This window comes from Ranitomeya variabilis, chromosome 2 (assembly GCF_051348905.1).
Source record: "Ranitomeya variabilis isolate aRanVar5 chromosome 2, aRanVar5.hap1, whole genome shotgun sequence".
Lineage (NCBI taxonomy): Eukaryota > Metazoa > Chordata > Amphibia > Anura > Dendrobatidae > Ranitomeya > Ranitomeya variabilis.
This window is the reverse complement of record NC_135233.1, coordinates 1,028,621,144-1,028,693,232: the sequence shown is the minus strand read 5'-3', so window position 1 is coordinate 1,028,693,232 and position 72,089 is coordinate 1,028,621,144. Positions and strand designations below refer to the sequence as shown.

The window sequence follows — 72,089 nt, the reverse complement described above, 5'->3', positions numbered from 1 at the left end:
ATGTTTTCATGAATATATGAGCCCATGGATCCATTGTATGTCCGTTTTGCAAGGCGGCGAGAAAATCTAGCTGTACGGATGCCATTACATACGGAGGTTTACATGCGCAAAATATGCTGCCACACCCTGCTTACGTATGACATATGGATCACTATTTTGGGAACATTTCTGCGTATTACGCATGTAAAATACTTACCGTATTTCCCTACGCTGAGTGTGACGCCGGCCTAATACTCCTGTTAGCCGCTGACTGCTCGCACTGTTATTAGTAGCAGCTGGTGTAGACTGATGGGAGCAGTAGTCCTATCAGCTGCCGCCTGCTCATGCTGTTATCATTTGAATATAACTCTCAACATTCTACCCTGCTAGTGCTGATCACCGGCAGAGCAGGGGAGAATGATGAGAGCGGTCTTCAGCACCCGATGCTGGGAAGCAGTGATAACTGTACCACTGCTTCCCAGGCGCCGATACGTGTGGTACATGAGCTGTACAAGGTTGCCACATGTATGCCACAAGTATTACACACATGGACATTGATATCACCGGTACTGTTTTTTTCCGGTACTGGAAATATCAGGATGTGTAAAATCGGCCTTAACCTCTTTCTGACCTCGGACGGGATAGTGTTGTGAATTCTGCTCTTGGGCTCCCTCCGGTGGTTATAAGTGGTAGCGCTGCCGTCTTCAATCACAGCATTTTATCAGGTGGGTCCACTTAATGCATTCCACTGGGCTATTTAGTTTTGTTTGACCCTTTAGTCAGTGCCAGTTGTCCATTGTTCTTGGAGGATTCACATCTCTGCCTGGTCTCTCCTGCTTTGCAGTTCATTTCTACAAAGATAAGTTCTGGCTTTGTTTTTGCAGTCCACATGCTGTGGGCCTTATAGTTCAGTGCATTTCTATGTTTTGTCTTGTCCAGCTTGGTCTTTATAAGGACTTGCTCATCCAAGCTGGTATCTCTGGAGATGCAGATATACCCTCTATATCTTTAGTTAGATGTGGATATTTTGTATTTTCTGTGGTGGATATTTTCTAGTGTTTTAATACTAACCGCATAGTACTCTGTCCTATCTTTTCTATCTAGCTAGAATGGCCTCCTTTGCTAAATCCTGATTTCAGTCTGTGTATGTTAATTCCCTCTCCTCTCACCGTCAATATTTGTGGGGGGCTGTCTATCCTTTGGGGATTTTCTCTGAGGCAAGATAGTTTTTCTGTTTCTTTCTCTAGGGGTATTCAGTCCTCCGGCTGTGACGAGGTGTCCAGGGAGTGTCAGGAACATCCCACGGCTACTTCTAGTTGCGGTGTTAAGTTCAGGGTCCGCGGTCAGTACAGGTACCACCTTCTCCAGAGTATGTCTCATGCTGCTCCTAGGCCACCAGATCATAACAGTACAACTGGCCCACAATGAGTTAATTGCTTCTCAAAAGAAGGGAAAGAAAGTGCTGAGCCTTTTTTTTCTGTAGTCTGTTGTGTTTTTTTTCCCTCTTTACCTCTGGGGGTGGCTCAGGAGTTTGGCGCTGGCATGGATGTTCAGGGATTGGCTTATCGTGTGGATCAGCTTGCTGCTAGAGTACAGGGTATTTCCGATTATATCGTTCAGACTCCGGTTTTAGAGCCTCGAATTCCAACTCCTGATTTGTTTTTTGGGGACAGATCCAAATTTTTGAGCTTTAAAAATAACTGTAAACTGTTTTTTGCTCTGAAACCACGCTCCTCTGGTGATCCCATACAGCAGGTTAAAATTGTCATTTCTCTGCTGCGCGGTGATCCTCAGGATTGGGCATTTTCCCTGGAATTTGGGAATCCGGCTTTGCTTAATGTAGACACCTTTTTTCAGGCGCTGGGGTTATTGTATGATGAACCCAATTCAGTGGATCATGCTGAAAAGACCTTGTTGGCCCTGTGTCAGGGTCAAGAAGCGGCAGAATCTTATTGCCAGAAATTTAGAAAATGGTCTGTGCTGACTAAATGGAATGAGGATGCCTTGGCGGCAATTTTCAGAAAGGGTCTTTCTGAGTCCGTTAAAGATGTTATGGTGGGGTTCCCCACGCCTGCTGGTCTGAGTGATTCTATGTCTCTGGCCATTCAGATTGATCGGCGCTTGTGCGAGCGCAGTGTTGTGCACACTATGGCATTATCCTCCGAGCGGAGTACTGAGCCTATGCAGTGTGATAGGATTTTGTCTAGAGCTGAACGACAAGGATTCAGACGTCAGAATAGGTTGTGTTTTTACTGCGGCGATTCTGCTCATGTTATTTCTGATTGCCCTAAGCGTACAAAGAGAATCGCTAGTTCCGTTACCATCAGTACTGTACAACCTAAATTTCTGTTATCTGTGACCCTGATCTGCTCATTATCGTCATTTTCTGTTATGGCATTTGTGGATTCAGGCGCCGCTTTGAACTTAATGGACTTAGAATTTGCCAAACGTTGTGGTTTCCCCTTGCAGCCTTTGCAGAACCCTATTCCTTTGAGGGGTATTGATGCTACACCGTTGGCTAAAAATAAACCTCAGTTTTGGACACAGCTGACCATGTGCATGGCGCCAGCCCATCATGAAGATTGTCGCTTTCTGGTGTTGCAGAATTTGCATGATGCTATTGTGCTGGGTTTCCCATGGTTACAGGTACATAATCCAGTGTTAGATTGGAACTCTTTGTCTGTGACTAGTTGGGGTTGTCAGGGGGTTCATGGTGACGATCCTTTGATGTCAATTTCCTCTTCCCCTTCTTCTGAAATTCCTGAGTTTTTGTCAGATTTCCAGGATGTATTTGATGAACCCAAATCCAGTTCCCTTCCACCGCATAGGGACTGTGATTGTGCTATTGACTTGGTTCCAGGCTGTAAGTTCCCTAAAGGCCGAGTTTTCAACCTGTCTGTGCCAGAACATGCCGCCATGCGGAGTTATGTTAAAGAGTCTTTGGAGAAGGGGCATATACGGCCATCTTCTTCACCTTTGGGAGCAGGTTTTTTTTTTGTTGCCAAGAAGAAAGGCTCCTTGAGACCCTGTATTGATTATCGCCTCTTGAATAAGATCACATTCAAATTCCAATACCCTTTGCCTTTGCTTTCTGATTTGTTTGCTAGGATTAAGGGGGCTAGTTGGTTTACTAAGATTGACCTTCGAGGGACATATAATCTTCGATGAAGATGGAAGAAGGAGCGCACTCACAGGAGGTCCGATGCAGGTAACTTTTATTGTAACATGTAATACATCTTCACGGCCGGGGGTGCTGGGAAGGGAGTGTGGCTGTGCAGGACAACAGCTGTTTCGCGCTTGGCTGGCGCTTCAACAGGTCCGTGAGAGTGTCTGCAGGAACGCTGAGTGAAATAGGGTCAGGTGTGGCGAGGGCCCGTCCCTCCCGCCCACCTCCCCCCCGTGCGATTCCGCCTCCACCTCACCATGTGACAAGATAAAACATACTTTAAAAACAATACACTAGATTTTACAATAAATGTCAAAACGAAAGGAAACATAGCGCACTATTTTGATGTAGAAAACAATCCTCTGAACGAGACAAAACTTTTTCTATTCTAATGCAGAGCTCCACACTGACGATAATGAAATATAGGCTAATATGGGACTCATAACTAATTATTGAAGTGGGCAAAAGGAACAGCTATAAAAACTACAAAAAGATGGACATGTCCACCCTATCATTAAAACCTAAAGGGCCCATCGCCTGTGACTGTATAATCCATCTAGCTTCTTTCTGTAGAAGCATATTATGTAGATCGCCCCCTCTTTTAGGTAGAGTAACTTTATCAATACCTGCAAACGTTAGGATATTAGGATCTCCACCATGTCTATCCCGAACGTGTTCAATTAGGCGGGGTACACCTTTGCCAGTTGAAATGGTATTACAATGTTCGCGGAAACGCATATATAGGCACCTGATTGTCTTGCCAATGTAAAAGCGTCCGCACGGACAATACATTACATAAACGACGTATTTGGTTTTGCATGTTATGAAAGAATTAACTGTATGTTTAATCGGTCCGATATTAAAGTGCCGTCCTGTTAGATGATTTTTGCAATATGCGCAATGGCCGCAACGAAAGTTCCCTTTCGGTGCGCCAGATTTCAGCCAATTATTGCACTCGCCCGGTAAACGGTTACGCACTAAAATGTCCCTCAAATTTGTGCTACGTTTGTTTGATATCAAGGGACCCCTTTTCACAGTATCGACAAGGTCTCTATCTTTTTCGAGGATATGCCAATTCTTGCGTATAGCGCTACGTATAAAACCATCAATTGGGCTAAATTGAAAACTGAAATTAAAACGTTTACCTGCAGACGTGCGCCTATTACTGTTTATATTGTTACTAACGGATTTTTCTCTTGCTTCACGTAACAGTTTAGCAGGATACCCTCTATCCTCTAGCCTGTGTATTAATTCATTAGACTGTATCGTAGCCCCTTCTTGTGTGCTATTAGTTCTATTTACACGTAGAAGTTGGCTATATGGGAGGGATCGTTTGACATGTGGAGGATGATAACTGTTATAATGAAGTAGAGAATTGGTTGCTACTGATTTCCTATACAATGTGGTACTTAGAGTGCCACCTGATGCCTCAACGGTAACATCCAGAAAATTGAGACTGAAGCCACCAAATTCAGAAGTGAAGGACATATTCATTTGGTTGTCATTCAAATAGGAGACAAAAGAGGTGAATGTCTGTTCGGGGCCGTCCCACACAAAAATCATGTCATCGACATATCTTCTGTAATATTTTATATGTTTGAAGTACACATTCTGTGCTGCATAGATGTACTTTTCCTCGAAGAGGCTTAAAAACAAGTTAGCAAAGGTGCATGCTGCCGGAGTCCCCATTGCAGTCCCGGTAACCTGCTTATACCACACATCTCGAAAGGTAAACGCATTGTGCGTCAAAATAAATTGCAGGCCCCCGCACACAAAATCAATAAATGTCTGAGACCGATCAGTGGACTCCAAAATAACTCTAATCGAGTCCACACCCAACTTTTGGGGGATCTTGGTGTATAAATTAGATACGTCTACTGACGCTAAAGCAAACCCTGTTTGCCATTGAAATTGTTTGATGGATTTTAAAAAAGCATTGGTATCTTTAAGATACGATGGGACACTGATCAATATGGGCCGAAGTAACCAGTCGATATATTTTGACAGGGGTTCCGTTAAAGATCCCACCCCGGAAACTATGGGACGTCCGGGTGGGTTGGTCTCAGACTTGTGGATTTTGGGGACGTAATACCAATGGGGCTTGATGGGGAACTCCGGCAGCAGCTTCTCAGCTTTGTTTTGTGTGATAATGCCTACTTCTACAGAATTTTTCAAAAAAGTTTGTAGTGACCCTTTAAATTTTTGTGTGGGATCTTGTGGTAATCTGATGTATGTGCTCTCATCAGCTAATTGCCTATAGGCCTCCTTTAGATATAAATTATTAGGGATCAGCACGATTTTTCCTCCCTTATCTGCTTGTCTTATAACTGTATCGGACCACTTCGAAATTTCTCTTAATGCCTTACGTTCCGTATTGGACAAATTGGAGGGTGCATTTGCATATAGCAACGCCTCAACATCTTTTGTGACCAATGTTTCGAAGAGGTCGATCACATTCCCTGGAGAAACAGGTGGCATGTATCTAGATGGAACCCCCCCTACAAAGGGTGCTGTAGGCAAAATAGGAATGTCTGTGGTAGTGACAGAATCATCCGTCAAACTCAGCAATAGTGCCCCATCATTCCTAAAGTCTGCTAAAGATTGTAAACCCATTCCGGCCAGAAAACCTGATGGGCCAATCGTAACTGGTTTCTCGCCCTCCTTTAGGCTTGTTGTAGACTCAGTCTTATTAGAAGGAAGAAAAGCCTTATGCAGATGCATTTTACGGGTAGCCTTGAATAAATCAATTTTAAAATCAGTCAAATTAAATTCTTCTGGAACGCAATATGACAATCCTTTACTCAATAAAGACAAATGGTCAGACCGTAAGACATGCTCAGTTAAATTTAATACGCGTTGTTCATTGACTAACGCTGGCGTCTCCCCCTCCATGACACTTTCTTTCTCTTGCGGCGCAGATCGTAGTTTCCTCCTCCTTCTTCCTCCTCGTCTTGTCCTCCTCCTAAAGGGGAACCTGATCGAATGTTGTCTTTTTCCATAGGAAAGTCATTTTCTGAATTTATGGATGCCGCTGCGCTTTCGCTGAGACTAGAGTCGGATTCGGTGGTGTAATAGTCCCTTTTGGGAAACTGTCTACGTTTTCTGTTCCTGTTTTTATTACCAGACCGAGTCTACAACAAGCCTAAAGGAGGGCGAGAAACCAGTTACGATTGGCCCATCAGGTTTCCTGGCCGGAATGGGTTTACAATCTTTAGCAGACTTTAGGAATGATGGGGCACTATTGCTGAGTTTGACGGATGAGTCTGTCACTACCACAGACATTCCTATTTTGCCTACAGCACCCTTTGTAGGGGGGGTTCCATCTAGATACATGCCACCTGTTTCTCCAGGGAATGTGATCGACCTCTTCGAAACATTGGTCACAAAAGATGTTGAGGCGTTGCTATATGCAAATGCACCCTCCAATTTGTCCAATACGGAACGTAAGGCATTAAGAGAAATTTCGAAGTGGTCCGATACAGTTATAAGACAAGCAGATAAGGGAGGAAAAATCGTGCTGATCCCTAATAATTTATATCTAAAGGAGGCCTATAGGCAATTAGCTGATGAGAGCACATACATCAGATTACCACAAGATCCCACACAAAAATTTAAAGGGTCACTACAAACTTTTTTGAAAAATTCTGTAGAAGTAGGCATTATCACACAAAACAAAGCTGAGAAGCTGCTGCCGGAGTTCCCCATCAAGCCCCATTGGTATTACGTCCCCAAAATCCACAAGTCTGAGACCAACCCACCCGGACGTCCCATAGTTTCCGGGGTGGGATCTTTAACAGAACCCCTGTCAAAATATATCGACTGGTTACTTCGGCCCATATTGATCAGTGTCCCATCGTATCTTAAAGATACCGATGCTTTTTTAAAATCCATCAAACAATTTCAATGGCAAACAGGGTTTGCTTTAGCGTCAGTAGACGTATCTAATTTATACACCAAGATCCCCCAAAAGTTGGGTGTGGACTCGATTAGAGTTATTTTGGAGTCCACTGATCGGTCTCAGACATTTATTGATTTTGTGTGCGGGGGCCTGCAATTTATTTTGACGCACAATGCGTTTACCTTTCGAGATGTGTGGTATAAGCAGGTTACCGGGACTGCAATGGGGACTCCGGCAGCATGCACCTTCGCTAACTTGTTTTTAAGCCTCTTCGAGGAAAAGTACATCTATGCAGCACAGAATGTGTACTTCAAACATATAAAATATTACAGAAGATATGTCGATGACATGATTTTTGTGTGGGACGGCCCAGAACAGACATTCACCTCTTTTGTCTCCTATTTGAATGACAACCAAATGAATATGTCCTTCACTTCTGAATTTGGTGGCTTCAGTCTCAATTTTCTGGATGTTACCGTTGAGGCATCAGGTGGCACTCTAAGTACCACATTGTATAGGAAATCAGTAGCAACCAATTCTCTACTTCATTATAACAGTTATCATCCTCCACATGTCAAACGATCCCTCCCATATAGCCAACTTCTACGTGTAAATAGAACTAATAGCACACAAGAAGGGGCTACGATACAGTCTAATGAATTAATACACAGGCTAGAGGATAGAGGGTATCCTGCTAAACTGTTACGTGAAGCAAGAGAAAAATCCGTTAGTAACAATATAAACAGTAATAGGCGCACGTCTGCAGGTAAACGTTTTAATTTCAGTTTTCAATTTAGCCCAATTGATGGTTTTATACGTAGCGCTATACGCAAGAATTGGCATATCCTCGAAAAAGATAGAGACCTTGTCGATATTGTGAAAAGGGGTCCCTTGATATCAAACAAACGTAGCACAAATTTGAGGGACATTTTAGTGCGTAACCGTTTACCGGGCGAGTGCAATAATTGGCTGAAATCTGGCGCACCGAAAGGGAACTTTCGTTGCGGCCATTGCGCATATTGCAAAAATCATCTAACAGGACGGCACTTTAATATCGGACCGATTAAACATACAGTTAATTCTTTCATAACATGCAAAACCAAATACGTCGTTTATGTAATGTATTGTCCGTGCGGACGCTTTTACATTGGCAAGACAATTAGGTGCCTATATATGCGTTTCCGCGAACATTGTAATACCATTTCAACTGGCAAAGGTGTACCCCGCCTAATTGAACACGTTCGGGATAGACATGGTGGAGATCCTAATATCCTAACGCTTGCAGGTATTGATAAAGTTACTCTACCTAAAAGAGGGGGCGATCTACATAATATGCTTCTACAGAAAGAAGCTAGATGGATTATACAGTCACAGGCGATGGGCCCTTTAGGTTTTAATGATAGGGTGGACATGTCCATCTTTTTGTAGTTTTTATAGCTGTTCCTTTTGCCCACTTCAATAATTAGTTATGAGTCCCATATTAGCCTATATTTCATTATCGTCAGTGTGGAGCTCTGCATTAGAATAGAAAAAGTTTTGTCTCGTTCAGAGGATTGTTTTCTACATCAAAATAGTGCGCTATGTTTCCTTTCGTTTTGACATTTATTGTAAAATCTAGTGTATTGTTTTTAAAGTATGTTTTATCTTGTCACATGGTGAGGTGGAGGCGGAATCGCACGGGGGGGGAGGTGGGCGGGAGGGACGGGCCCTCGCCACACCTGACCCTATTTCACTCAGCGTTCCTGCAGACACTCTCACGGACCTGTTGAAGCGCCAGCCAAGCGCGAAACAGCTGTTGTCCTGCACAGCCACACTCCCTTCCCAGCACCCCCGGCCGTGAAGATGTATTACATGTTACAATAAAAGTTACCTGCATCGGACCTCCTGTGAGTGCGCTCCTTCTTCCATCTTCATCGATACTCATCACTGGATTTCTTCTGTGGAGCTCGGCACCCAGGACATATAATCTTGTTCGTATTAAGCAGGGTGACGAATGGAAAACTGCGTTTAATACGCCCAAAGGCCATTTTGAATACCTTGTGATGCCATTCGGGCTCTCTAATGTTCCATCTGTGTTTCAGTCCTTCGTACATGATATCTTTCGGAGTTATCTTGATAAATTCATGATTGTATATTTGGATGATATTTTGATTTTTTCCGATGATTGGGAGTCTCATGTGAAACAGGTCAGGATGGTATTTCAGATCCTTCGTGATAATGCTTTATTTGTGAAGGGGTCTAAGTGCCTCTTTGGAGTGCAGAAGGTTTCTTTTTTGGGCTTCATTTTTTCTCCATCATCTATAGAAATGGATCCAGTTAAGGTTCAGGCCATTCATGATTGGATTCAGCCCACATCCGTGAAGAGCCTTCAGAAATTTTTGGGCTTTGCTAATTTTTATCGCCGTTTCATTGCCAACTTCTCCAGTGTGGTTAAACCCCTGACCGATTTGACGAAGAAAGGCGCTGATGTGACGAATTGGTCCTCTGCGGTGGTTTCTGCCTTTCAGGAGCTTAAACACCGATTTACTTCTGCCCCTGTGTTACGTCAGCCGGATGTTACTCTTCCTTTTCAGGTTGAGGTTGACGCTTCTGAGATTGGGGCAGGGGCCGTTTTGTCTCAGAGGAATTCTGATGGTTCCTTGATGAAACCGTGTGCCTTCTTTTCTCGAAAGTATGAAGTGGGCATTTGAGGAGTGGCGACATTGGCTTGAGGGGGCCAAGCAGCGTATTGTGGTCTTGACCGATCATAAGAATCTGATTTACCTCGAATCTGCCAAGCGGCTGAATCCTAGACAGGCTCGATGGTCCCTGTTTTTCTCCCGTTTTGATTTTGTGGTCTCGTATCTTCCGGGTTCTAAGAATGTTAAGGCGGATGCCCTCTCTAGGAGCTTTTTGCCTGATTCTCCTGCGGTCCTTGAGCCGGTCGGTATTCTGAAGGAAGGGGTGATTCTTTCTGCCATCTCCCCTGGTTTACGATGGGTTCTTCAGGAATTTCAGGCTGACAAACTGGACCGCTGTCCTGTGGGGAAACTGTTTGTTCCTGATAGATGGACTAGTAAAGTGATTTCTGAGGTTCATTGTTCTGTGTTGGCTGGCCATCCTGGGATTTTTGGTACCAGAGAATTGGTTGATACATCCTTTTGGTGGCCTTCTTTGTCACGGGATGTGCGTTCTTTTGTGCAGTCTTGTGGGACTTGTGCGCGGGCTAAGCCTTGCTGTTCCCGCGCTGGTGGGTTGCTTTTGCCTTTGCCGGTCCCTGAGAGGCCGTGGACGCATATTTCTATGGATTTTATTTCAGATCTTCCAGTTTCCCAGAGGATGTCGGTTATCTGGGTGGTTTGTGACCGGTTTTGACCGGTTTTCTAAGATGGTTCATTTGGTACCTTTGCCTAAATTGCCTTCCTCTTCTGATTTGGTTCCGTTGTTTTTTTCAGCATGTGGTTCGTTTGCATGGTATTCCGGAGAATATTGTGTCCGACAGAGGTTCCCAATTTGTCTCTAGGTTTTGGCGAGCCTTTTGTGCTAGGCTGGGCATTGATTTGTCTTTTTTTTCCGCATTTCATCCTCAGACAAATGGCCAAACCGAGCGAACTAATCAGACTTTGGAAACTTATTTGAGATGCTTTGTGTCTGCTGATCAGGATGATTGGGTGGCTTTCTTGCCATTGGCCGAGTTTGCCCTTAATAATCGGGCTAGTTCTGCTACCTTGGTTTCGCCCTTCTTTTGCAATTCTGGTTTTTATCCTCGTTTTTCTTCAGGGCAGGTTGAGCCTTCTGATTGTCCTGGGGTGGATTCTGTGGTTGTCAGGTTGCAGCAAATTTGGGCTCATGTGGTGGACAACTTGGTGTTGTCTCAGGAGGAGGCTCAGCGTTTTGCTAACCGTCGTCGGTGTGTTGGTTCCCGGCTTCGGGTTGGGGATTTGGTCTGGTTGTCTTCCCGTCATGTTCCTATGAACGTTTCTTCCCCTAAGTTCAAGCCTCGGTTTATTGGCCCTTATAGGATTTCTGAGATTATTAATCCTGTGTCTTTTCGTTTGGCCCTTCCAGACTTTTTTTCCATTCATAATGTTTTTCATAGATCTTTGTTGCGGAAATATGTGGTGCCCGTTGTCCCCTCTGTTGATCCTCCTGCCCCGGTGTTGATTGATGGGGAGTTGGAGTATGTGTTTGACAAGATTTTGGATTCTCGTTTTTCGAGGCGGAGGCTTCAGTATCTTGTCAAATGGAAGGGTTATGGCCAGGAGGATAATTCTTGGGTTGTTGCCTCCGATGTTCATGCTGACGATTTGGTTCGTGCCTTTCATTTGGCTCGTCCTGATCGGCCTGGGGGCTCTGGTGAGGGTTCGGTGACCCCTCCTCAAGGGGGGGGGTACTGTTGTGAATTCTGCTCTTGGGCTCCCTCCGGTGGTTATAAGTGGTAGCGCTGCTGTCTTCAATCACAGCATTTTATCAGGTGGGTCAACTTAATGCATTCCACTGGGCTATTTAGTTTTGTTTGACCATTTAGTCAGTGCCAGTTGTCCATTGTTCTTGGAGGATTCACATCTCTGCCTGGTCTCAACTGCTTTGCAGTTCATTTCTACAAAGATAAGTTCTGGCTTTGTTTTTGCAGTCCACATGCTGTGGGCCTTATAGTTCAGTGCATTTCTATGTTTTGTCTTGTCCAGCTTGGTCTGTATAAGGACTTGCTCATCCAAGCTGGTATCTCTGGAGATGCAGATATACCCTCTATATCTTTACTTAGATGTGGAGATTTTGTATTTTCTGTGGTGGATATTTTCTAGTGTTTTAATACTGACCGCATAGTACTCTGTCCTATCTTTTCTATCTAGCTAGAATGGCCTCCTTTGCTAAATCCTGATTTCAGTCTGTGTATGTTAATTCCCTCTCCTCTCACCGTCAATATTTGTGGGGGGCTGTCTATCCTTTGGGGATTTTCTCTGAGGCAAGATAGTTTTTCTGTTTCTTTCTCTAGGGGTATTTAGTCCTCCGGCTGTGACGAGGTGTCTAGGGAGTGTCAGGAACATCCCACGGCTACTTCTAGTTGCGGTGTTAAGTTCAGGGTCCGCGGTCAGTACAGGTACCACCTTCTCCAGAGTACGTCTCATGCTGCTCCTAGGCCACCAGATCATAACAGGATAGTATATCCGAGGTCAGATACCGCGCTTTGATGCAGGGCTCCGGCGGTGAGCCCGCATCAAAGCCGGGATATGTCAGCTGTTTTGAACAGCTGACATGTGCCCGCAATAGCGGCGGGTGAAATCGCGATTCACCTGCCGCTATTAACTAGTTAAATGCCGCTGTCAAACGCTGACAGCGGCACTTAACCGGCGCTTCCGGCCGGAAATGATCGCATCGCCGACCCCCGTCACATGATCGGGGGTCAGTGATGCGTCAGAATAGTAACCATAGAGGTCCTTGAGACCTGCATTTCTGCTGCATAGCAGCAATCTGATGATCGCTGCTATGTAGCAGAGCCGATCGTGTTGTGCCAGCTTCCAGCCTCCTATGGAGGCTATTGAAGCATGGGTGGCAAAAGTAAAAAAAAAAATGTGAAAAAATTAAAAAATATATAAAAGTTTAAATCACCCTCCTTTTGCCCCATTCAAAATAAATCAATAAAAAATAAAATCAAACCTACACATATTTGGTATCGCCGCGTTCAGGATCGCCCGATCTATCAAAAAAAAAAGCATTAACCTGATTGCTAAACAGCGTAGCGTGAAAAAAATTTGAAACGCCAGAATTACGTTTTTTTGGTCCCCGCGACATTGCATTAAAATGCAATAACGGGCGATCAAAAGAACGTATCTGCACCAAAATGGTATCATTAAAAACGCCAGCTCGGCACACAAAAATAAGCCCTCACCCGACCCCAGATCACGAAAAATGAAGACGCTATGGGTATCGGAAAATGGCGCATTTTTTTTTTTTGTTTAGCAAAGTTTGGAATTTTTTTTCACCACTTAGATAAAAAATAACCTAGTCATGTTAGGTGTCTATGAACTCGTAATGACCTGGAAAATCATAATAGCAGGTCAGTTTTAGCATTTAGTGAACCTAGCAAAAAAGCCAAATAAAAAACAAATGTGGGATTGCACTTTTTTTGCAATTTCACCGCACTTGGAATTTTTTTCCCGTTTTCTAGTACACGACATGCTAAAGCCAATGATGTCGTTCAAAAGTACATCTCGTCCCGCCAAAAATAAGCCCTCACATGGCCATATTGATGGAAAAGTAAAAAAGTTATGGCTCGAAGGGGGAAGGAGGGGAGCGAAAAACGAACACGGAAAAACGGAAAATCCCAAGGTCATGAAGGGGTTAAATGGTACATCCCGGGACTTTGCGAAAAACAAAACATGTGCCCAAGCACTAACAGGCAGGTAGTTGCTATCTCCCTGCTTGTTGTGCCTGTGCCATTTATCACAGGCACAAAGCGCTTCTGCTGGGGATTCAGCTGCGTCTGCAGACGTTATGTAGACAGAGCAGCGTTTTCTTTTCCACTCTGCTCTGTCGATTGGGCAGGACTTCCGTCATTTTGATTGACAGTTGGCTCCCCCAGTTAGGCAGCGTAAATCCAGCTGTCAATCAGAATGAAGCCGAAGTCCTGCACCATCAACAGAGCGGAGTGGAAAAGAAAACGACGCTCTGTCGACGTAACATCAGCAGAGGCAGCTGAATCCCCAGCAGGAGCGGTCTGTGACGGTGATGAATGGCGCTGGGCACAACAGGCAGGGAGGTAGCAACTACCTTCTCTACCTATTAGCGCTTAGGCACATTTTTTGTTTTTCACTAAATCCTGGATATTCCCTTTAAAAAACAATGTTGGAATTATGTAAAGTTAATTTCGCATTTTCATATGGTCAAATGATTGGCGTCATTCCTGTAAAAAAGAAAACCCTGTATATAAAAAAAAAAAGAAGCCTCATACGGGTTGATTGGATGGAATAAAATAAATTATGGCCCTTGCATGAAAGGGAGTAAAACAAAAATTCTAAAGCGCCAAGAAAAGTCTGCAGTCACTTTGTGTGTAAACAGAGCCTGAGCAGCGGTGATTGTGCAACGCGTACACTGTCACGAGTCTCCTGTATTCCCAGTATGAGGGCTGAGCGCCATTCGTACTCTTGTGTCCACTGTCCTGACTAGATTCTGTCCCTTCTCTCAATGCTCTTCTTGTTCTCCTCAGAAAACCCCTTTAAAGGGAACCTGTCACCCCGTTTTTTGAAGATGAGCTAAAAATAGCGTTAAATAGGGGCAGAGCTGGGCGTTACATTAGTGTCTTTTGTGTGCCTTTATTACCCACCTATGCTGCCGAAATACCTTTATAAAGTCGCCGTTTTGGGCTGTCACTCACGCTGGTCTGGTCCTATGGGCGTAGTGACAGCGCTGTTTCTCCCCCAGATCAGGCTCATCATTACGTTGGTGGCGTAGTGGTGTGCGCATGTCCAACAGAGAATATCCACTGCCCAGGTGATGAAAAAGAGTGCGCTCTGCGCTATTCAGCCGTTTACCGGTGGGCACGGCCATCTTTCTGTGGCCGCGCGTGCGCAGATGGAGCGCTCCTTCTGCCTGGGGCTTCAGGAAAATGGCCGCGGGATGCCGCGCGTGCGCAGATGGAGATCGCGGCGGCCATTTTCCTGAAGCCCCGGGCAGCAGAGCGCTCCATCTGCGCACGCGTGGCCATAGAAAGATGGCAGCGCCCACCGGTAAACGGCTGAATAGCGCAGAGCGCGCTCTTTTTCATCACCTGGGCAGTGGATATTCTCTGTTGGACATGCGCACACCACTACGCCACCAACGGAATGATGAGCCTGATCTGGGGGAGAAACAGCGCTGTCACTACGCCCATAGGACCAGACCAGCGTGAGTGACAGCCCAAAACGGCGACTTTACAAAGGTATTTCGGCAGCATAGGTAGGTTATAAAGGCACACAAAAGACACTAATGTAACGCCCAGCTCTGCCCCTATTTAACGCTATTTTTAGCTCATCTTCAAAAAAATGGGGTGACAGGTTCCCTTTAACAAGAAGCCATTTGCAATGTCTTGTGTTTTTTTTAACAGGCACTTAGCAATTTATCCACTAAAGAATCTGAGAACAGCACTTTAATGGATGAATATATTTATCAGTGAATCAGGAGTTGTTTTTGGAGCTGAGCCCATTTCCCTGCCTGTCTCCCAATACTTTTTTGGCATAGTGGTTTAGGAAGCCATTATACTTATTGGAGATGACAGGAGACTCCCCCTCACACGTGTCAGATACAGTGTCCGCCCCCCTATAATAAAGCCTAGAGCTGTGTGAGGGGTCATCATCATTTCATCACAACCCCGGCCACTCAGCACCGAGGAATACAGGATTAAACTTTCTTCTCACAGCTCATCGCCATGTCTGGAAGACGTCAGCAAGGAGCCTACAGGAACTGGTGAGGAGCCGGGGACATGACTGTTAGCTGGGTACACTACCGCGGGGGTGCAGAGACTTTACTGTAGTTCTGCCCGCTCAGTAGCTGTGGGTGGATTAGGTTTTATTGTGGCAGAAGGTGAGAACTGCGCGGTATGAGTCTGTCATGTCGGTAATTATAACTGCGCAGTATGAGTCTGTCATGTCGGTAATTATAACTGCGCAGTTTCGCTGTAGTCGTCGGCTACATAAACTACTGCGGGCAATTTCGGCGGGAAATCACAAGACTCCGCCCACGAAGAGTACATGGCGGGAAAAGAGGGCCCAAAATGGCGGGAGGAGCGGGAACAAAATGGCGGCACTGCACCTCATATTTATTTTTACATAAAGACGTGAGCAGGAAATCGGACATGTGGCTTTCTTTATTGCACTAGGGATACATATTATGAGGTGGAAATTAATGTGCCGCCATCTTGACACATGATGCATGCTTAGCTTAGTACTGGCCGCAGAATTATAGAACAGTAACTGTAAAAACACTACATAGAGATGTGCATAATATTGTTTAGCCCATTTCATGCTGTTATTTGTAATATAAGGAGTTATTAGATTAATTTACTCCCCCCGTTCCTTATCTGCCTCCTCCTTGTCTGACAAGGTGCAGAGGTCACTGCGAGGCTGGAAATTGTACAGAGCCCTATAGGTCACTCACCTGACAGGATTTGTCATTAGTGTGTCATATGTGACCCGTCTCCAAACCTGGTGATTATAAAAGGGAACCTGTGAGGTCCCTCATGGCCTCCAGCCCAGCAGCATTTAGCCATGTGTGATTACACTCCCTCACTAACCAGCCCTGTATAACATGATTCAGATAAATAATAATAATCTCTTATATAGCGCCAATATATTCCACAGCGCTTTACAGTTTTTGCACATTATCATAGCAGCCCCCGATGGCACTCACAATCTAACTTCTGCTTTCCCTATGCTAATGAGGACTTTGACTAGTTGATGGGGAGTTATTAACATAATTAGCAGGAGCAACGTAATAGCCACCTGATGCAAATCTGCGCACAAGCGTCGCTCATTCCGGCAGCGTCACTGCGCCACTGTAGCGTGGCGTAAGCGTCTATTCTTCAGATACGCACTGTGCATGACCAGAAGTTCAGAAGATGGCTTCCGGTCATGCGCATCGTCTTGGAAGCGTACACCTGGCTAAAGAGGTGTAGTGACGCTGCCGGAATGAGCGGCGCTTGTACGCAGATTTGCAGGAGTTGGTGATGGCGCCGACTCGTACAAATTATGTTATTACACCCACAGGATCGTGATAACACGGAAATGGGACTGACTAGTCTGGGATAACTAACGTCCCATCAACTACTCAAAAGTTCTCATTAGCATAGGGAATGCGGAGGTTATTAATGCCTTTTTAAAACATTTATTTACCTGAATTATTTATACAGGGCTGGTTAGGGAGGGAGTGTAATCACACATGGCTGAATGCTGAAGTATTGGAGGACACGGTGTACCTGACATGCTCCGTTTATTTTTTTTTTTGTAGTGATGAGTGCAAGTGCTCATTACTCGAGTTTGCCGGGGGTATGTACCGAGTATCGTGGGTTTCAGAGTGACATATTTGAGTCTCCGCGGCTGTGAGGCCAGTCTCACACGGCCAGATAATTCCGGTACCGGAGAAAACGGTACCGGAGTTATCTGTCCGTGTGGCTCACGTGGCACATCAGTGTGGCACACGTGCGGCAGCCGTGTGCTGCCTGAGGACCACATGGACGTTACAGTAAGCGCTGTCCCCAGCGTGTGGTGCTGAAGGCGGCATTCATCTCTTGTCCCCTGCAGCGCTCGCAGGAGAGAAGAGATGAAAAAATCTATTTTTCTTTTTTTTTTTTTTTGTTAAAAATAAAGTTTGGGGTCACCTCCCGCGTCCCACCCCCCGCGCACCCGCCCGCTTGCAGAGAAATACCCAGCTCCCGCGATGCCTCCTCTCAGCGCCGGCTTCAACACCACATGCACTGGACAGCGCTTAACTGTAGCGCTGTTTCTCCTGCGGTGGTACGTGTGCACTGTTCTCCGTGTGCGGAACGCTTTGCAGACCGTGCTGCCGGAGAAAAGTGGACATGTCAGCGTGTTTTGCACACGGACACACGGTCTGTGAAAACACGCAGGCATGTGCATAGACCCATTCATTTGAATGGGTCTACGTGTGTCAGTGTCTCCGGCACGTGAGAAAACTGTCACTACACGTACCGGAGCCACTGACGTGTGAAACCGGCCTTAGGGTGACATTTCTCTTGCAGAGGCTCACTTCTCTGAAAGAGAAATGAACATACTGTGGTCTGGAGAGACGCACCACATGTCCGTCTCCGCAGTTGAGCCGCGGGTGTCTTTGCACGCATAGTGGGCATGGGATTTCTTGAAATCCCATCCACTATGCTGTAATAGCTGGACGCTGGACAAGTACGCAGCACCCAACCTCCTGCAGCGTTTACTGATCCTGTGCACGTGCCCTTAGACGGCCACAAAACCTGCGTGGACTGCCTGACAAACATGGACAATCCCGTATGTTTTGTGTCTGTCTAACGTGATATAACATGTATAACGCACACAGGACATATCGACTGCAAAATGTAAAAATCATGGCGGTTTTGGCCATGTTACTGCTAGCCACAGATATTCCACAGAGAAATTCCACAACATAAATTAATAGGCTGCAGATCTCGAATCCACAGCATTGTTCAATTTACGCTGGATTTTTTCCTCTTCTGATGGAAAAGATTTTGTCACATCTTATTCTGTAGTACGCAACAGAATTTCTGGATGTAAAATCTTCACTGATTACAACCTGAGTAAATATGTCCTTAAAGGGGTTGTCCACTGCTAGGACAACCCTTTCTATACTCTTCTCTATTCACCTCCCATGCAGGCGCTGTTCCTGCAGTGTCGGCACTCGCGGTCCCGGAGCTGTGATAAGTGTCCCCAACACCGAGTCAGCGCTGGCATCACTGTCTCCCCCTTTGGATGCTTTGAACATAAAGAGGAAGTCCGAGTGGCAGCTGATCTGACAGTGACTCCAGTGCTGATTGGGTGCCAGAGTCACGTGTCATGACACCGCTGGAATGGTGCCAGCTCGGGAATCGAGTTAAGCTTTTTTATTTTAATCGGGGTCAAGTGTGGGGAATGAGAAGAGGTTGTCCTAGTTGTGGACAACCCCTTTAATTTCCATATTTTTGCTAAATTAAAGGGATTAGTGTTAATCTGTAGGTTAAATAGCATTACAATGCTGACCAGTCGTCACACTTTGTTCTCCCTCCCAGAAGAAGATAAACTTTAATCCTCTTGGAAATTGTCGACTTTGTTGTGCCTGGAGCGACTTCAGTCACTGTTTACAGCATTTTGATCGGCATCTGTAGACGCGGACAAGTATTTTAATTGACAGCTGGCTATGCACGGATTACCTGCACCATGAGCTGTCCATCAGGTCTCTTCAGGCAAGTCTTTATGACTGAAAACCGGTGGGTCTCGGGAGGAATAAAATTAATTTATTCCCAATAGTCTCACTTTTAGTGTGGCGGCTGAACAGCATTGTAACACTATTAAAGGGAACCAGTCACATGCAAAAAAAAGCAACCTGTAGCTATGGGGTTAGTTTGCAGGTTTAATAGCGTTATGTACTGTACTGAGAGCCCCGCTGCCTGGGGGAATTGAACATTATTTCCCCTAGCAGTGTTTGGCGTTCAGTCATTGACGTGGCTCTGGCACCATGTCACTTAATGTTCTGTGTATAGAGAGTAGCGTCTGTAACCATGACCCGGCACGGACTGATAGCCAGCCCTAGTGCTGATCCTGCTGTCTGTGCCGGGAGCGATTACAGCTCCTCTCTGACTGAAACCCAAATGCTTCCGGGAGGGAGTAAAGTTTGTTTCATCCCCGTAGTGGAGGCTCTGGGTGCAGGCTCCGGACAGGTTCAAAACACTATTAATCTGCAGATTAACTCCATAGCTGCAGGTTAATATCATTTTTTTCACATGTTACCTTTAACCTGCAGAATAACTCTGTATCTGCAGGTAAATGGGGTTTGGGGACATGGCAGGCTCACTTTAAAGCTGCATGTAAAAGGAAAAAAAAAAGGCTGAAAACAGCCATAGCCAGCTCACCATCCAGACCACAGGCACGGAGCAAAGGAGTTCGTCCTGATCCTGACGTCCAGCAGTAGCGATCCAAAGAGAAAGTGGTCACTCCAGCTCCAGTAAAACCAGTGAAAACTTTATTAGTCCAAAATATTAAAAATAGTCCTTACATGCGGTGGACCACATAAGTGTCTGTACATATGTAACGGCAACGCGTTTCAACCTATGCAGGTCTTTAACTCATGCCACCACTGTCACTTTAAAGCTGACTAGCACTGGACATGAAGGCTGTTTGTTTTCAGATCAGGATTTCAGTGTATGTTCAACCTTGACACATGAGACCTGTGATTAATGTTGTGCTTTGCTATTGCAGGGAACCCAGGAACTACTCTTCATCTGGAAGCGACAGGCAGCAAGGTAGGAGGGATGAGCTTTCCTAATATGTCAGCATTCAGCTCATGTACTGAGCGATTAGGGTCCGTTCACATGTGACAGATTTATTGCAGAACAATTTGCACCTTTCCCATTTATCTGATTTGGATTGTGTGGAAATCCATGAATCTGGATAACAACAACCTCAGTTACATGTGTGGAATGTGTTTTTATGTTAGTGGGGATTTTATAATTGCAGGATGTTTGTTTAGTTTGTAACTATGTTGTCATAATTTGCACCAGATTTATCGGGGTGTTGGTCAAAGTTGAATGAAATTTTTTCATGTTTAGATGACTGGAGATGATTTTCTACTTTTTACATCATCCCCCTATCTGGAGTGAGAATTGATGTACAGTGGGTATGGAAAGTATTCAGACCCCTTTAAATTTTTCACTCTTTGGCTATGTGCACACGTAAGAAAAGAGGTGCAGAATTTTCTGCACAAAATCCGCATCTCCTGGCAGAATCCACAGCTGCGGATTTGCTGCGGTCTTTGTGCGGAATTGATGCGGATTTTCTGCAGTTTTTCCCAATGCGGATTTCTATCATGGAGGGGTGACATGCACTTCTTTGAAATCCGCAGCAATTCCGCACTGATTTTTCTTTTCCAATATTTTTATTTTTAACAAGGGTAAAGAGGGGAGGGAGGGCGGGTAATAATGGATGGGAGGGGAAGGAAATGTGGAATGGGCCAAGGGGAAACTGGATAGGTGAGAAAAGCAAACATAACAAAACATAAAATTACAAACTGGCAACAATTTGGCCTGAATAAAGCAAGGGACACAGCCCTTGAAAAACAACATTATGTTCAACAGCTATAGTATACAAATCAGAAACAAACAGTGCAATAATAAGACATATCTATGACCTTGATAAAAAGCAAACCATTTATAGAAGGTTATAGAGGCAAGGGAATAGGTAATCAAAGCGTAGCCAAACTCAAATCTATCAGCTAATTATGTAAGTGGAGGAGAGAAAGATTGGTCCCATTTGTACCATTTCCGATAGAACTTATCCAATCCATTATTGGACAGAGCGAACTTAAGCTCAAGTGCTCTGTGTTGTGTAATGAACTTGATAATGGTGCCAGAACTGGGTAGAGTACGGCTTTTCCAATAGTAGGGGATGGAATTCTTGGCGACCATACATATGTGTAAAACAATACGTTGCAGAGAACTATCTAGGAGTTTATTATCTAAAGAAAGTAAAGCTAATTGGGGTGTGATGGTGAACGTGGAACCCGAAAGTTTAGTGGTTATTGAAGAGATTTCTGACCAATAAGCAACAGCAGTGGGATAATTCCAGAAAATGTGTATTAACCCCTTTCTGACATCGGACGTACTATCCCGTCGAGGTGGGGTGGGCCCGTATGACCACCGACGGGATAGTACGTCCAGCGCGATCGGCGGCGCTCACGGGGGGAGCGCGGCCGATCGCGGCCGGGTGTCAGCTGCCTATCACGGACCGCTCCCGGCACATTAACCCCCGGCACACCGCGATCAAACATGATCGCGATGTGCCGGCGGTGCAGGGAAGCATCGCGCAGGGAGGGGGCTCCCTGCAGGCTTCCCTGAGCCCCCCGCAGCAACGCGATGTGATCGCGTTGCTGCGAGGGTCTTACCTCCCTCCCTGCCTGCTCCAGACCCGGATCCAAGATGGCCGCGGATCCGGGTCCTGCAGGGAGGGAGGTGGCTTCACAGAAGCCTGCTCAGAGCAGGCACTGTGAAGCAGCCTGCACTTCTCTCAGATCGGTGATCTGTCAGAGTGCTATGCAAACTGGCAGATCACCGATCTGTATTGTCCCCCCCTGGGGCAAAGTAAAAAAGTTAAAAAAAAAAATTCCAAATGTGTAAAAAAAAATAAAAAAAAATATTCCAAAATAATGAAAAAAAAAAAAAATATTACTCCCATAAATACATTTCTTTATCTAAATAAAATAAAAAAAACAATAAAAGTACACATATTTAGTATCGCCGCGTCCGTAACGACCCGACCTATAAAACTGGCCCACTAGTTAACCCCTTCAGTAAACACCGTAAGAAGGAAAAAAAAAAAATGAGGCAAAAAACAACGCTTTATTATCATACCGCCGAACAAAAAGTGGAATAACACGCGAACAAAAAGACAGATATAAATAACCATGGTACCGCTGAAAGCGTCATCTTGTCCCGCAAATAACGAGCCGCCATACAGCATGATCAGCAAAAAAATAAAAAAGTTATAGTCCTGAGAATAAAGCGATGCAAAAATAATTATTTTTTCCATAAAATAGTTTTTATCGTATAAAAGCGCCAAAACATAAAAAAATAATATAAATGAGGTATCGCTGTATTCGTACTGACCCGAAGAATAAAACTGCTTTATCAATTTTACCAAACGCGGAACAGTATAAACGCCTCTCCCAAAAGAAATTCATGAATAACTGGTTTTTGGTCATTCTGCCTCACAAAAATCGGAATAAAAAGCGATCAAAAAATGTGACGTGCCCAAAAAGTTACCAATAAAAACGTCAACTCGTCCCGCAAAAAACAAGACCTCACATGACTCTGTGGACCAAAATATGGAAAATTTATAGCTCTCAAAATGTGGTAACGCAAAAAATATTTTTTGCAATAAAAAGCGTCTTTCAGTGTGTGACGGCTGCCAATCATAAAAATCCGCTAAAAAACTCGCTATAAAAGTAAATCAAACCCCCCTTCATCACCCCCTTAGTTAGGGAAAAATAAAAAAAATGTATTTATTTCCATTTTCCCATTAGGGTTAGGGTTAGGGCTAGGGTTGGGGCTAGGGTTAAGGCTACAGTTAGGGTTGGGGCTAAAGTTAGGGTTAGGGTTGGGGCTAAAGTTACGGTTAGGGTTTAGATTACATTTACGGTTGGGAATAGGGTTGGGATTAGGGTTAGGGGTGTGTCAGGGTTAGAGGTGTGGTTAGGGTTACTGTTGGGATTAGGGTTAGGGGTGTGTTTGGATTAGGGTTTCAGTTATAATTGGGGGGTTTCCACTGTTTCGGCACATCAGGGGCTCTCCAAACGCGACATGGCGTCCGATCTCAATTCCAGCCAATTCTGCGTTGAAAAAGTAAAACAGTGCTCCTTCCCTTCCGAGCTCTCCCGTGTGCCCAAACAGGGGTTTACCCCAACATATGGGGTATCAGCATACTCAGGACAAATAGGACAACAACCTTTGGGGTCCAATTTCTCCTGTTACCCCTGGGAAAATACAAAACTGGGGGCTAAAAAATCATTTTTGTGGGAAAAAAAGGATTTTTTATTTTCACGGCTCTGCGTTATAAACTGTAGTGAAACACTTGGGGGTTCAAAGTTCTTACAACACATCTAGATAAGTTCCTTGGGGGGTCTAGTTTTCAAAATGGGGTCACTTGTGCGGGGCTTCTACTGTTTAGGTACATTAGGGGCTCTGCAAACGCAATGTGACGCCTGCAGACCATTCCATCTAAGTCTGCATTCCAAATGGCGCTCCTTCCCTTCCGAGCCCTCCCATGCATCCAAACGGTGGTTCCCCCCACATATGGGGTATCAGCGCACTCAGGACAAATTGGACAACAACTTTTCGGGTCCAATTTCTCCTGTTACCCTCGGGAAAATACCAAACTGGGGGCTGAAAAATAATTTTTGTGGGAAAAAATGTTTTATTTTTACGGCTCTGCATTATAAACTTCTGTGAAGCCCTTGGTGGGTCAAAGCACTCACCACACATCTAGATAAGTTCCTTAGGGGGTCTACTTTCCAACATGGTGTCACTTGTGGGGGGTTTCTACTGTTTAGGTACATTAGGGGCTCTGCAAACGCAATGTGACGCCTGCAGACCATTCCATCTAAGTCTGCATTCCAAATGGCGCTCCTTCACTTCCGAGCCCTTCCATGCGTCCAAACGGTGGTTCCCCCCACACATGGGGTATCAGCGCACTCAGGACAAATTGTACAACAACTTTTGGGGTCCAATTTCTCCTGTTACCCTCGGGAAAATACAAAACTGGGGGCTGAAAAATAATTTTTGTGGGAAAAAATTTTTGTTTTATTTTTAAGGCTCTGCATTATTAACTTCTGTGAAGCCCTTGGTGGGTCAAAGTGCTCACCACACCTCTAGATAAGTTCCTTAGGGGGTCTACTTTCCAAAATGGTGTCACTTGTGGGGGGGTTTCAATGTTTACGCACATCAGGGGCTCTCCAAACGCAACATGACGTCCCATCTCAATTCCTGTCAAGTTTTGCATTGAAAAGTCAAACGGCACTCCTTCCCTTCCGAGGTCTCCCATGCGCCCAAACAGTGGTTTATCCCCACATATGGGGTATCAGCGTACTCAGGACAAATTGTACAACAACTTTTGGGGTCCAATTTCTTCTCTTACCCTTGGGAAAATAAATAATTGGGGGCGAAAAATAATTTTTGTGAAAAAATATGATTTTTTATTTTTACGGTTCTGCATTATAAACTTCTGTGAAGCACTTGGTGGGTCAAAGTGCTCACCACACCTCTAGATAAGTTCCTTAGGGGGTCTACTTTCCAAAATGGTGTCACTTGTGGGGGGTTTCAATGTTTAGGCACATCAGGGGCTCCCCAAACGCAACATGGCGTCCCATCTCAATTCCAGTCAATTTTGCATTGAAAAGTCAAATGGCGCTCCTTCGCTTCCGAGCTCTGTCACGCGCCCAAACAGTGGTTTACCCCCACATATGGGGTATCGGCGTACTCAGGACAAATTGTACAACAACCTTTGGGGTCCATTTTCTCCTGTTACCCTTGGTAAAATAAAACAAATTGGAGCTGAAGTAAATTTTTTGTGAAAAAAAGTTAAATGTTCATTTTTATTTAAACATTCCAAAAATTCCTGTGAAGCACCAGAAGGGTTAATAAACTTCTTGAATATGGTTTTGAGCACCTTGAGGGGTGCAGTTTTTAGAATGGTGTCACACTTGGGTATTTTCTATCATATAGACCCCTCAAAATGACTTCAAATGAGATGTGGTCCCTAAAAAAAAATGGTGTTGTAAAAATGAGAAATTGCTGGTCAACTTTTAACCCTTATAACTCCCTAACAAAAAAAATTTTGGTTCCAAAATTGTGCTGATGTAAAGTAGACATGTGGGAAATGTTACTTATTAAGTATTGTGTGTGACATATCTCTGTGATTTAAGGGCATAAAAATTCAAAGTTGGAAAATTGCTAAATTTTCAAAATTTTCGCCAAATTTCCATTTTTTTTGCAAATAAACGCAGGTAATATCAAAGAAATTTTACCACTATCATGAAGTACAATATGTCACGAGAAAACAGTGTCAGAATCGCCAAGATCCGTTGAAGCGTTCCAGAGTTATAACCTCATAAAGGGACAGTGGTCAGAATTGTAAAAATTGGCCCGGTCATTAACGTGCAAACCACCCTTGGGGGTGAAGGGGTTAAATCTCCCTTGTGGCCACATTCTCTCCAACAAAGCGGAGAGTTAGAAGTATCTATGTGTGCCAGTCTAGATGGCGTGTAGTACCATCTGGAGCACACCTTGAAATGCGAATCCAGAAGAGACATAGATATCGTGGAATGGTTAGACATCGAGAACGCCTCTTCCCAGTCATCTATAGAAGCAGTGTGGTTAAGGGATTTCTCCCAAGCTAGCATGAAAGCGCTTTTGACAAAAGATATGTCTTTATTAAAACAATCGTAGACAAACTTGTGGCTCCAGAAAATTCGGTGATTCGGATTGACCAATATTTTTAAAGATGCCTCTGATAATCTCAGCTTGTTACCTAGAAACAACTTAACATGTTCCCTCAATGACATGTAATTGTGGAAGAAAGATGATGGCACCTTAAATTTATTTTTTAGAGTGAAATATTGCCCAGTGTATGAATTTTAAAATCCGCCCAATGGGAGGGTATAGTTTGGCCCAAGAATAAGTAGACAAAGGTTAGAGGCAGTTTATGTAGCGTGGACAATTTCTGACTACGGCCATCTATTCTGGAGATCCTGGACAAAGCCAAGGAGATTGCTTGGAATATTGGATGTGTTGAAGCACTTGATTTCAAACTAGATATAGCCTTAAGAACCAGGGATTTAGGATGTTTTACCTTTATTTCCATCTCCATGTCGTACCATCCGGGAGCCTTTTGGTCTGAAAACCAAGATACACTCTGTTTGAGTAATAGCGTAAAATAGTGGGCATAGATATTTGGAAGACTTATTCCACCATGGGTTTTCATTTTGAACAATGATCTAGTGTCTGTTCTGGGTTTTTTATTATTCCAGACAACATTATTCAATTGAGACTGAATGGCCGTCAGGTAAGTCGTGGAGATGGGAAGTGGGATACACCTAAAAATGTACAAGATTTTGGGAAGTGTAAATCATTTTACCGCCAAGTTTCTCCCCCACCAGCTCAAGTCTCTATCTCTGAAAGTGGTACTGTCTCTAACAATCAAGTCTGTCAGTTTCTTCATGTTTGATATGGCGGTCTTGCCTAAGTTTTTATTGATTATAACGCCTAGGTATGGTAATTCCTCTTTACACCAATTAAATGAAGTAGAAGCTTTTAGACAACAAATTTCTTCTGGGTTAACATGAATGGGCAAGATGTTAGATTTTGAATTATTAATTTTAAAGTTTGAAAGGGCTGCAAATTTCTCTTAACTCGTTGAGGGTTTCCAGAGTAGATGATACAGGGTTCGTGAGGGTCAGAATTATGTCGTCTGCAAATAAGCTAATCTTATGCTGGCGACTATTAGTGCGCAGACCAGTTATTTTGGGGTTTTGCCTTATGTGTTCCACTAAAGGTTCCATTGCTAAGTTAAAAAGTGGTGGAGAAAGAGGACATCCCTGTCTCGTACCATTGTTAATGACAAATGCATCCGAGACATGATTATTACAGGTAATTTTTGCTGTAGGGCCTTTGTATAATGTCATGAATGTGATAATGAGGTTACTATTAAAACCAAATTTGATTAAAGCCTGTCTGAGAAAGCACCAATCAATACGATCAAATGCCTTCTCAGCATCTAGTGATATAAAAACTGTTGGGGTCCTGGTTGAATTAGTGAGTTTGATGGAGTCCAGTATTCTCCTTGTAGCATCAGCTGGTTGCCTGCCCTTAACAAAACCCATTTGGTCATTGGCTATTAAGCTGGGTAAATGTAGCTCAGCCTATTGGCCAGGATTTTTGAAAATATTTTTATCTGTGTTTAGAAGGGATATCGGTCTGTAGCTACTTGGTGACATGGGATCGCCTGATTGTTTTGGAATTAGTGTGATAGAGGCCTCCAACATCTCTGGTGGGAAAGATCCTGTCGTTGAAGCATAGTTGAAAAGCTTCACAAGATGTGGAGATAAACTTTTGCCAAAGGCTTTATAATAGGCATTATTGTAGCCATCCGGCCCAGGTGACTTATGGAGGTCGAGGTGATTGATAGTGTCTTCAACTTCTTGGGTGGTAAAAGGCACAGACAAAGAGTTCAGATCATCATTAGTTAAGGATGGCAGCTCAATGTTTGCGAGATATGCCTTGATGTCGAGTTCGTTTGGGGGAGGCGATGATGGGTCTAAGTTTAGGTTGTATAATTTGGTATAATATTTGGAGAATCCATTGGCTATATCCTGAGGGTGGGATAACGTGGCATTGCCCTCCATAGAGGAGATTTCCGCACTGATTTTTCCGCACCATGTGCACAGCTTTTTTTTTTACATTGTACTGTAAATCACAGTGCAGATCTGCAGCGTTTCTGCGCGGAAAAAAAACGCTGCGGATCAGCACTAAATCCTCATCGTGTGCACACAGCCGTAGGCTATGTGCACATGTATTCTTGGCCACTGCGGATTTTTTCGCAGCAAATTGGATAAATCTGCAGGGCAAAGCGCTGCGTTTTTGCTGCAGATTTACCGCGCATTTACCACGGTTTTTCTGCGGTTTTACAACTGTGGTTTTCCATAGGGGCAGCTGTAAAACCGCTGCGGAATCCGCAGAAAGAAGTAACATGCTGCGGAATGTAAACCGCAGCGTTTCCGCATGTTTTTTTCTACAGCATGTGCACAGCGTTTTTGGTTTCCCATAGGTTTACATTGAACTGTAAACGCATGGGAAACTGCTGCGGAAACGCTGCGGATCCACAGCAAAATCCGCATCATGTGCACATACCCTTAGTTTCATTGCAGCCATATGGTAAATTCAAAAAAGTTCTTTTTTTTCTCATCAATGTACACTCTGCACCCCATCTTGACTGAGAAAACAGAAATGTAGACATTTTTGCAAATTTATTAAAAAAGAAAAACTAAAATGTCACATGGTCATAAGTGTTTAGACCCTTTGCTCAGACACTCATATTTGTCACATGCTGTCCATTTCCTTGTGATCCTCCTTGAGATGGTTCTACTCATTCATTGGAGTCCAGCTGTGTTTACTTAAACTGATAGGACTTAATTTGGAAAGGCAGACACCTATCTATATAAGGCTACTTCCACACTAGCGTCGTGCACTGCACGTCGCTATGCATCGTTTTGAAGAAAAAACGCATCCTGCAAAAGTGCTTGCAGGATGCGTTTTTTTCTCCATTGACTTGCATTAGCGACGCATTGCCACACGTCCCAACCGTCGTGCGACTGTTGCGTCGGACCGTCACCACCAAAAAATGTTGCATGTAACGTTTTTTGGTGCGTCGTGTCCAGCATTTCCGACTGCGAATGCGCGGCCGGAACTCCTCCCCCTCCTCCCCGCACCTCACAATGGGGCAGCGGATGCGTTGAAAAACAGCATCCGCTGCCCCCGTTGTGCTGCGCTTCTACAGTATGCGTCGGTGCGCCGCAACGTCGCATTGCGACGTGCAGTGCATGACGCTAATGTGAAAGTAGCCTAAGGGTCCCTTTCCACTTGCAAGAGAAAAAACGGTCCGTAATCTGGACCGAAAAAACGGATGTAACGTATGCGATTGTCATGCGAGTGCAATGCGATTTTTAATCGCATCATCCGTTTTTTGTAATCTCATCATCCGTATGACATCCGTATTACTGTCCGATTTGTACGCACCGGTGTCCTTTGAAAAGCCGGCAAATCAGTGCTGTGTACAGTAAAATCACACTGACAGGTTAGAATAGAGTAGATATATACACATAGAATAGGTATATATACATACAGTTAGGTCCATATATATTTGGACAGAGACAACATTTTTCTAATTTTGATTATAGACATTACCACAATGAATTTTAAACAAAACAATTCAGATGCAGTTGAAGTTCAGACTTTCAGCTTTCATTTGAGGGTATCCACATTAAAATTGGATGAAGATTTTAGGAGTTTCAGCTCCTTAACATGTGCCACCCTGTTTTTAAAGGGACCAAAAGTAATTGGACAGATTCAATAATTTTAAATAAAATGTTCATTTTTAGTACTTGGTTGAAAACCCTTTGTTGGCAATGACTGCCTGAAGTCTTGAACTCATGGACATCACCAGACGGTGTGTTTCCTCCTTTTTGATGCTCTGCCAGGCCTTCACTGCGGTGGTTTTCAGTTGCTGTTTGTTTGTGGGCCTTTCTGTCTGAAGTTTAGTCTTTAACAAGTGAAATGCATTCTCAATTGGGTTGAGATCAGGTGACTGACTTGGCCATTCAAGAATATTCCACTTCTTTGCTTTAATAAACTCCTGGGTTGCTTTGGCTTTATGTTTTGGGTCATTGTCCATCTGTAGTATGAAACGACGACCAATCAGTTTGGCTGCATTTGGCTGGATCTGAGCACACAGTATGGCTCTGAATACCTCAGAATTCATTTGGCTGCTTCTGTCCTGTGTCACATCATCAATAAATACTAGTGACCCAGTGCCACTGGCAGCCATGCATGCCCAAGCCATCACACTGCCTCCGCCGTGTTTTACAGATGATGTGGTATGCTTTGGATCATGAGCTGTACCACGCCTTCGCCATACTTTTCTCTTTCCATCATTCTGGTACAGGTTGATCTTGGTTTCATCTGTCCAAAGAATGTTCTTCCAGAACTGTGCTGGCTTTTTTAGATGTTTTTTAGCAAAGTCCAGTCTATCCTTTTTATTCTTGATGCTTATTAGTGGCTTGCACCGTGCAGTGAACCCTCTGTATTTACTTTCATGCAGTCTTCTCTTTATGGTAGATTTGGATATTGATACGCCGACCTCCTGGAGAGTGTTATTCACTTGGTTGGCTGTTGTGAAGGGGTTTCTCTTCACCATGAAGATTATTCTGCGATCATCCACCACTGTTGTCTTCCGTGGGCGCCCAGGTCTTTTTGCATTGATGAGTTCACCAGTGCTTTCTTTCTTTCTCAGGATGTACCAAACTGTAGATTTTGCCACTCCTAATATGGTAGCAATTTCTCGGATGGGTTTTTTCTGTTTTCACAGCTTAAGCATGGCTTGTTTCACCTGCACGGAGAGCTCCTTTGACCGCATGTTTACTTCACAGCAAAACCTTCCAAATGCAAGCACCACACCTCAAATCAACTCCAGGCCTTTTATCTGCTTAATTGAGAATTACATAACAAAAGGATTGCCCACAACTGTCCATGAAATAGCCTTGGAGTCAATTGTCCAATTACTTTTGGTCCCTTTAAAAACAGGGTGGCACATGTTAAAGAGCTGAAACGCCTAAGGCCGGCGTCACACTTGGCGTAAGACAATACGCCACGTATTATACGTCCGTACTACGGCCGTAATACGGAGAAATGTTCCCAAAATATTGATCCGTAGTCAGGGTGTGTCAGCGTATTTTGCGCATGGCATCCTCCGTATGTAATCCGTATGGCATCCGTACTGCGAGATTTTCGCACAGGCTTGCAAAACCGACATCTAATGGATTTATGTGCTCAAATGTTAGGGAAAACATATATACAGTATATATATATATATATGTCATTGAGACACATATATATATATTCTGTATTTAGATTTCATTCAGCGCGATATCTGTGAAAAGTCGGTAATTCAATTGCCGGCTTTTCATTTCTCCTGCACAAACCCGACAGGATATGAGACATGGTTTACATATAGTAAACCATCTCATATCCCCTTTTTTTTTGCATATTCCACACTACTAATGTTAGTAGTATGTATGTGCAAAATTTCAGCTCTGTAGCTGCTGAAATGAAGGGCAAAATAATAAACGCACAAGATACATACCTTCTGATGTCAGATCACGTCCCACGAAGTAATCCATCTGAAGGGGTTAACTAATATTCCAGGCACGAGCTGCGATAAACCACTCGCTCGTGCCTGTAATCCCCGGGTGCTGAAAGGAAAGCAGGATCTGTACTTACATTGAGTCGCGGTGATGCGCCCCTGCTGGATGTTCTCATGAACTGCAGCCTGGGAACTTTTTCCCACGCTCCAGGTCATATGAGGACATCCACCAGGGGGCGCATCACCGTGACTGAGGGAAATGTAGGTCAATGACCTACATTTAATTCATTCGCCGGGGAATTACAAGCACGAGCACCGCTGCATTTAGCAGGGCTCCTGCCTGTAATATTAGTTAACCCCTTCAGATGGATTACTTCGTGGGACGTGATCTGACATCAGAAGGTATGTATCTTGTGCGTTTATTATTTTGCCAAGCGAGGGTGTTCCTGATGGATTGAGAGAACAATAAATTATTACAACAACCGCTGTGTTTATTTCATTAAACTACTTTTAAATCATGTGTGTGTGTGTGTGTTTTTTAACCCTTTCCAACAATTGGATTAATAATGGATAGGTGTCATAATTGACGCCTCTCCATTATTAATCTGGCTTAATGTCACCTTACAATAGCAAGGTGGCATTAACCCTTCATTACCCCATATCCCACCGCTACAGGGAGTGGGAAGAGAGTGGCCAAGTGCCAGAATAGGCGCATCTTCCAGATGTGCCTTTTCTGGGGTGGCTGGGGGCAGATGTTTTTAGCCACGGGGGGGGCCAATAACCATGGACCCTCTCCTGGCTATTAATATCTGCCCTCAGTCACTGGCTTTACCATTCTGGCGGAGAAAATTGCGCGGGAGCCCACGCCAATTTTTTCCGCCATTTAACCCTTTATTTTACAAGCTACAGCGCCTAAATTTTGCACATACTACTAACAGTAGTGTGGAATATGCAAAAAAAAAGGGATATGAGATGGTTTACTGTATGTAAACCATGTCTCATATCATGTCGGGTTTGGGAAGGAGAGAGCAAAAGCCGGCAATTGAATTAGCGGCTTTTATGCTATCTAGCGCTGCATTAAATATACATATATAGGTGTCTCACTGACATATATATATGTATATATACCTATTCTATGTGTATATATCTACTCTATTCTAACCTGTCAGTGTGATTTTACTGTACACCGCGCTGAATTACCGGCTTTTCAAAGGACACCGGTGCGTAAAAATTGGACAGAACTCGCATGGTGCGAGTGCTGTGTGATTTTTTTTCTCGCACCCATTGACTTGCATTGGCGAGTCTCGTCCAAGAATCGCAGCAATACGCAGCATGCTGCGATTTTTTTCTCAGTCCGATTTCGGCTGAGAAAAAAATCGCTAATGAAAAGACAACTATTGAATAACATTGGTCCGAGTGCAATCCGATTTTTTATCGGATTGCACTCGTCTGTTTTCCTCGCAAGTGGAAAGGGGCCCTAAGACCTCACAATGCATGTCAGACCAAATGAGAATCATGAGGTCAAAAGAACTGGCCAAGGAGCTCAGAGACAGAATTGTGGCAAGGCACAGATCTGGCCAAGGTTACAACAGAATTTCTGCAGTACTCAAGGTTCCTAAGAGCACAGTGGCCAATGGAAGAAGTTTGGGACCACCAGAAGTCTTCCTAGACCTGGCCGTCCAGCCAAACTGATCAATCATGGGACAAGAGCCTTGGTTCGAGAGGTAAAGAATAACCCCAAGATCACTGTGGCTGAGCTCCAGAGATGCAGTAGGGAGATGGGAGAAAGTTCCACAGAGTCAACTATCACTGCAGACCTCCAGCAGTCGGGCCTTTATGGCAGAGTGGCCCAACTGAAGCCTATCCTCAGTGCAAGACATATGAAAGCCCGCATAGAATTTGCTAAAAAATACATGAAGGACTCCCAGACTGAGAAATAAGATTTTCTGGTCTGATGAGACGAAGATAGACCTTTTTGTTGATAATTCTTAAGCGATATGTGTGGAGAAAACCAGGCACTGCTCATCACCTGCCCAATACAATCCCAACAGTGAAACATGGTGGCGGCAGTATCATGCTATGGGGGTGTTTTTCAGCTGCAGGGACAAGATGACTAGTTGCAATTGGAGGAAACATGAATGCGGCCAAGTACAGAGATATCCTGGATGAAAACCTCTTCCAGAGTGCTCTGGACCTCAGACTTGGCCGAAGGTTCACCTTCCAACAAGACAATGACCTTAAGCACACAGCTAAAATAACAAGGAAGTGGCTTCAGAACAACTCTGTGACCATTCTTGACAGGCCCAGCCAGAGCCCTGACCTAATCCCAATTGAGCATCTCTGGGGAGACCTGAAAATGGCTGTCCACCAACGTTCAGCATCCAACCTGACGGAACTGGAGAGGATCTGCAAAGGAGAATGGCAGAGGATCCCCAAATCCAGGTGTGAAAAACTTGTTGCATCATTCCCAAGAAGACTCATGGCTGTACTAGCGCAAAAGGTGCTTCTACTCAATACTGAGCAAAGGGTCTGAATACTTATGACCATGTGATATTTAAATTTTTCTTTTTTTAATAAATTGTTAAAAATTTCTACATTTCTGGGTTTTTTTTCAGTCAAGAATGGGGTGCAGAGTGTACATAAATGAGAAAAAAAATGAACTTTTTTGAATTTACCAAATGGCTGCAATGAAACAGAGTGAAAAATATAAAGGTGTCTGTATTGTTTCCGTACCCACTGCATGTGTCTTTGTGTAATAAATATTGTAATTATATTTTAAATTGTTTAATCAATTTTTTGCAGCTCATTTGTTTCTGGTTTGTGTCTTTGTGTAATAAATATTGTAATTATATTTTAAATTGTTTAATCAATTTTTTGCAGCTCATTTGTTTCTGGTTATAATATTATTTCTTTTTATACACTTTTGTCTATGTACTTTCTTTTCTGATCGTCCCCTAGAATCTGCTGTAAGTAGGGATATTGTAAGATAGTCTCACTGTTTGATATTGGTGTCAGTAGTAATATTTCTTCATGTCATTGTTCTGTATCCTAGTAATTTGATATTGATATTGTTCACAATGATGATATATCTCACAAGTATTTTCTGATGGGTGTGAGGGTTGGTATTGGAGCCCTCAACACCAAAATTGTGGGTTTTTTTTTTTGGTTTTTTTTTCCGCCACTGAAACATAGTGATTGAATACCCTGCAGTAAATAAATAAACAGCAATGGTGCATGGAAATAATATAAGATACTTTGTTAACATGTATTTTTATTTAAAAAAATGCTAAAGCCATCCCACCACTCCACGGTGACCCTAACTGGGGCAGTCCTAACTCTAATAGAAAAATCATACAGTTTGTCAAGTGACATGCATGTGGATGAGGGCTGAGAAGGACTGGGCCCAACTAGTGGACACACAGCCATGGGAGACCACATCAATATAATGCCCAGCTCAAGGAAAAACAGACCACACCTTTATATGCACAAGATGCAAACCGACTGAAAAAAAAAACCGTATGAACTGGGATATGAAAATAAAATAAATAGCAAACAACCTTCGTATAGCTCCATGTAATAAAATAGCAACACAAATCAGATTGTTTTCGTTTTGCAAACTTCAGATTTTTTTTTTCACCCCTTAACCCCTTAACGACCGCCGATACGCCTTTTAACGGCGGCCGCTAAGGGTACTTAATCCACTGTGGAAAAAGTGAATAGCGCCCCCCAGAGTCGGATTTTCTCTGGGGTCTCGGTTGCCGAGGGTAGCCGAGACCCCAGAGAACATGATTCGGGGGGTTTTTACCGACCCCCGAGTTGCGATCGCCGGTAATTAACCGTTTACCGGCGGTCGCAACAAAAAAAAAAAAATGCGATTTGCCGTTTAATTTCTCTGTCCTCCGATGTGATCGCACATCGGAGGACAGAGAAATGTGGTCCCCGATGGCCCCCAATAGCCCCCCAATACTTACCTACCTCCCCCGGTGCTCCTCGTGTCTCCCCATGGGCGCCGCCATCTTTTTTCCGGGAAAAAATGGCGGGCGCACGCGCAGTGCGCCCGCCGCCCGGCACCCGGATGTTCTTTGGGGTCTCGGCTGCCGGGGGTAACATGTAACTTTTTTGTGCGACGTGTCCGCCATTTCCGACCGCGCATGCGTGGCCGGAACTCCGCCCCCGCCTCCCCGCACCTCACAATGGGGCAGCGGATGCGTTGAAAAAACAGCATCCGCTGCACCCGTTGTGCGGCGCTTACAACGCTAGCGTCGGTACGTCGGCCCGACACACTGCGATGGGCCGAGTACGACGCTAGTGTGAAAGTAGCCTTAGGCTTCTTTCACACTTGCGTCGGTACGGGGCGGTCGCAATGCGTCGGCCCGATGTACCGACGCACGTTGTGAAAATTGTGCACAACGTGGGCAGCGGATGCAGTTTTTCAATGCATCCGCTGCCCAGTCTATGTCCTGGGGAGGAGGGGGCAGAGTTACGGCCACGCATCCGCGGAAATGGCGGACGCGACGTACAAAAAAAGGTTACATTGAACTTTTTTTGTGACGACGGGGGCTAAAGTTATGGTTAGGGTTGGGGCTAAAGTTAGGGTTGGGGCTAAAGTTAGGGTTAGAGTTGGGATTAGGGTTAGGGTTTGGATTAGGGTTGGGATTAGTGTTACGTTTGGGATTAGGGTTGGGATTAGGGTTAGGGTTGGGATTAGGGTTAGGGGTGTGTTGGATTTAGGGTTTTGATTAGGGTTATGGTTAGGGTTGAGATTAGGGCTGTTTTGGGGTTAGGGTTGTGATTATCGTTAGGGTTGTGATTAGGATTATGGATCGGGTTGAGATTAGGGTTAGGGCTGTGTTGGGGTTAGGGTTGGAGTTAGAATTGGGGGGTTTCCACTGTTTAGGTACATCGGGGGGTCTCCAAACACGACAGCCAATTTTGCGCTAAAAAAGTCAAATGGTACTCCCTCCCTTCTGAGCTCTGCCGTGCGCCCAAACAGTGGTTTACCCCCACATATGGGGCATCAGCGTACTCGGGATAAATTGGACAACAACTTTTGGGGTCCAATTTCTCCTGTTACCCTTGTGAAAATAAAAACTTGGGGGCTAAAAATCTTTTTTGTTGGAAAAAAATATATTTTTTTATTTTCACTACTCTGCATTATAAATTTCTGTGAAGCACTTGAGCTTTCAAAGTTCTCACCACATATCTAGATAAGTTCCTTAGGGGGTCTAGTTTCCAAAATTTGGTCACTTGTGGGGGTTTCTACTGTTTAGGTACATTAGGGGTCTGCAAACGCAACATAACGCCCGCAGACAATTCTATCAAAGTCTGCATTCCAAAATGGCGCTCCTTCCCTTCCGAGCTCTGCCGTGCGCCCAAACAGTGGTTTACCCCCACATATGGGGTACCAGCATACTCAGGACAAATTGGACAACAACTTTTGGGGTCCAATTTCTCTTGTTACCCTTGTGAAAATAAAAATTTGGGGGCTAAAAAAATCTTTTTTGTGGGAAAAAAAATATTTTTTATTTTCACTACTCTGCATTATAAACTTCTGTGAAGCACTTGGGCATTCAAAGTTCTCACCACATATCTAGATAAGTTCCTTGGGGGGTCTATTTTCCAAAATGGGGTCACTTGTTGGGGGTTTCTACTGTTTAGGTACATTAGGGGTCTGCAAAGGCAACATAACGCCCGCAGACAATTCTATCAAAGTCTGCATTCCAAAATGGCACTCCTTCCCTTCCGAGCTCTGCCGTGCGCCCAAACAGTGGTTTACCCCCACATATGGGGTACCAGAATACTCAGGACAAATTGGACAACAACTTTTGGGGTCCAATTTCTCTTGTTACCCTTGTGAAAATAAAAACTTGGGGGCTAAAAAATCTTTATTGTTAAAAAATATATATTTTTTATTTTCACGACTCTGCATTATAAACTTCTGTGATGCACTTGGGCATTCAAAGTTCTCACTACACATCTAGATAAGTTCCATGGGGGGTCTAGTTTCCAAAATGGGGTCACTTTTGGGGGGTTTCTGCTGTTTAGGCACATCAGGGGCTCTCCAAACGCGACATGGCGTCCGATCTCAATTCCAGTCAATTTTGCATTGAAAAGTCAAATGGCGCTCCTTTGCTTCCGAGCTCAGCCATGCGCCCAAACAGTGGTTTACCCCCACATATGGGGTGTCAGCGTACTCAAGACAAATTGTACAACAGCTTCTGGGGTCCATTTTCTCCTGTTACCCTTGGTAAAATAAAAATTTGGAGGCAAAAAGATCATTTTTGTAGAAAAAATGCGATTTTTTTATTTTCACGGCTCTACGTTATAAACTTCTGTGAAGCACCTTGGGGTTTAAAGTGCTCACCACACATCTAGATAAGTTCCTTAAGGGGTCTAGTTTCCAAAATGGTGTCATATGTGGGGGGTCTCTACTGTTTAGGCACATCAGCGGCTCTCCAAACGTGACATGGCGTCCGATCTCAATTCCAGCCAATTCTACATTGAAAAAGTAAAACGACACTCCTTCTCTTCCAAGCTCTGCGGTGCGCCCAAACAGTGGTTTACCCCCATATATGGGGTATCGACGTACTCAGGAGAAATTGCACAACAACTTTTGTGGTCTAATTTCTCCTGTTACCCTTGTGAAAATAAAAATGTGGGGGCAAAAAGATCATTTTTGTAGAAAAAATGAGATTTTTTATTTTCACAGCTCTACGTTATAAACTTCTGTGAAGCACTTGGGGGTTCAAAGTGCTCACCACACATCTAGATAAGTTCCTTAAGGGGTCTAGTTTCCAAAATGGTATCACTTGTGGGGGGTTTCCACTGTTTAGGCACATCAGGGACTCTCCAAACGCGACATGGCATCCGATCTCAATTCCAGCCAATTCTGCATTGAAAAAGTCAAACGGTGCTCCTTCAATTCCAAGCTCTGCGGTGCGCCCAAACAGTGGTTTACCTCCACATATGGGGTATCGACGTACTCAGGAGAAATTGCACAACAACGTTTGTGGTCTAATTTCTCCTGTTACCCTTGTGAAAATAAGAATTTGTGGGCGAAAAAATCATTTTTGTGAAAACAAATGCGATTTTTTATTTTCACGGCTCTACGTTATAAACTTCTAAACAGTGGTTTACCTCCACATATGGGGTATCGGTGTACTCAGGAAAAATTGCACAACAAAATTTGTGGTTAAATTTCTGTTTTTACACTTGTGAAAATTAAAAAAAATGGTTCTGAAGTAAAATGTTTGCAAAAAAAAGTAAAATGTTCATTTTTTTCTTCCACATTGTTTTAGTTCCTGTGAAGTACGTAAAGGGTTAATAAACTTCTTGAATGTGGTTTTGAGCAGCTTGAGGGGTGCAGTTTTTAGAATGGTGTCACATTCTTGGTTATTTTCTATCATATAGACCCCTCAAAATCACTTCAAAGGTGATGTGGTCCCTAAAAAAAACATGGTGTTGTAAAAATGAGAAATTGCTGGTCAACTTTTAACCCTTATAACTCCCTAACAAAAAAAAAATTGTTTCCAAAATTGTGCTGATGTAAAGTAGACATGTGAGAAATGTTATTTATTAACTATTTTTTGTGACATATCTCTCTGATTTAAGGGCATAAAAATACAAAGTTTGAAAATTGCAAAATTTTAAAAATTTTCGCCATATTTCCATTTTTTTCATAAATAATCGCAAGTAATATCGAAGAAATGTTACCACTAACTTGAAGTACAACATGTCACGAAAAAACAATCTCAGAATCAGCGGGATCCGATAAAGCGTTCCAGAGTTATAACCTCATAAAGTGACAGTGGTCAGAATTGTAAAAATTGGCTCGGTCATTAAGTACCAAATTGGCTCTGTCACTAAGGGGTTAATTTAAACTACAACTTTGGTACCCCTGTAAGCCAACTGACCTGTGGCCTGAAAAATCTTATTTCCAGGTCATTTTTACTGCACAATGAACCTGTAAAAACAACCTCCACTTCTAAAATCAGTGACAGAATTGTAGTGGGTTTTTTTTTCTCTTCAATTTCATCGCCTGTGGACTTTTTAATTTCTCATTTACCAGTAAATTGTATATTAAAATGAATGGTGTCTTGTAAAGCTAGACATGGTCCTGCAAGAAACAAGTCTGGCTTTGTCGGCGGATGGATAAAAAAGTTATGGCTCTTGGAGAATTTTTTGCCATTTGCAAGAAAAATAAATTGTACATGGCATCGTATATGGTTGTTTGTGTAAGGCCGGCGTCACACTAGCGAGTTTTACGGACGTATGAGAGGTGCAGAAAATACGGATTGCATACGGTACAATGATTCCCTATGTCCCAGCTCCTATCTGCCGTATTTTACTGATCCGTATTATACGGTCTTGTACGGCCGTAGAAAATCGCAGCATGCTGCGTTTGTCACCGTATTGCGCAAAAAAATCGCCAATGAAAGTCTATGGGGGCGAGAAAAATACGGATTACACACGGACCATGTGTGTGACTTGCAAGAAATACGCACTGGTGTTATAGAGAAAAGCCGGCAATTCAGTGCGGTGTACAGTAAAATCACACTGACAGAATAGAATAGGTAGAATAAATGTCTACACATAGATAGATATATAATATATATATATGTCAGTGAGATGCGGTGATGCGCCCCCTGCTGGATGTCCTCATGAACTCGAGCGTGGGAATCTTTCCCAGGCTCGAGTTCATAAGAGAACATCCAGCATGGGGCGCATCACCGCGACTCAAGGTAACTACAGGACATATTTCCCTGCACTCCATTCATTCCCCGTATTTTTACAACCACGAGCACAGCTGCTTTAGCACAGCTCCTGGGTGTAAAATGATTTAACCCCTTCAGATGGATTTACATCGTGGGACTTGCCAGAACGCCGGAAGGTATGGGACATTGTTGATTTTTTATTTTTCCTTTTTTACAGAACTAGGGTCTTCAGGTGGATTAAGAGAATAATAAAATATTACAACACCCTGTGTCTTTATTTCATTAAAGTACTTTGTAATAATGTGTGTGTTTTATTAACCATTTCGTACTATTGGATTAATAATGGATAGGTGTCATAATCGACCCCTCTCCATTATTAATCTGGCTTAATGTCACCTTACAATAGCAAGTTGACATTAACCCTTCATTACCCCATATCCCACCGCTACACGGGAGTGGGAAGAGAGTGGCCAAGTGCCAGAATAGGCGCATCTTCCAGATGTGCCTTTTCTGGGATGGCTGGGGGCAGATGTTTGTAGCCAGGGGGGACCAATAACCATGGACCCTCTCTAGGCTATTAATATCTGCCCTCAGTCACTGGCTTTACCACTCTGGCGGAGAAAATTGCGCGGGAGCCCACGCCAATTTTTTTCCGCGATTTAACCCTTTAATAGCTAGAGCCCAAATTTTGCACATACACACTACTAACAGTAGTGTGGAATATGCAAAAAAAAAAAGGGATATGAGATGGTTTACTGTATGTAAACCATGTCTCATATCATGTCGGGTTTGTGAAGGAGAAAGCAAAAGCCGGCAATTGAATTACCGGCTTTTATGCTATCTAGCGCTGAATTAAATATAAATACAGTTTTATATATATATATATATATATATATATATATATATATATATATATACACACATACTGTATATATGTTTTAACGAACATTTGAGCACATAAATCCATTAGATGTCGGTTTTGCAAGCCTGCGAGAAAATATCGCAGTACGGATGCCATACGGATTACATACGGAGGATGACATGCGCAAAATACGCTGCCACACCCTGCCTACGGATGACAGACGGATCACTATTTTGTGAACATTTCTGCGTATTACGGCCATAAAAAAACGGACCGTATTTTCATACGCTGAGTGTGACGATCGGCCTAAGTGTAGAGGTCTAGGTTTTCCTAAACAGAGTAAAACTGCTAGATGGCCCATAGCATGTTGAAAGGACTATTTTTTTTATTTTTTTTTTTGGGGGGGGGGGGGGTTCTGGATACATGGGGCCCTATGCAATGGTTGTGCATGTAGGAGCTTTCGTCCCGCCACGGGCCAAGTATGTGCAAAAATATCAGTTGTGAACTGAGTATGAATTATAAATATAATAATAATCTTTATATAGCGCCAACATATTTTGCAGCGCTTTAGGGTATGTGCACACGTATTCTTGGCCACTGCAGATTTTTCCGCAGCAGATTTGATAAATCTGCAGGGCAAAAACGCTGCGTTTTTGCTGCAGATTTACCGCGGTTTTCACTGCGGTTTTACAACTGCAGTTTTCCATAGGGGCAGCTGTAAAACCACTGTGGAATCCGCAGAAAGAAGTGACATGCGGCAGAATGTAAACCGCTGCGTTTCCGCGCGTTTTTTTCGGCAGCAGGTGCACAGCGTTTTTGGTTTCCCATAGGTTTACATTGAACTGTAAACTCAAGGGAAACTGCTGCGGACCCGCTGCTGTGGAAACGCTGCGGATCCACAGCAAAATCCGCATCGTGTGCACATACCCTAAGGCCACGTTCACACTTTGCGGTTTTTCCCGCGGATCCGCGGCGATTTTGATGCTGCTTAACATGTAAACCCTATGGAAACCGCAAACCGCTGTGCACATGCTGCGGGAAAAACCGCGCAGAAACGCAGCGGTTTAAAACCCGCAGCATGTCACTTCTTTGTGCAGAATCGCTGCGATTCTGCATCCATAGGAAAGCATCAAACCGCTTACTTCCCGCATGGGGCTGTGCCCACGTTGCGGGAAGTAAGCGGCTAATGTGCGGTTGCTACCCGGGGTGGAGGAGAGGAGACTCTCCTCCAGGCCCTGGGAAGCATAAATAGTGTAAAAAAATTAAAATAAAAAATGATGCTATACTCACCTCTCAGTGCTGCACGCGGCCGGCCGGTCAGAGTTGCTGTGCCGAGCAGGACCTGTGGTGATGTCGCGGTCACATGACCGTGATGACGCCGCGGTCACATGACCGTGACGTCACGAAGGTCCTTCTCGGCACAGCATCTTTGGAACCGGAGCGCCGCGTGCAGCGCCGAGGAGATCCGGACATCAGAGGGTGAGTATAACCAATTTTTATTATTTTTAACATTACTATTGATACTGCATATTGCTGCATATGCAGCATCAATAGTATAGGAGTAATCCCGCAGCAGAAACCGCGGAACAAACCGCGATAATCTGCAGGGATAACCGCAGCGGTTTTGCCCTGCAGATTTATCAATTCCGCTGCGGGAGAACCCGCAGAGCACGCCGCAAAGTGTGAACGTGGCCTTACAGTTTTAAACACAACAGTCATAAGTAACAACGTTAACAATAATTAGAGCAAAATAAAACAACCCTGCTCATGAGAGCTTACAATCTGCAATACATATGAGATTTGTAATGTACAGTAAAACCTAGTGTCTCAAAACAGGAAGCCCCAAATCATTAACCTAATCCTGACCCTGCATATTTCAGTTTCTTGGCATTTGTTTTTTCCTTCTTCCAAGAGCAATAACATTTGAAAGATTAAAAAAAAATCACTTATGTCTTCATTTTCAGGATCTGGGGCTGGGTGAGAGCTTACTTTTTGCACCACGAGTTGGTGTTTTTATTGATACCATTTTGTGGTAGATATGATGTTTTGATCGCCTCTTGTTGCATCTTATTGCAATGTTGCAGCTGCCAAAAAACCCATAATTCTGGCATTTTGGTTTTTTTTTTTCCCCTCGTTATGGCGTTTATCAATTGGATTAATTTATTTTATGTTTTGATCAGATATTTTGTGTATTTTTAATTGTTTTGTTTTTATTATTGGGGCAAAAAGGGAGTGATTTGAACTTTTGTTTAATCTTTTCAGATTTGTTTTAAATTTTTTTTACTGTTTTTAATAGTTTCTTTAGTAGACTTGAAGCTGCGATTGTCCAATTGCCTGGGCTATACGTAACCGTGCTTCAGCAATGCTACAGTATGTATAGCAGAAAACAAATCTGAGCTTGCGTTCAAAGGAGGATTGTAGGGACAGGCACGGAGTGATGAGCAGACCCCCAGATTTCATTGACACCCCTCGATCACCTGACAGGGGTGCTAATGGGCGGCATTTATGATGAGTTTCCTTGTGGCGTGTGTTTAATCCCACTGTCAGTGATTGACAGCAGGATTTAAGTGGTTAACAGCCACGAGCGGAGCACCGATCCACCAGCCTCTGTTAAAGGCACATGATGACTGAATAACTCATCCATCATATGCAGGGAAAGATGTGAGCTCGCCGTGCAAGCCGCATCAAATACCGGGTCACAACCATTGACATAAATATACATATACAGCCATTTTGTACATCATTCTTGATACCGCTTGTGCAGGATAAGATGTGACATTCATTAAGAGGCCCTTGGCACTTAGTAAAAGTCAGTGCATCTTATTGGCAGCATGCACCTTGCCAGAACTATTACTCCATTCAGGGACCGGAGTAATATTTCTTTGCTGTTGTGGTTAGCTGCAAAGACCATGTCAAAGTGCAACTACCTCTTTCTCAGGAGGTCGGTAAAAGAGGAGATTTAGAATTTTACAGAGAACAAAGTATATAAGTGAATGTACAGCAATTTCTGATGAAAGAAAGGTACGCCGCAGCTCGAGATGAATTAGTGGAGCTTTCCCATGAAGACGGTTATTGTATGCTCCGGGTTGACCTTGTTTTGCCACTGGCAAATATAAAGGAAGGGCCTGTACTTCTCCTTATTGGCAGATTCATTTCTGGCTGGAACAAACAAAAATATTAAAAATCATAGTGGCTCCCATACCAAAAAACACCGAGGCCACTGTGTAGGGCAGAGTTGCTGTGAAGGCCTTGTGTGACAATCTTACTAAGCTATGGTGGGGTACAGAAGACAATTAGGCTAAGTCCACACAAACGTATTAAAAATCGTCCCAAGTTTCATCTATAAGCCTCAGACGATTGTTTTCTTGTTTGTCATCTGTGTGCAATCTTTGTACAATCCGTTTTTATACATCGGCAGTTATTGTGAATTTACGAGACCAAACACAGTTTCCTACAGTATGTCAGAGAAATGCAGTGTATCCATAATAATGGATTCTGCATGGTTTCCCTGAGTGGAATCTGATGGTTTTTATATTTTGCATACCCATCGTGCAAGTCACATGCAAAACATGGAAAAAAGCAGTGCACGCTGGAATTTTTATTTTTTCTTTCTCACGTGCTGATTCGGTCCGTGAAAAAGCTCAACTGCATTTCCCCATTGGATAACCTTGTCCTGAGCGCTGTCCATGTGCTGTCGTGTGAACTTGGCCATACAGAAATAAATGTGAGCACATACTTTTCAATACAAAAAACTACGGTAGATTACAATGAGAAATAGACTATGAAATATATTTCATGTTGTGACAAAACGGGGGTTTTTTTGTACAGGAAGATCGGCAGATGTCTATACTGATGGATGTTGTAGAAACAATGGAAGATATGGAGCAAGAGGTGGAATTGGTGTTTATTGGGGTCCCGGAAATCCTCTGTAAGTAATTCCTCTAATGGGTTTTGTTCACGCTTATGTTTGGCATAATGAAGTAAGCAAACTGTTTTTAGACCTGTAATGTTTTAATTTTTGCATGTCAAGCTGATGTGTTTTTTGATTTTTAATCACTTTCTAATGTATTTTTGGGGGTAAGCACAGCAGATAAATAAAGACATTCTTTTTTTCTTTTTTTGTCTTTCCGGTTAAGTAACTTTACATTTTTATAGATGAATTTTGATCTTGCATCACCTCTAGAAATATGTACTAATGTAATTTGTCCAGTAGTTTTGAAGTACATTTCTGTTGTAATTAACAAACTTTTATAAACTTTGCATAAATTTATAAACTTGCATATATGTGTATAAATTTGTATATTTACTTTTTCAGAAATGTATCAGAAAGCTTGGAAGGCAGACCAACCAACCAGAGGGCTGAACTTCAGGTAGTTGGCACTTACCATAATGTTGATGCTTGGTAGAATTTAAACTTACTGAAAACTATATTCCTTAGTTTTATGTGTAAAGAAACGAATGGTTTAACGCCTAGTCTTACTGGCTTATGGGAGAGGGAGCTTGTTCAGACTTTCTGACCAGAGTAATGGAATATGTTTATCTTATCCCACACATGCTATTAGTAAGTGGCTTTAATTTTCTTACATGTGGTTTATAGAGCTGTGACATTTTTCTCATTCGGATATTCAAATGATTTTCGCATCTTTTTTTTCCTTGACCTGATACAAGGGGCATAATGTTTATGTAATTTTCTTACTTTATTTTTTAGTTTATTTTTTTTGCTGATATTGGGCGATATCAGTGACAAAATAAAGGAAAGGTGTCTTGTCTGTCAAATTTGTTTTCCTTAACGTTTGTCTCTCTTTCTGTAACAATCATTTTTATATATCAGACATGTTTTGTTTTCCAACAGCAACGGACCTGGTAGCAGCAATTTGGATTGGTAGCAGCTTTTCTTTTCTTTTTGCTTGTATTTACTTATTTCACTCACATATTGTGCCCCACATAATGTAATATAAGACCTCTGGGAGATATATATATATATATATATATATATATATATATATATATACACATATACACACACACACAGTGTATAATATTTTAAAACCCGACTTCCTCTTCAATCTGGCCTGGTATATTAGCCCCAGTTAGGCCGGTTTCACACGTCAGTGTCTCCGGTACGTGTAGTGACAGTTTTCTCACGTACCGTAGACACTGACACACGTAGACCCATTCAAATTAATGGATCTATGCATCGTGTGTCCATGTTGAAAACACGTAGACATGTACGTTTTTCTCCGGCAGCACGGTCCGCAAAGCGTCCTGCACACGGAGAACAGTGTGCACTCTCCTCCATGTGCACGTACCGCCGCAGGAGAAACAGCGCTACAGTAAGCGCTGTCCCCTGTGTGTGGTGCTGAAGCCGGCATTCATCCCTTCTCCCCTGCTTGGCTAAAAGCAGCGCTTGCAGGAGCGAAGGGATGAAAGATCAAGGGGTTTTTTTTTGTTAAAGTTTGAGGTCACCTACCACCTCTCCCCACCCCCTGCGCGCCCTCCCGCTTGAAGAGAAATACTAGCCCAACTCCCGCGATGCCTGCTCTCTGCGCCGGCAGCTCGTCCTGTCTGAGCGGTCATCAGAAGGGATGAATGCCGGCTTCAGCACCACACGCAGGGGACAGCGCTTACTGTAGCGCTGTCTCTCCTGCGGCGGTCCGTGTGGTCCTCGGGTGGCACACGGCTGCTGCACGTGTGCCACACTGATGTGCCACGTGAGCACATGGACACAGATAACTTGGGTACCGAAATTATCTGGATGTGTGAGACTGGCCTCACAGTGGAAATTCGGCCTTCAGGGTGCATTTGAGAGCTCACTTGGTCTCCTAGGACCTAGCAACTCCTGCTCCTTCCCTACTCCCAGCAATTACATGACCGTTAAGCACTTCCCGTTTCTGTATATACAGTACTTGTTCAGGTCTGTGTATACACCAATTAAGAAGGTAGTTACTAACTAGCCGTCTTTGACAGCGGACTTCCCACTCTCGTAGCTCTATGTCGTCATGCATCTGCTTTATCACGTTTTAGAACGCAACGGCAGAGTTTTATTGTGTATGTGCGGTCCAAAAGTAGTTAACAAAAGAAATGGTCACTGAAAATGCAGGTCTTGGATATGTTTTATTGTGTTTGGCCTTCTAGTAATGTGGGTGGTGCTGAGTTGTCAAGCTGGCTGTCGGCGCAAAGTAATGGGATATCTTCATGGAGCGCTGTGACTTCAGGGCAGTTCAGTCCATCCTTCAAACTGCGGTGAGGATGACTATAGAGCAGAAGAGCGTGACTGAACCGATATCCAGCTCCACCCACATAACTGGAAGCCAGGGATTTACATAGAAGGGGAGTACAGATCAAATGGGACATTTGGCTTTGTGGACACGTTACAGATGAACATTGTATTACCTCTACGGTTTTGGGGCAGTTTAGTATGACATAATGATGTGACTGGTTTCCTTTAACATCCAAATATAGACGATTAAGTGACGACTCCATCATCTGTATTTACATGCTTATGTGAACACTAGTGTTGGACCTAGCAGGGAAGCACTACCACTAACTAGTGAGTGAATGGTTTTTGCAGGCCTTTTTTCTTCTTCTTTCTTACAATTCTCTTTAAACTGTGTATAAGCTGTGGGAGATGCTCCTTAGGCCGGGATCACACATACGTGAGATACGGCTGAGTCTCGCAGATGAAAACCTGGCACTCCGGAGCGAAGCTTGCTGCCGCACAGCAATACATGGAGCTGCACGCTCCGCTCCGGAGTGCCAGCGCCAGAGCTGGGCTTTCACATGCGAGACTCGGCCGTATCTCGCGTATGTGTGATCCCGGCCTTAAAGTTAATGTGATGTATGCGATTATTGTATTTTTATTCTTAGGGCTCATACTCACTTGCGAGCAAAACGGACGAGTGCAATCCGATAAAAAATTGGATTGCACTCTGACCAATGTTATTCAATAGGTGACGTCTCATTTGCGATTTTTTATTTTTTTTTCTCAGCTGAAATCGGACTGAGAAAAAAAATCACAGCATGCTGCGATTCGCTGCGAGTTTCGGACGAGACTCGCCAATGCAAGTCAATGGGTGCGAGAGAAAAAACGGACGGAATACGAACCATCCGTTTTCCGTCCGTTTTTTTACAGATACCTTACCATTCTGTGGCATAGAACACTGTAAATGGTCCTGTAAATGATTGTATAAAAATAGTTGCTGAGAAAAAAAACGCATTGCATACGGATGTAAAACGGATGGTGCGATTAAAAATCGCATTGAACTCGCATGACAATCGCATGGTTTGCATCCAATTTTTTCGGTCCAGATTACAGACCGTTTTTTTTCTCACAAGTGAGTATGAGCCCTTAATGTGCAGGTATTATGCAAGGAAAAAATAGATTTGGTTCAATAGCAAAATGTTTACTTTAATAACAATAATAATAATAATCTTTATTTTTATATAGCGCTAACATATTCCGCAGCGCTTTACAGGTTGCACACATTATCATCGCTGTCCCCGTTGGGGCTCACAATCTAGGTTCCCTATCAGTATGTCTTTGGAAGGTGGGAGGAAACCGTAGTACCCGGAGGAAACCCACGCAAACACTGAGAGAACATACAGTTATATGAAAATGTTTGGGCACCCCTATTAATCTTAAGCTTAATGTTTTGGGTTTTTTTGCAACAGCTAATTTCAGTTTCTGCCTTGAAATGAGGTTTATTGTACTAACAGAAAATGTGCAATCTGCATTCAAACAAAATTTGACAGGTGCATAAGTATGGGCACCCTTATCATTTTCTTGTTTTAAATACTCCTACCTACTTTTTACTGACTTACTAAAGCACTTTTTTTTGGTTTTGTAACCTCATTGAGCTTTGAACTTCATAGCCAGGCGTATGCAATCATGAAAAAAGCTACTTTAAGTGGCCACTTGCAAGTTGTTATCCTGTTTGAATCTCCTCTGAAGAGTGGCATCATGGGCTCCTCAAAACAACTGTCAAATGATCTGAAAACAAAGATTATTCAACATAGTTGTTCAGGGGAAGGATACAAAAAGCTGTCTCAGAGATTTAACCTGTCAATTTCCACTGTGAGGAACATTGTAAGGAAATGGAAGAACACAGGTACAGTTCTTGTTAAGGCCAGAAGTGGCAGGCCAAGAAAAACATCAGAAAGGCAGAGAAGAAGAATGGTGAGATCAGTCAAGGACAATCCTCAGACCACCTCCAGAGAGCTGCAGGGCTGTGGAGTCGGAGTTAGTTTTGGTTGGAGTCGGAGTTGGTAGAAATGTACCGACTCTGACTCCAGCTTTAAAATTTTTTTATTAATATTTCATAATTGAACTTTCATATGAATTTTATAAATGTTACTCAAATATATATGTTCTATCAAACTATAAACAACAGTGATAAGCAGTTCTGCTGGAGATAGAGACATTTCTTCTTGTGTGTCAGGCACGTTGTGCACACGTCAGGATTTCTGGCAGAAATTTTCCTGACAAAAACCGGACATTTCTGCCAGAAATCCGCATGCGTTTTACCGCGATTTTACCGCGTTTATGCGTTTTTTTTCCAATGCATAGAATAGCAGGAAAAACGCAAAAAAACGCAAAATTAATGAACATGCTGCTTTTTTTACCGCGATGCGTTTTTTTCGCGGAAAAAAACGCACCATGTGCACAAAACTTGCAGAATGCATTCTAAATGATAGGATGCATAATGTATGCGTTTTTAATGAGTTTTGATAGCGTTTTTATCGCAAAAAAAACACGAAAAAACCTGAACATGTGCACATACCCTCACTGTTCTCCACTGCCCTTATCTAATCTTATACTTGGTTAACCTCATGCTGCCCCAACCCCCCTACTTACAATGTATGAAAGTGAAAATGTGTTGCAAATTCTTAGTAGTAAAGCTCCTCCTCTAGACTAGATGTTTACTAGGTGTGCGTCTTCCAAGCATCTCACAGCTGCTACTCAGAAGAGGAAGACTGTAAGAAGTATTATACTTTCAACAAACTTTGCATCAGTTAACTGTGAGTACATGAGGAATAACAGTATTACTGACCACTATATCAGTTGTACGACCTGGCAATAATTTTGTACAATTGTTTTTAGGAAAAACAATTGTCATTTGGATTGTGAATGCAGAATTAAAAACCTGAGAATGTCAAAGAAGCGTCACATTAAATCAGCTGTATTTGAACATTTCACCATCACTCAAGATAGAAAACCTTATGTCTGTCAGTGTATGATAAATGATCCAGACAAAAACAAATGCTGTGAAGCCAAGATCAGTGCATATTCAGGCAAAGATAAAAATGCTCCTACCAGAGCTTCTAATGTAAAGAGACATTTACAGCGCTTTCATCCAGAAGTACTGAAAGCAGTGGATGAGAAGGACTGCATCCAAACCAATGAACCAGTTCCCAGCTCTTCCAGCCAAACAAAGGAGTAGAGAACTTTGCAGCCATCAGTTGCAAGATATTTTGTCAGTGAGAATGACAGTAGATACATTTAAAAAACAGATCATAGAGCTTGTTGTAAAGGATAGTGTGCCTATTTCATTATTTTCACGACCAGCTTTTATGTGTCTGAATGGGGAAATGGCCCACAAGCTTGGTGTTTCTCTGGAGAGAGAGAGTATTAGAAAATTAGTAATCGAAGAAGCTTTTAAACAAAAGGAAGAACTTAAAAAAACTCTCAAGGGACGCTTTCTGTTTCTTAAAATGGATGCTTGCACACATCACAGAGTGAACTATTTTGCCATCAATGTCCGATTTGTTTGTGACAAAAATGAAATAGTTACCAAGACATTGGCAGTAAAAGACACCAAAGCTCATCGCACCAGTGAGTTTCTCCAGGTCTTGGTGGAAAAGGTTCTGCAAGACTATGAACTTAAAAAAGAGCAAGTTCTTTCTGTCGTAGCTGACAATGCTTCAAGTATGATAAGTACTATTAAGCTAATGAATGAGAGTAATGATGGTGACCAGCAGCTAGAAGAACATTCTGGGTCCACAGACACAGAAATGTTTGAAATAGAGGAACACAGTATTGTAACTGAGGAGCAAACTGAAGTTGCTTCAGATCAACAGCAACATGATAGTTTAGATGATCTTGTTGAAACTGTGTCAATACGTTCTTTCATTCTTCACATGCGCTGTGTTGTGCATGCGCTACAGCTGGCTATAAGAGACAGTCTGCAAGAAGGACATGTTGCTGCACTGATTGGCAAGGTGAGAAAATTGCCTACTGTTGCCAGAACCCCTAAAGTTGACTCAATTTTGAAGAGACGTGCTGGAAAAGGGGCAATTATTGATCAAGCCACACGATGGGGCAGTACTTACTTAATGATTCAGCGCTTGGTTGAACTGAAAACCTTTCTTGTAGACATGGCTAACCCTCAACTGATGCTAAATGGAAGTCAGTGGAATCAGGAGACTGAGCTGGAAAAATTGCTAGAGCACCCATTTACAGTGACAAAAAAATTACAAGCAGAGGACTTAACTCCAGGTATTTTCTTAAAGGAGTGGAAGAACCTGATGTTTCGCCTGTCCCAAAGAGGAGGGTTAATTGCAAGTGGCATTGCTACATCAATGAAACGGAGAGAGGAGCTACTATTACAAAATAACATTCTTTTGGCAGCTGTTTATGTAGACCCAATGCATCGGATTCTTTTAGATGATCAACAGCTAACTAAAGGAAAAGAATCTCTGTTTGAAATAGCAGTAAGGATGAAAGGGTTGCAGAACAGTCAGGAGGAACAAGAAGAATTTGGTCGTCGTGCCACATCTTCACCCTCCTCAACTGATGAAGAATTTAATTTAGAAAAATATTTGGATCACAAGGACCGTGCAAAGCATTCACGCATAGAAGAGTCATCCCCATCAGGTTGTTCTCTGCTCTCAAAATAATTAGGTCAGATTTGAGGGCATCCATGAAGGAGGATCTGACAGAGGCAATACTTTTTCTGAGGACAAATTTATAGATTTCTTCTTATTAACTGCATAACAGTGTTTATTGCATATTTACTTGCAAGAGTTTAGAAAAGTTTTATAAAAGTTATTTGCTATATTCTAATTGTATTCTAATAAATATAGTTTTTGCTCTAAGTGGTCTGATTACTTATATGATGGTGAGAAACTGAATAAGCACGATGTTAATATTTTACAACAGTAAATTTATTGTTACGAATTGGCCATTTATGAAGGAGTCTGAGTCGGAACCTGATAAAATCCAGGAGTCGGAGTCGCAACGGTGGCTTGCCGACTCCACAGCCCTGGAGAGCTGCAGCATCAACTTGCTGCAGATGGTGTCACTGTGCATCGGTCAACTATACAACGCACTTTGCACAAGGAGAAGCTGTATGGGAGAGTGATGCGAAAGAAGCCGTTTCTGCAAGCACGCCACAAACCGAGTCGGCTGAGGTATGCAAAAGCACATTTGGAGAAGCCAATTTCTTTTTGGAAGAAGGTCCTGTGGACTGATGAAACCAAGATTGAGTTGTTTGGTCATACAAAAAGGCATTATGCATGGCGGCAAAAAAACACAGCATTCCAAGAAAAACACTTGCTACCCACAGTAAAATTTGGTGGAGGTTCCATCATGCTTTGGGGCTGTGTGGCCAATGCCGGCACCGGGAATCTTGTTAAAGTTGAGGGATGCATGGATTCCTCTCAGTATCAGCAGATTCTTGACAATAATGTTCATGAATCAGTGACAAAGTTGAAGTTACGCAGGGGATGGATTTTTCAGCAAGACAATGATCCAAGACACCACTCCAAATCTACTCAGGCATTCATGCAGAGGAACATTTACACTGTTCTGGAATGGCCATCCCAGTCCCCAGACCTGAATATCATTGAACATCTGTGGGATCATTTGAAGAGGCTGTCCATGCTTGGCGACCATCAAACTTAACTGAACTGGAATTGTTTTGTAAAGAGGAACGGTCAAAAATACCTTCATCCAGAATCTCATTAAAAGCTACAGGAAGCGACTAGAGGCTGTTATTTTTGCAAAAGGAGGATCTACTAAATATTAATGTCACTTTTCTGGTGAGGTGCCCATTCTATAATGCTGTATATCTGCCCCCAACCCGATCTATAAGAGAAGAAAAATAACTTTTATTATACTCGCCTGTGGGACGGTCCGGTACGATGGGCGTCGCTAGTCTTGGTCAGGCGCCTCCCATCTTACGATCCCTGTCCTCTTGCTTGCTTTGTGAGGATGACGCGTCCCTTCGTCATCCACACAGTCTCCTCGTCACAGCGCTTCTGCACAGGCATACTTCACTGCCCTGTGCTGGGCCTCTCTGACCTTTCTCGGCGCATGCGCACTTCAGGACTTTGTTCTGCCCTGAGCCGAGAAATACGCCTGCGCAGGAGCGCGGTGCTGAGGAGACACATCATCCACACGACACAAGCAGGAGAGTGGCATCGCGAGAAGAAGGGAGGCACCGGACCAAGACCAGCGACGCCCATCGGACCGGACCGCCCCTCAAGTGAGTATAACAAAAGTTATTTTTCTTCTCTTGCAGGTCGGGTTGGGGGCAGATATACAGCATTATAGAATGCTGTACATAAGCCCTAAAAGTTGATGGCTGTATCTCTTATCGGCCAAAACTGGTGACAGGTTCCCTTTAAGATCTGCTCCGGCGGTGAGCCCGCATCAAAGCCGGGACATGTCAGCTGTTTTGAACAGCTGACATGTGCCCGCATTAGCGGTGGGTGGAATTGCGATCCTAGCATTTAACTTGTGCTTCCAGCTTTTGGGCTGGAAATGAGCGCATCGCTGACCCCCGTCACATGATTGGGGGTCAGCGATGCTTCTGCATAACAACCAGAGGTCTCCTTGAGACCTCTATGGTTGTTGATGGCGGATTGCTATGAGCGCCACCCTGTGACATAACCTAGACATGTTTGGTGTTTATGAACTCGAAATGACCTGGAGAATCAAAATGGCAGGTTAGTTTTAGCATTTAGTGAACGTAGCTAAAAAGCCAAACAAAAAACAAGTGTGGGATTGCACTTTTATTTGCAATGTCACCACACTTTGAATTTTTTTCCCGTTTTCTAGTAACCAACATGCTAAAACCTATGATGTCGTTCAAAAGTACAACTTTTCCCGCAAAAAACAAGCCCTCACATGGCCATATCGATGAAAAATAAAAAAACGTTATGGCTCTGGGAAGGAGGGGAGCGAAAAACAAGAATGGAAAAGGGCAAGGTCTTGAAAGGGTTAATACTAACTTGCAAAGAGGGAATGAATAATTTGGTTTACAACTGTATATATTTTTTAAAATTGCACTGTGGCCCTGCTTCTTTTGAAGAGCAGATAACCGCTTAAAAAATATCATCATTTTTAAACTATGTGCCACAATAGGTTTTTTTTCAGTTTACTGATTATTGCACAGCACAGTTTGATGCATTTTTGAAGGCAATAAGGACTTTTTTGGATTTAATATATACAGCTAGTATCTTTACTGTGTTAACCTACTTATAGGAAAAAAGCCTTCTTATTCCCTAGTAGAAAAAAAACATGTATGTGTGTGTGTGTGTGTATATATATATATATATATATATATATGTGTATGTATATATATATATATATATATATATATATATATATATATATATATATACAGTCACTCTCTGTGCACAATCACTATATGCAAACAGTTGCTGAAATTGTTGTTGAAAGGACGCCTCTTCCAACAGAGAAAAAATATTGATAAATCCATATCAGAGAATGTAAGGGGTGCTCACTGCTGAAGGGAGGTGCTCAGGAGAAAAATAATATATAGATATCCAAAAATAACTCCGGCACACTTATAGTTCCAAATACATGGTACAATTTATTATGAGTCAGTATGAACAGGCAACCTTGCCATGGACTCCGATCACCCAGAAACTCCCTTTCTGTAAGATATAGGTATTTCTTGGTAAATGCTTAAACATGCCGAAACGTTAAATTATATACCTTATTCAATTACACTGTTTGGCTACCGAGTGTTGGACACGTAATGAAGTGCATCATGTTTTTTGGAAAACGCATAATAAATTGTACCATTTATTTGGAACTTTTAAGTGTGCCGGAGTTATTTTTTGATGTGAATAATTCAGCATGTCACTTACATCAGTCTCCCTTTATTAGGCAGCCAGAACAGCGATAGAACAAGCCCGTGATAACAATATTACCGACCTGACTATTCATACTGACAGCGAGTATACTGTTAAGGGTAAGTAGGTTCACATTCTGAATGACTTGTTTTTATATTGGAAAGGTCACCTGCGCACAGCAGAGGCCCCAGATCCCGCCCCGCAGTGTGTTATGACGTATTCACACTGTGGTCTGGGAATCTGGCGCTGTGCGCAGGCGCAATCTACTTACATCACTTGATGTAAGTTCCAGGGCAACGCGTATTGCGCATGCCCGAGAAATAATTGCAGGCATCGGTGACGGCACAAGACAGAGAGGAGGCAGCGCACGGTGGGATGATGGACAGCTGCTAGGAGCTTGAGTCAGGGAGAAATCCTACCTCGCTGGCGCAATACAGGTATGGCGCAAAATTTATACAAGTTATTCCAGCATTCCTAGGGATACTAAGCATAAGAGCCACCTTCACAGAATGCAGCCTTAGTGCTGCTGAAAGTGGCTCTTTTACCTTAAGGCCGGCGTCACACTTAGCATAGGGAAATACGGTCCGTTTTTTACAGGCGTAATATGCAGAAAAGTTCCTGAACAGTGATCCGTATGTCATTCGTAGGCAGGGTGTGGCTCCGTATTTTGCGCATGTAAACCTCCTTATGTAATCCGTATGGCATCCGTATAGCGAGATTTTCTCGCCGGCTTGCAAAATGGACATAGAAAGGATCCATGGGCTGAAATATTCGTGAAAACACACACATATATACACACACTAGATGGTGGCCCGATTCTAACGTATCGGGTATTCTAGAATATGTAGGTAGTATATAGCACAGGCTACGTACTATATTGCACGGTGACGTAGTATATACCACAACCGACGTAGTATATAACATAGCTACGTAGTATATAACAGCTACGTAGTATATAACAGAGCTATGTAGTATGTAACAGCGTACGTAGTATATAGTAGAGTTACATAGTATATAACACAGCCACGTAGTGTATTGCACAGGTTTGTAGTATATTGGTCAGCCACATAGTATATAGCAGAGCCACGTAGTATATAACATAGCCACGCAGTATATTGTAGAGCCACGATAGATATATAGATATATATATATATATATATATTTATTTAATACAGGGCTAGATAGCTTAAAAGCCGGTAATTCCATTGTCGGCTTTTGCTATCTCCTTTTCAAACCCGACAGGATATGAGACATGGTTTACATACAGTAACCCATTTCATATCCCTTATTTTTTTTATGTATTCCTCACTAATAATGTAAGAAGTATCTGTGTGCAAAATTTGGGGGCTCTAGGTGTTAAAGGGTTAAATCATGGGAAAAAATGGTGTGGGCTCCCGTGCAATTTTCTCCGCCAGAGTGGGAAAGCTAGTGAATGAGGGCAGATATTAATAGCTTATAGAAGGACCATGGTTATTGCCCCCCCCCCCCCTGGCTAAAAACATCTGCCTCCAGCCACCCCAGAAAAGGCACATCTGGAAGATCTGGCACTTAGCCACTCTCTTCCCACTCGGTAGCGGTGGCATATGGGGTGTTAAAGGGTTAATGTCACCTTGCTATTGTAAGGTGATATTAAGCCTGGTTAATAATGGAGAGATGTCAATAACACATCTATCCATTATTAATCCAATAGTAATAAAGGGTTAATAATACACACATTATGAATAAAGTATTTTAATGAAATAAATACACATGGGGTTTTAAAATCTTTATTGTACGCTTAATCCACTAAAGACCCTCGTTCTGTAAAAAGAATAAAAAAGCAACAATATCCTCCCATATCTGTCCGTCGTACAGTCATGTCCCACGCTGTAAATCCATCTGAAGGGGTTAAATAAATTTACAACCAGGAGCCTGCTAATGCAGCTGTTGCTCCTGGTTGTAAAAACTGGCGAATGAATGGAATGCAGGGGAACGTAGCATCGTAGACTTGCGGTGCTGCTTTCATAAACTCATGAACTCTAGCGTGGGAAAGAATTCAGAAAAATTCCCATATACCACCGCTACAGGGGAGGGGGAAGAGACAGGCTAAGTGCCAGAGTAGGTGCATCTCACAGATGTGCCTCTTCTGGGGTGGCTTGGGGCAGATGTTTTTAGCCGGGGTGGGGGGGAATAACCATGGTCCCTGTCTAGGCTATTAATATGTGCCCTCAGTCACTGGCTTTCCCACTCTGGCGGAGAAAATTGCGCGGGAGCCCACGCCAGTTTTTTCCATGATTTAACCCTTTATTTTAACACCTAGAGCCCACAAATTTTGCACACAGATACTTACATCATAAGTGAGGAATATGTAAAAAAATAAGGGATATGAAATTGTTTACTGTATGTAAACCATGTCTCATATCCTGTCGGGTTTGATAAGGAGATGGCAAAAGCCGACAATTGAATTACCAGCTTTTAAGCTATCTAGCTCTGTCTTAAATATAAATATATATATATGTGTCTCACTGATTATATATATATATATATATATATATCTATAATATAACGCTGGGAGCGTCACTCTGTCCGAAGCCTTTATAGACTGCGCAGGTGCGACGCTCCTAGCGTTACATTATAGTGTCAGGAAAAAAAAATGGCGCCGGAGGGCGCGGACAGCCGGGAGCAGGGGGTCGGGAGCAGGGAGACATCGTCCACATATTTCCGCCCTGATTATGCTGTGGCACTTCATGCCACAGCAAGTTATTACGTACGCCATTCCTTTCCGCCGCCATAGCAAGTTGTTCCTTACGCCATTCCTTTCCGGTGCCATTGTCTTGCTCCTCCTGGTGCCGGAATCGGCGCCTGCGCTTTCCGGCGCAATTTTCTTGAAGACACTTTGCAGTGTGTCTTCAAGAAAATGGCGCCGGAAAGCGCGGGCACAGCCGCCCGCACTCACCACCGCCACGCACAGCCGCCCGCACTCGCCGCCGCCCGCACTCAGCACAGACGCCCGCACTCACCACCGCCATGCACAGCCGCCGGCACTCACCACCGCCACGCACAGCCGCCGGCACTCACCACCGCCACGCACAGCCGCCCGCACTCACCACCGCCACGCACAGCCGCCCGCACTCAGCACAGCCGCCCGCACTCAGCACAGCCACGCACAGCCGCCCGCACTCAGCACCGCCAAGCACAGCCGCCCGCACTCAGCACCGCCGCCCGCACTCAGCACCGCCACGCACAGCCGCCCGCACTCAGCACCGCCATGCACAGCCGCCCGCACTCAGCACAGCCGCACGCACTCAGCACAGCCGCACGCACTCAGCACAGCCGCACGCACTCAGCACAGCCGCACTCGGGCAGTAGAGCTGGAGAGAGAAAGATGGGAGCAACATATGGCAGAATGGAAACAGGAACAGGCAGAATGGGTGCAGCACATTACAACAGAATGGGGGCACAGGATGGGAGCAGCACATGACAGAATGGGGGCACAGGATGCGAGCAGCACATGACAGAATGATTGCGCATGATGGGAGCAGCACATGACAGGATGGGGGTGCAGGATGGGAGCACATGACAGGATGGGGCGCAGGATGGGAGCAGCACATGACAGAATGGGGGCACAGGATGGGAGCATCACATGACAGAATGGGGGCACGCACATGACAGGATGGGGGTGTAGGATGGAGCAGCATATGACAGGATGGGGGCGCAGGATGGGAGCACATGACAGGATGGGGATGCAGGATGGAGCAGCACATGACAGGATGGGGATGCAGGATGGAGCAGCACATGACAGGATGGGGATGCAGGATGGAGCAGCACATGACAGGATGGGGATGCAGGATGGAGCAGCACATACCAGGATGGAGGCCATATACCAATATAAATGCTCGCCACCCGGGCGTAGAACGGGTTCAATAGCTAATGTGTATGTGTATGTATATATATATATATATATATATATATATATATATATACACACACAGTACAGACCAAAAGTTTAGACACGACTCATTTAAAGATGACTATGAAAATTGTACATTCACACTGAAGGCATCAAAACTATGAATTAACACATGTGGAATTATATACTTAACAACAAAGTGTGAAACAACTTAAAATATGTCTTATATTCTAGGTTGTTTGCTTTGATGACTGCTTTGCACACGCTTGGCATTCTCTTGATGAGCTTCAAGCGGTAGTCACCGGGAATGGTTTTCACTTCATAGCTGTGCCCTGTCAAGTTTATTTAATAAGTGGGATTTCTTGCCTTATAAATGGGGTTGGGACCATCAGTTGTGTTGTGCAGAAGTCTGGTGGATACAAAGCTGATAGTCCTACTGAATAGACTGTTAGAATTTGTATTATGGCAAGAAAAAAGCAGCTAAGCAAAGAAAAACGAGTGGCTATCATTACTTTAAGAAATGAAGGTCAGTCAGTCCGAAAAATTGGGAAAACTTTGAAAGTGTCCCCAAGTGCAGTGGCAAAAACCATCAAGCGCTACAAAGAAACTGGCTCACATGACGACCGCCCCAGGAAAGGAAGACCAAGAGTCACCTCTGCTTCTGAGGATAAGTTTATCTGAGTTACCAGCCTCAGAAATCGCAGGTTAACAGCAGCTCAGATTAGAGACCAGGTCAATGCCACACAGAGTTCTAGCAGCAGGCACATCTCTAAAACAACTGTTAAGAGGAGACTTTGTGCAGTAGGCCTTCATGGTAAAATATCTGCTAGGAAACCACTGCTAAGGACAGGCAACAAGCAGAAGAGACTTGTTTGGCCTAAAGAACACAAAGAACGGACATTAGACCAGTGGAAATCTGTGCTTTGGTCTGATGAGTCCAAATTTGAGATCTTTGTTTCCAACCACCGTTGTTATGACCCCAATGGCGAGGGTCTCAGAGGAACAAGTAAGTCTGCGAAGTACAAAAATCCAGCTCATAGGGCAGTGGTAACTGGGTTGACCATATATCTACTCCTAACGCCAACACTAGAAGTAGCCGGGGAACATGCCTACGTTGGTCGCTAGATGTCTCGCGCCAGCCGGAGGACTAACTACCCCTAGAAGAAGAAAACAAAGACCTCTCTTGCCTCCAGAGAATAGACCCCAAAAGTTGGATACAAGCCCCCCACAAATAATAACGGTGAGGTAAGAGGAAATGACAAACACAGAGATGAACTAGGTTTAGCAAAGAGAGGCCCACTTACTAATAGCAGAATGTAGTAAGATAACTTATATGGTCAACAAAAACCCTATCAAAAATCCACACTGGAAATTCAAGAACCCCCGAACCGTCTAACGGCCCGGGGGGAGAACTCCAGCCTCCCTAGAGCTTCCGGCAAGGTAAGGATACAGATTATGTACAAGCTGGACAAAAATGCAAACAAAAACAAATAGCAAAAAGCAAGAAAGCAGACTTAGCTTAATCTAGCAGGAACCAGGATCAGTAGACAAGAGCACAACAGATTAGCTCTGATTACAACGTTGCCAGGCATAGAACTGAAGGTCCAGGGAGCTTATATAGCAACACCCCTGACCTAACGACCCAGGTGAGCATACAAGGGATGGCAGACATTCCCAGAGTCAAATCACTAGTAACCACTAGAGGGAGCCAAAAAGGTAAATTCACAACAGTACCCCCCCCCTTAGTGAGGGGTCACCGAACCCTCACCAAGACCACCAGGGCGATCAGGATGAGCGGTGTGAAAGGCACGAACCAAATCGGCCGCATGCACATCAGAGGCGACCACCCAGGAATTATCCTCCTGACCATAGCCCTTCCACTTGACCAGGTACTGAAGCCTCCGCCTGGAGAGACGAGAATCTAAGATCTTCTCCACCACGTACTCCAACTCGCCCTCAACCAACACCGGAGCAGGAGGCTCAGCAGAAGGGACCACAGGCACAACGTACCGCCGCAACAAGGACCTATGAAATACGTTGTGAATGGCAAACGACACCGGAAGATCCAGGCGAAAGGATACAGGATTAAGGATTTCCAATATCTTGTAAGGACCAATGAAGCGAGGCTTAAATTTGGGAGAGGAGACCTTCATAGGAACAAATCGAGAAGACAGCCATACCAAATCCCCAACGCGAAGTCGGGGACCCACACCGCGGCGGCGGTTGGCAAAACGCTGAGCCTTCTCCTGTGACAACTTCAAGTTGTCCACCACATGACTCCAGATCCGCTGCAACCTATCCACCACAGAATCCACCCCAGGACAGTCAGAAGGCTCCACATGTCCCGAGGAAAAACGAGGATGGAAACCAGAGTTGCAGAAAAATGGCGAAACCAAGGTGGCGGAACTAGCCCGATTATTAAGGGCAAATTCAGCCAACGGCAAGAAGGTCACCCAATCATCCTGATCAGAAGAGACAAAACACCTCAAATAAGCCTCCAGAGTCTGATTAGTTCGCTCCGTTTGTCCGTTAGTCTGGGGATGAAAAGCGGACGAAAACGACAAATCAATGCCCATCCTACCACAAAAGGATCGCCAGAACCTGGAAACAAACTGGGATCCTCTGTCCGACACAATATTCTCAGGAATGCCGTGCAAACGAACCACGTTCTGGAAGAACACAGGAACCAGATCAGAAGAGGAGGGCAGCTTAGGCAAAGGAACCAAATGGACCATCTTGGAGAAACGATCACATATCACCCAGATGACAGACATGCCCTGAGACACCGGAAGATCAGAAATGAAATCCATAGAGATGTGTGTCCAAGGTCTCTTCGGGACAGGCAAGGGCAAGAGCAACCCGCTGGCACGAGAACAGCAAGGCTTAGCTCGAGCACAAGTTCCACAGGACTGCACAAATGACCGCACATCCCTTGACAAGGAAGGCCACCAAAAGGACCTGGCCACCAGATCTCTGGTGCCAAAAATTCCCGGGTGCCCTGCCAACACTGAGGAATGAACCTCGGAAATGACTCTGCTGGTCCATTTAGCAGGCACAAACAATCTGTCAGATGGACAAGAGTCAGGCCTACCAGCCTGAAATCTCTGCAACACACGCCGCAGATCAGGAGAAATAGCTGACAAGATAACTCCTTCCTTAAGAATACCCACAGGTTCAGCGACTCCAGGAGCATCAGGTACAAAGCTCTTAGACAGAGCATCGGCCTTCACATTCTTAGAACCTGGTAAATACGAGACCACAAAGTCAAAACGGGAGAAAAACAATGACCAGCGGGCCTGTCTAGGATTCAGGCGTTTAGCAGACTCGAGATACATCAGATTTTTGTGATCAGTCAAGACCACCACACGATGCTTAGCACCCTCGAGCCAATGACGCCACTCCTCAAATGCCCACTTCATGGCCAACAACTCCCGATTGCCCACATCATAATTTCGCTCTGCCGGCGAAAACTTCCTGGAGAAAAATGCACAAGGTCTCATAGTAGAGCAACCAGGGCCTCTCTGCGACAAAACGGCCCCTGCCCCAATCTCCGAAGCATCCACCTCCACCTGAAAGGGAAGTGAGGTGTCAGGTTGGCACAAAACAGGCGCCGAAGTAAACCGGCGTTTCAACTCCTGGAAAGCCTCCACGGCAGCAGGAGCCCAGTTAGCTACATCAGAGCCTTTCTTGGTCATATCCGTCAATGGTTTAACAACGCTAGAAAAATTTGCGATAAAACGACGGTAGAAGTTAGCAAAACCCAAGAACTTCTGAAGACTCTTAACTGACGAGGGCTGAGTCCAATCAAGAATAGCTCGGACCTTGACTGGGTCCATCTCCACAGCAGAAGGGGAAAAAATGAACCCCAAAAAGGGAACCTTCTGTACACCAAAAAGACACTTTGAGCCCTTGACAAACAAAGAATTTTCACGCAAAATCTTAAAAACCATCCTGACCTGCTCCACATGCGAGTCCCAATCATCAGAAAAAAACAGAATATCATCCAGATAAACAATCAAAAATTTATCCAGATACTTCCGGAAAATGTCATGCATGAAGGACTGAAAAACTGAAGGTGCATTAGAGAGCCCAAATGGCATCACCAAGTACTCAAAATGACCTTCGGGCGTATTGAATGCGGTTTTCCATTCATCGCCTTGCTTAATGCGCACAAGGTTGTACGCACCACGAAGGTCTATCTTGGTGAACCACTTGGCACCTTTAATCCGGGCAAACAAGTCTGACAACAGCGGCAAAGGATACTGAAATTTGACAGTGATCTTGTTTAAAAGCCGATAGTCAATACAAGGCCTCAAAGATACGTCCTTTTTGGCCACAAAAAAGAATCCCGCACCAAGAGGGGAAGAAGAAGGACGGATATGCCCCTTCTCAAGAGACTCCTTGATATATGAACGCATCGCGGTATGTTCAGGTACCGACAAATTAAACAGCCTCCCCTTAGGAAACTTACTGCCAGGAATCAAATCTATTGCACAGTCACATTCCCTATGAGGAGGCAGTGCACTGGACTTAGACTCGCTGAAGACATCCTGATAATCAGACAAATACGCCGGAACTTCCGAGGGCGTAGAAGAAGCAATAGACAAGGGCAGGGAATCTCCATGAATTCCATGGCAGCCCCAACTTGACACCGACATTGCCTTCCAGTCCAAGACTGGATTATGGGTCTGTAACCATGGCAAACCCAAAACAACCAAATCATGCATCTTATGCAGAACAAGAAAACGTATCACCTACCGATGTTCGGGAGTCATGCACATGGTAACCTGTGTCCAAAACTGCGGTTTATTTTTTGCCAAAGGCGTAGCATCAATACCCCTAAGAGGGATAGGATTTTCTAATGGCTCCAGAACAAAACCGCAGCGCTTGGCAAATGACAGATCCATCAGACTCAGGGCAGCACCTGAGTCTACAAACGCCATGACAGGATACGATGACAGTGAGCAAATCAAAGTTACAGATAGAATAAATTTAGGTTGCAAATTACCAATGGCGACAGGACTAACAACCCTAGTAAGACGTTTAGAGCATGCTGAGATAACATGTGTAGAATCACCACAGTAGTAACACAAGCCATTCTGGCGTCTATGAATTTTCCGCTCATTTCTAGTCAGGATTCTATCACATTGCATTAAATCAGGTGCCTGTTCAGACAACACCATGAGGGAATTTGCGGTTTTGCGCTCCCGCAACCGCCGGTCGATTTGAATTGCCAGGGCCATGGAATCATTCAGACCTGTGGGAATGGGAAAACCCACCATCACATTCTTAATGGCTTCAGAAAGACCATTTCTGAAATTTGCAGCCAATGCACACTCGTTCCACTGGGTCAGCATGGACCATTTCCGAAATTTTTGGCAATACACTTCAGCCTCGTCCTGGCCCTGAGACATAGCCAGCAAGGCTTTTTCTGCCTGAATCTCAAGATTGGGTTCCTCATAAAGCAAACCGAGCGCCAGAAAAAACGCATCAATATCAGCCAATGCCGGATCTCCTGGCGCCAGCGAGAAGGCCCAATCCTGAGGGTCGCCCCGTAAAAAAGAAATAACAATTTTCACTTGCTGAGCGGAGTCTCCAGATGAACAGGGTCTCAGGGACAAAAACAATTTACAATTATTCCTGAAATTTCTAAATTTAAATCGGTCTCCGGAAAACAGTTCAGGAATCGGTATCTTAGGTTCTGACATAGGATTTCTGATAACATAATCTTGTATGCCCTGCACACGAGCAGTAAGCTGGTCCACACCTGTAATCAAGGTCTGGACATTCATGTCTGCAGCAAACACAAGCCACTCAGAGGTAAAGGGGAAAAGAAAAAAAAATGAGAAAGAGAAAAAAAAACCTCAGAATTTTCTTTCTTATAATCCCGCTTCTGCAATGCATTTAACATTTAATACTGGCCTGGCAAACTGTTATGACCCCAATGGCGAGGGTCTCAGAGGAACAAGTAAGTCTGCGAAGTACAAAAATCCAGCTCATAGGGCAGTGGTAACTGGGTTGACCATATATCTACTCCTAACGCCAACACTAGAAGTAGCCGGGGAACATGCCTACGTTGGTCGCTAGATGTCTCGCGCCAGCCGGAGGACTAACTACCCCTAGAAGAGGAAAACAAAGACCTCTCTTGCCTCCAGAGAATAGACCCCAAAAGTTGGATACAAGCCCCCCACAAATAATAACGGTGAGGTAAGAGGAAATGACAAACACAGAGATGAACTAGGTTTAGCAAAGAGAGGCCCACTTACTAATAGCAGAATGTAGTAAGATAACTTATATGGTCAACAAAAACCCTATCAAAAATCCACACTGGAAATTCAAGAACCCCCGAACTGTCTAACGGCCCGGGGGGAGAACTCCAGCCTCCCTAGAGCTTCCAGCAAGGTAAGGATACAGATTATGTACAAGCTGGACAAAAATGCAAACAAAAACAAATAGCAAAAAGCAAGAAAGCAGACTTAGCTTAATCTAGCAGGAACCAGGATCAGTAGACAAGAGCACAACAGATTAGCTCTGATTACAACGTTGCCAGGCATAGAACTGAAGGTCCAGGGAGCTTATATAGCAACACCCCTGACCTAACGACCCAGGTGAGCATACAAGGGATGGCAGACATTCCCAGAGTCAAATCACTAGTAACCACTAGAGGGAGCCAAAAAGGTAAATTCACAACACACCGTGTCTTTGTGCGACGCAGAAAAGCTGAACGGATGGACTCTACATGCCTGGTTCCCACCGTGAAGCATGAAGAAGGAGGTGTGATGGTGTGGGGGTGCTTTGCTGGTGACACTGTTGGGGGTTTATTCAAAATTGAAGGCATACTGAACCAGCATGGCTCCCATAGCATCTTGCAGTGGCATGCTATTCCATCCGGTTTGCGTTTAGTTGGACCATCATTTATTTTTCAACAGGACAATGACCCCAAACACACCTCCAGGCTGTGTAAGGGCTATTTGACCAAGAAGGAGAGTGATGGGGTGCTACGCCAGATGACCTGGCCTCCACAGTCACCAGACCTGAACCCAATCGAGATGGTTTGGGATGAGCTGGACCGCAGAGTGAAGGCAAAAGGGCCAACAAGTGCTAAGCATCTCTGTGAACTCCTTCAAGATTGTTGGAAGACCATTCCCGGTGACTACCTCTTAAAGCTCATCAAGAGAATGCCAAGAGTGTGCAAAGCAGTCAAAGCAAACGGTGGCTACTTTGAAGAACCTAGAATATAAGACATATTTTCAGTTGTTTCACACTTTTTTGTTAAGTATATAATTCCACATGTGTTAATTCATAGTTTTGCTATGTGCAAAAAGAAAAAAAAGAGCATGAACCGCACATCCCAAAATCATATGTTGATCTAAAGCCGCTAGGCAAAAATTTAAATACTGAACATGAGGTTTTCAGTTTAACATTCTGATCAGACTGTATGAAGCCCACTGCCCCTTCACGGCAAACCTCGTAGTGGGTCCTAACGCCCTATCGGAGTGGAGCTGTATGGCGACCACCGCCGCAGCGGCCATGCACCAGCAGGGCAGACGGCCTGTTGCCCCACAGCACCCATGATGCGAGACTGAGCCCCATGACTCCAGACCACGCCGCCCCACCAGCACAAAGCTACAGCAACAATGGCCGCCACACAGCACCAGCACCAAAATGAAAAGGAGCATTTAAACTCACCTTCCTACAGCTCTTCAGTGAGAGCCAAAATGGGCTAGACCCCTTACTTTGCAGTCTCCTGCTAATTAAAATCACCTGAGCCAAATGGGAGGAGTGCTGGTCCAAAAAAAGAGACAAGTACATGCTTTGTGCAAAAAGAAAAAAAAGAGCATGAACCGCACATCCCAAAATCATACGTTGATCTAAAGCCGCTAGGCAAAAATTTAAATACTGAACATGAGGTTTTCAGTTTAACATTCTGATCAGACTGTATGAAGCCCACTGCCCCTTAACGGCAAACCTCGTAGTGGGTCCTAACGCTCTATCGGAGCGGAGCCGTGCGGCGACCACCGCCGCAGCGGCCATGCACCAGCAGGGCGGACGGCCTGTTGCCCCACAGCACCCATGCTGCGAGACTGAGCCCCCATGACTCCAGACCGCGCCGCCCCACCAGCACAAAGCCACAGCAACAATGGCCGCCACACAGCACCAGCACCAAAATGAAAAGGAGCATTTAAACTCACCTTCCTCCAGCTCTTTAGTGAGAGCCAAAATGGGCTAGACCCCTTACTTTGCAGTCTCCTGCTAATTAAAATCACCTGAGCCATGCTCTATGTCAAAAAAACGCAGTAAAGCAAAAAATACTGATCAAACAAAAAACCAATGTGTGTGCATGAGATTTCTGATATCTCATAGGCTTTTCTGGTATTGTAAAAAGCAGCTGAAAATTAGCATAAAAAAAGCAGCAAAAATACGCAGCAAAAACGTCCTGTGTGAACTTACCCTAACTGTCCAATCTGTACTTATGATTCAGGTATGACAGAATGGATGCCAAGATGGAAAGAAAACGGCTGGAAAACTTACACTGGTGGAGATGTGGCCAATAAGGCAGAATTTCAAGCGCTTGATCGTTTGTGTGACGGCATTGATGTTAATTGGGTAAGTTAGTCATGTGATCCCTCTTTTTCCCAACAGTCGTCATTACAGTGAAGCACGTAGAGGATTTTGTATGGATCTTGTCTGGATTACTAATCGGATAGGATTTGGGATAGGTTAGTGTTTTCTGGGAGTCCGACCGATGGAACACTCCCTGATCCCTAGAGTGGTTACAAGAACCCTGATCTTGATTTGATGGAGCAGACTTGGAGGTAAACTCAATCCCTTCAATTATTAATGGAGTGGAGATCGAGCATGTGCACCTGGACGTCCAGTCAATACTGCTTGTTCTTTTGGTTCCTGACCCCCATTCTGGGGTTTCCATTAGTCACAGTCCTGGTGATCATTAAGTTATTCTGTATCCTATGACTGGGGAATAACTTGCAATCTGGGGAATAAAACCCTTTATTCAAAGTAGATAGTTGTCAACTAGTGATGAGTGAATATACTCGTTACTCGAGATTTACCAAGCACGCTCGGGGGTCCTCCGAGTATTTTTTAGTTCTCGGAGATTGTTTTCATCGCCTCAGCTGAAAAATTTACAGCTATTAGCCAGCATAAGTACATGTGGGGGTTGTCGGGGAATCCCCACATGTAATCAAGCTGTCTAATAGCTGTAAATCATTCAGCTGTGGCAAAGAAAACTAAATCTCCGAGCGCTAAAAAATACTCGGAGGACACCCGAGCGTGCTTGGGAAATCTCGAGTAACGAGTATATTCACTCATCACTAGTTGACAACGTCATATGGCAGAAAGCAGATTTTGTTTTATTTTCACACGACACTACTTTTTCTCAGTGTGAATTGGCCTAAAAATGTTTTGGGCAATTCACTCTGACGTCACATGGTTGTTCTGCAGCCGATGGTGCCTTTTGGAATGATGATTATCCGGCACACTAAAGTCTCATACAATTTTCCTTGAAATTTTTTGAACATGTTGGGGTGGCATTGTTAGTGGAATGTAAAAAATGTTAGTGCTTCAAAGCAAGTTCTGGCCATGATGGTAGTGAGCAAAGAGGGAATGAATATAAAATGTTGCTACTCCAGAAGATACAAATTTTGCTAAAAAAGTGTGGGTGTCTTATTCGAAACCAGTTTTCTTTTGAGAAAAAATGCTGTCAAATTTTCCTTGTCAAACACGTGAGAAAACGACTTTCTCTGGCCCACACTGATCTATCTAATCTGTACAGGACAGTATAGGAAGCCACCTGGAGCGACCTGCACATCTCTCAAAGCTGCTCGGATGCTGCAGAACCCAGCAGCTGAGGAAACATGCAAGTCATGTGATCAGTCACATTCCTGCTAGGAATTTCAAAATGCTGTAATCTGTAGTGTGTATGTTTTGATTATGTAGCTGAGCTGTGTGTTGGAGCTTGGGAAGGGTGTGTGTGTGTTGGAGCTGGGCTGTGTGTGTGTGTGTTGGAGCTGGGCTGTGTGTGTGCGTTGGAGCTGGGCTGTGTGTGTGTGTTGGAGCTGGGCTGTGTGTGTGTGTTGGAGCTGGGCTGTGTGTGTATTGGAGCTGGGCTGTGTGTGTGTGTTGGAGCTGGGCTGTGTGTATTGGAGCTGGGCTGTGTGTGTGTTGGAGCTGGGCTGTGTGTGTTTGTGTGTGTTGGAGCTGGGCTGTGTGTGTGTGTTGGAGCTGGGCTGTGTGTGTGTGTGTTGGAGCTGGGCTGTGTGTGTGTGTTGGAGCTGGGCTGTGTGTGTGTGTATTGGAGCTGGGCTGTGTGTATTGGAGCTCGGCTGTGTGTGTGTATTGGAGCTGGGCTGTGTGTGTGTTAGAGCTGGGCTGTGTGTGTGTGTTGGAGCTGGGCTGTGTGTGTGTGTGTTGGAGCTGGGCTGTGTGTGTGTGTTGGAGCTGGGCTGTGTGTGTGTGTATTGGAGCTGGGCTGTGTGTATTGGAGCTGGGCTGTGTGTGTGTATTGGAGCTGGGCTGTGTGTGTGTTAGAGCTGGGCTGTGTGTGTGTGTGTTGGAGCTGGGCTGTGTGTGTGTGTTGGAGCTGGGCTGTGTGTGTGTATTGGAGCTGGGCTGTGTGTATTGGAGGTGGGCTGTGTGTGTGTATTGGAGCTGGGCTGTGTGTGTGTTGGAGCTGGGCTGTGTGTGTGTTGGAGCTGGGCTGTGTGTGTGTGTTGGAGCTGGGCTGTGTGTGTGTTGGAGCTGGGCTGTGTGTGTGTGTTGGAGCTGGGCTGTGTGTGTGTGTTGGAGCTGGGCTGTGTGTGTGTGTTGGAGCTGGGCTGTGTGTGTGTATTGGAGCTGGGCTGTGTGTGTGTATTGGAGCTGGACTGTGTGTGTGTGTATTGGAGCTGGGCTGTGTGTGTGTGTTGGAGCTGGGCTGTGTGTGTGTTGGAGCTGGGCTGTGTGTGTGTGTGTTGGAGCTGGACTGTGTGTATTGGAGCTGGACTGTGTGTATTGAAGCTGGGCTGTGTGTGTGTGTGTATTGGTGCTGGGCTGTGTGTGTGTATTGGAGCTGGGCTATGTTTGTATTGGAGCTGGACTGTGTGTGTGTGTTGGAGCTGGGCTGTGTGTGTATTGGAGCTGGGCTGTGTGTGTGTATTGGAGCTGGACTGTGTGTGTGTGTTGGAGCTGGGCTGTGTGTGTGTGTGTTGGAGCCGGGCTGTGTGTGTGTTGGCGCTGGGCTGTGTGTGTTGGAGCTGGGCTGTGTGTGTGTGTGTGTGTTGGAGCTGGGCTGTGTGTGTGTGTGTATTGGAGCTGGACTGTGTGTGTTGGAGCTGGACTGTGTGTGTATTGGAGCTGGGCTGTGTGTGTATGTGTTGGAGCTGGACTGTGTGTGTTGGAGCTGGACTGTGTGTGTATTGGAGCTGGGCTGTGTGTGTATGTGTTGGAGCTGGACTGTGTGTATTGGAGCTGGGCTGTGTGTGTTGGAGCTGGACTGTGTGTGTATTGGAGCTGGGCTGTATGTGTGTGTGTGTTGGAGCTGGGCTGTGTGTGTGTGTGTGTGTTGGAGCTGGGCTGTGTGTGTGTGTATTGGAGCAAAAATGCAGGTGACCTGCCAGTGACCTCAGATGCAGATTTGGTGCAGATTTTACCTGTGTCAAATCCTAAGCAAATGCTGAGCCATTCCTGATGGTGCACACATACCCTTAATGAACAATTCTGGCCCTTTTAAAAATAAATCTTAGTCATAGTTCCTTATTTATTGCTATACATGTAAAGCACCATGGAATAAATGTCGCTATAATAATAATACTGTGTACTCTGAATACTCCCAACCTCTGCTCCTGCTCTCGCTGTTATTAGCGGCTGTAGGTGTAGGAGCAGTTGTCCCATCAGCTGACACCAGTGACCGGAGGTAAACTTTATACCTCCGATCACAGCTGACAGTGTGGGAAACGCGGCTGTCTGACCGGCGGATTTGATTTCACAGCCGATCAGAAGTGGTGTTTGTTGCTCTAAAATGTGCATGACAACACGACAAACACTGGATGTTCGGAGCCCCTATTCATGTGAATAGGGTCCAGGTCCAGGTACTGTTCTGGTACCCAAACTTTTTGTAACTGTTCGGCCGAACCTAAACATTCAGGTGTCCGCCCATCTCTACCGACCACTTCTGCTATCTAGTTTTAAGTGCTGCACTGAAGTCGGTCAGGATTAGGAGCTCATCGCGAGCTCCACAGATCCCAGCCAGCTTAGAAGAAAAGCGCTCATAAGCACTGTGCATTTTTCGTGACATTTGCTGGACAGCAGTTATAGTCAGTCACCTATGCAACGAGATATACGTAAAGGAAAAGTGTTACTATTTCAAGAATAGATAAACCTTTTTCATAAACAGTAAATTGGGAAAAAGTGCTCGTTTATATAAGCAATTTCCAAAAAAAAATACTCATTTATGTACATGGTAATAGTATGTCCCAGGAACATGTGAACTTGTAAATCATATATTTTTTACAGTCCTATTCAGTTCAGTGAAATTCGTTCAACTTATTTTATTTATTTTTTTACAAGTGTAACCATTTTTTGCATAAACTTGCACTTAATTTTTTCTGAATGTGTCTGAATCTTGGGTCTTTGCATCCTACATCATACAATGGAGGTAATCACCATTTCTTTTTTTTCTGCAGAGACATGTGCCTGGACACAGTGGAAATTCAGGAAATGAAATGGCAGACTACCTGGCAAGGAGTGGAGCACAAAAATAAGTGCAGGCTTTCATGTTGTGCATTGCAGGAGCTGATGGGTTTCTTTTTTCATTGCTTTTTGTGAAGGTTGATTATGTAATGCTCGTAATGTCGCAACAAATGCTCATATAAACACATTGTTAACAATTGTTTGGATGTACAACGATTGCATTTGAGGAAAAAAACATTGAGTTATCCCATGTTTTCAAAAACACTGCATTTAATAAATGTTACAGTTCAAAGCACCTGACTTGTACAGTATGGCGGCGCTGAGAAATTAATAGAAATGCTTTTATCAGGGGAAAAATATACTTGTGAAAGGTTGGACAGTGACTCAAGGGGCCAGGAAAGCACGATGGTCTCTTTTTAATGTGTTTACTTCGCAGCATTAATGTCCAACTCATATAAACACAGCACACGATATCCTCCGGATCGCAGACAGGAAACATCCTCTGGATTACAGTAACTAAACATGCCAGTCCACCTCTAACCTGTTGCCATGGATGAATGCACAGCCGTGTTAATGTGCTACTCACAGCTTTACACAGTACACGATGTCTTTCAGTTTACAGTCGCTAAACATGCCAGTCCTCCTCCTGGCACAGGACAGTTTACCTCCGGT

At 44.1% G+C, this 72,089-nt stretch overlaps 1 protein-coding gene across 1 annotated transcript; it reads left to right on the top strand.

Annotated features, from left to right (window-relative positions):
• The first annotated feature begins 15,316 nt into the window (after positions 1-15,316).
• On the top strand, positions 15,317-71,712 carry LOC143810155 (ribonuclease H1-like). The gene is made up of 7 exons (XM_077293039.1): positions 15,317-15,464; positions 19,958-20,001; positions 44,567-44,666; positions 45,054-45,108; positions 54,876-54,960; positions 67,213-67,337; positions 71,411-71,712. Exons 1-7 carry the CDS (start codon positions 15,427-15,429, stop codon positions 71,486-71,488), a joined length of 525 nt encoding a protein of 174 aa, XP_077149154.1. The 5' UTR covers positions 15,317-15,426; the 3' UTR covers positions 71,489-71,712.
• Positions 71,713-72,089: the final 377 nt, after the last annotated feature.

What these genes read in the sequence shown, in the direction of transcription:
- LOC143810155 (XM_077293039.1), top strand. Translation starts at nt 15,427, where the DNA reads ATGTCTGGAAGACGTCAGCAAGGAGCCTACAGGAACTG. An exon ending in CAGCGAGTATACTGTTAAGG is followed by an intron (nt 54,961 to 67,212) that starts GTAAGTAGGTTC and finishes CTTATGATTCAG; the next exon opens with GTATGACAGAATGGATGCCA. An exon ending in ACGGCATTGATGTTAATTGG is followed by an intron (nt 67,338 to 71,410) that starts GTAAGTTAGTCA and finishes TTTTTTCTGCAG; the next exon opens with AGACATGTGCCTGGACACAG.